The sequence below is a fragment of the Haemaphysalis longicornis genome, unplaced genomic scaffold (genome assembly GCF_048455015.1).
Source record: "Haemaphysalis longicornis isolate Haplotype H1 unplaced genomic scaffold, Haemaphysalis longicornis Haplotype H1 scaffold_1, whole genome shotgun sequence".
NCBI classification, from domain to species: Eukaryota; Metazoa; Arthropoda; class Arachnida; order Ixodida; family Ixodidae; genus Haemaphysalis; species Haemaphysalis longicornis.
Genome location: NW_027526203.1, coordinates 116,570,296 through 116,642,384, shown reverse-complemented (window position 1 = coordinate 116,642,384; position 72,089 = coordinate 116,570,296).

Genomic DNA, 72,089 nt, shown 5'->3' with positions numbered 1-72,089 from the left:
TCACTCCTGTTCACTCAATCAAACGCCATGTAAATTTCTATACATAAAGTTGCTTTCTTTGCCCTGCTCGCCCCCAATGTTTGCCCCAACCCAGGACCAACGGACGCCATCACCGGTCACACTAACAGATCCGCAACACAGCAAAGCGAAGTCGGACGTCAAGAAGAAATAAAGTGTAGGGAGCACTAATTCCAAAGCACTTATTTGAGTAAGATATCAATGCTCGGTTTCGGATTAATTTCAAATAAACAATTTATCTTAGTTACGTGGAAGTGAGTTCACGTTTTTTATATTGTACGACTAGCGTGAGGTCAGGGGTTTTCGTCGCCAAAAACTGAAGTACTCATGAAATTAATCGCCGTTAATTTTTGTATTACGCACTTGCCGAAGTGGCTGCAATAAAGTGCGAGAACTGGTTGCGTACACTTGATCGACTGAAAGTTAATCTAACTCCGTTTCGTAGAAGCCGTTGCACCACAAGCCACGTCAGCGAATAATGTCCCATCGAACGCCGTATCATCGAAGTCGTTTGATCTAAAACAATGGTCGCCATGCCACCCTGCGACAATGGAATTCCAGCAAAGCTGTCGTAAACCACTACAATGTTTCTCGTCGTCGACTCAGCGGGCTTGTCGCTTGCGCTCGGCTTGTGCAACTAGATAAAGGTACAGAGTATCGGCACTCTTTTCGACTATTGTTCCGTGCGGCGCCATGATACTTGGTCAGCTCGCACTACGGGACATTTGTTTACACTGGGAAGGTTCATGGGCGCCGCAATTTTGTTGTTTATGCGTTTTAGTCGGTCAACTCTGGTAGGTTTAAGGCGAAAAGCAAAAACTCCCGTGTGTACGAGATTTCGGCACACGTTAAATATCCCAAGGTGTTCAAAATTAATCAGGAGCCCTCATTACGCCGCGCCTCATCACCTGCGTTGCGTCGGTGCGTTACACCATGCAATCAATCAATCAATCAATCAATCAATCAATCAATCAATCAATCAATCAATCAATCAATCAATCAATCAATCAATCAATCAATCAATATTCAATCGATGAATCAATCAATCAATCCATCAATCCATGAATCAATAAAAATCAATCTGGTAGGCTTAGCTTGCCTTCCCGGCTCTGCGGCTCCGGGCGACGACGTACTTCCGAATGCGAGTTAAAGATAACGCGAGTAACAGCATTTCACCAGCAGAAGTGTGTCCAAAGATGCCGTTTGCTGCATCTTCGGTAGTGTTGTTAACAAATGACCCGGTCGAGGTTAACGGTAGAAGAAGTGACAACTGGGCTAGTTGGTAATGCATATGGGAAATCTTGAAGGTAGCGCACTTGAACACGGACACTAGGGAAAAAATTGTGGTTTGTGGTCAGCGCTGTGGTTTGTCAATTCTTTCCCTAGTGTCCGTGTTTAGGTGCGCTACCTTCAAGATTTCCCATACGAAGTTAACTGCCAGGCCGTAGATGCGCCAATCTTGCAACACTGATAAACGCAGAAATGGTCGCCGTTGCTGACTCGCGTGCCTCAGTGGCGTTATACGTTATCTTCTGACAACATTAGAGAGTTTTAGCTGACCGTTTTTGACGCTCCGCTATGCTCCCGACGGCCCGCTTAGCACAACCGGAGCGTCAGCAGCAGAAAGGCTTTTGGCTAAGCGATAAGCGTATCTCCCGCGACGCGGAATGATTCGCGTGACTGGTCTTTTCCTGCGCGTGTGTAAACCAAAACTTAATCGAAAAGGAAGCCTAAGAATTGGTATTCGGTCGCTCAAATAAATCAAAATGCCGTGTTTTTTGCCTCTTCTAGCCTCTTTTGTATAATGTAGTTACAGACATGGTACAATAGTTATAAATAATTTAAAAGAAGCCGATAAACTTCGGCATAGCCAAGACAAGGCTGTCTTTCTAGGAACTGCATAGAAGCAGCTCCCCGCTTCGGTCGGCGTTTTAGGGGCGAAGCTCCTAAAGCCATGGGTTTGTCCACCCCTTGTGTCTCGTGGTACGTGACCGCCGCATGCTTTCGGAGATGTCGCAAAGTGGGCCGCGTTGCACTCGCAAGAACCGGCTGCAACCGGCAGCGCAAACTCGGCACAGGGAGCGCGAGCTTGTGTGTGTTCGCCAACGGAGGCGCGAGCGCACGTGCGCTGCAAGGGGGAGATCACGCAAGAGATCACGCCACGAACGCAGGCAGTCGTTCTCGGAGATCGAACGAGACGCAAGGACCTTTGCTCGTTTCCTCTCGTCTTCTTCGGGCACAAGTTCGCCCTAAATAAAAGTTCTTTCTTTACCGTTGTGTCCCAGCCTACGTGACAAATTGTGGTGGGGGTGCGGGATAGTCCTCGATGGCGCGGGGTCTTTCACCAGGTCTGGGCCTGGGAGCATTGACTCCGAAAATAAAAGTTGATTTGTACAATGTACGCACAGTCTTACGTCTTTCTTAATGATGTAATGGGCGAACTTTCACGGGAGAGTTACGGTTACCGATGATCTCCCCCTCTCGAGCTTCGCCCCACTTATCATTCATTCCGTGGTTATGGCGTGATTTTTTTCGCTTGCGTTCTAAACCTTGTTGAAGTGTGTGGCACTTTAGCCTATGCGGAAGCGCTTTCGCGGTTTCGTCGCTCGTGTTTCAACTGACGAAACGGAGTTCGCCGTAGCGCGCTCGCCTCGCGGGGCAGCCATGCTGGAATTCCGCGCGGAAGCGCAAGCTGCCGCGACGGTCCGCTAAGACGCCCCGGTTAGCGGAGCGGGGCCCCGCTCCGGTATCGCCGCTAACGCCCTAGCGCGCGCTTCCGCTTGCTATCGGAGCGGGGCGGACCGTCAGAAACAGTCAGCTAAAACTCTTTATTAGAGAGTTTTAGCTGACCGTTTCTGACGGACCGCTCCGCTCCACTATGAAGCGGGAGCGCCATTGCGCATGCGTGGTACGCTAGCGCGCTACCGGCGGTAAGGGAGTGGGGCCCCGCTCCGCTAACCGGGGCCTCTTAGCGGACCATCGCGGCAGCTAACGCTACCGTGCGGAGTTTTAACATGGCTGCCCCCGCGATGCGAGCGCGCTACAGCAAACTCCGTTTCTTCAGTTGAAACACGAGCGACGAAGCCGCGAAAGCGCTTTCGAATAGGCAATGGTGCCACACAACTCAAAGTTAGAACAGAAGCGAAAAACGTCGACCGAGGCGCGGGGCTGCTTCTATGCAGCGCCGAGAAAGACAGCCTTGGCTTGGCTATTCCAAAGTTTATGGGCTCCTTTATTGTTATTTAGAAAAAGTATACAATGTCAGCGACTTCATTATACAAAAAAGGTTAAATGATTCCAAGAAACGCGGTATTTTGGTTTGTTTGGGCGACCAAATACAAATTCTTACGTTTCCTTTAGGATGAAGTTTTGGTATACACGCGCACGCGAAACCACCAGTCACGCGAATCATTCCCCTTCGAGGGAGATACGGTTATCGCTTAGCTAAAAGCCTTTCGGCTGCTGACGCTCCGGTTGTGCTGAGCGGGACGTCGGGAGCATAGCGGAGCGTCAAAAACGGTCAGCTAAAACTATACGTTTTCTGACGCTACGCTCGGCTTCTGTGGAGGCAAATGCGGGGTCCTGCCTAGCCTGACGCATGCACTCGGCGCCTGGGGCAACAACTGGTTATATTTAGCAACGCGAAAACTTGGGCGAGTTGGTCATGCAAATTGAACCACTGCGCAAACGACGAGACAAAAGACGAGAGCAAAACGACACACGAAGCGCTGACTTGCAACTGGATTTTGTTTTCTCCAACGGCACCAAATATAAACAAAATTGGAGAAAACAAAACACGAAAGAACACATGAAAAAACTGGCATGAAAACCGGCATGCCTCAATGATCGCCTGAGGGAGCACCATAATAAAGTTAAAAATAAAACGGCTGGTCATCTCGCCACTCACTGTGACACATGCGGCTGCGAGCCGCTGTTTGAAGATGGCCGCGTTATCGGCAGAAGAGTGAACACGCTAACTCGCGAAATTATAGAGGCCGCTGAGATTGAATGCCTGGGGAAGAATTGCGTCAGTATAGCCTCGATTACACTAACAAAGAAGGAGATAAACTACCTTAACAGGACATGTACCGATAATGGTTAACTGTGTGGTTGGCGCTATGCTTTTTCATGCCGCTTTTTTCATGTGTTTTTTTTCTTCAATTTCGATTATATTGGTGTCATTGGCGAAAATAAAATCTAGTTCTATGTCAGCGCTTCGTGTGTCCTCTTGCTTTCGTCCTTTGTCTCGCCGTTTGCGATGTGGTTCAACATGGTCTACTTCGTCACACTAGTCCTGCCTATCCTTCAAAGATATTCTGCACATATAATCTTTACCAGCAACCTATGCTGCGGGGCGCGAGGTCCCATTGTTCGCAGGTGCCTTAACATTCATAATGCGGCTTCGATGCTTGTTTTGTCGTTTCCTCAAAAGAATTCTGAGCTCTGCGCTGCATGCTTGATTAGCATGACGCATGCGCTCAGCGTCTTAGGCCTTGGCGTCTTTGCGTTTTTACCCACGGAGATGCAACCATTGAAGGTAGCGGCATACAGCTTTGCTGTAATCTTTACCGCGCTTTACAGAAAACAGAGAGAGTACAGTGGTAGTGTTTTCTACGCAGAAGACAGCCAGATGACAGTTGCAGCTCACACGCACATACACGGCTCGCACTGCTCGCACGCAACATACACTGCTACTAGCCTGCTAGGCTAATGTGTCCACGCAAGTGATTTTACTGGTATGTAGCGGGGCGTTCCACTGACAACCTGTGGACGGCAATTTGGCACGTGTCTGGTGGTTCAAATGGAGGCCCTTTTACGCTTTTTCCATCTCCCAAGCGGTCACATGGACATGCAGTGGACCACTGTTCGAGGAAAACCGAAACTGCTTGAACGGCTGCGCCCACATTTGTGACAAGTTCATCGAAGTTTTGTTGGAAGTGTGAGTGTCACAGGGGATGCACGGCACGCGTCGTAATTCTGTATGACATTAACCAAGGATCGCGCGCACAATGTGAAAGAGTTCAAGGAACACAGTCGCGCTCCAAGCAGCACTAGAGAAGCCAAGGAAACGTTCAAGCCGGTGGCATGTAAGCAGCCCAGGTGCAACTTCTTATTCCGATATCAGACGCCTGTCTTGCGCGTTATCATTAGCAGTTATCATTATACTTTGGATAATTTGTCTTGATGCGGCAAATATCGTGCTCGCTGTCATTGGAGGTGCAATAGGCTATAGCCCCACAAGACACACTGTGTAAAATGAAAAGGCCAACAAGAGCATCACTTTTAAAGCCACAGACAGCAGTTCTGAGCGAATTAGTTGTTCGATGATCCGAAATGATTGGAGATCCCATGGTCATTGTCAAAATTATCATGCTGTAGCGCGCATTTTTAATTTGCAGTTATTCTCATCAGCAACTAATGTGATTTTCTCGTCTGTTAAGCATACACATACTCAATACGTTTGGGCATGAACGTTTGCTATTGTGACTAATATTTACCCCATTGTTGACTCGCTTGAAATCTTTCATTAGCCGTTATTACCTCGCGCGAACAGTATGTACCACAGCGTATTAGCATAACCTCACCTAGAAGCGTTTGTCCATCGCGCTTCGACGCTCGTTGCCATTACAGGCCACTCTTCGATTAATCCTATGCGATTTTAGTAAACTTAGAATCCATATTTTCTTTTGTGGCACTATGCAAAGGAGCCACTGACTGCAATGACTTGTGTTTTGCAAATATGGAACGGTCCACAGAGATATGCGCGAAATGGCAGCGACGATGCCAATACAGGAGATTAAAGAAGCAGCATAGAGATTAAATGCATGCGTTTCGGCTTCCTGTTACTTCCTATGGATCGGCGGGGATAAACAAATAGTCCGCATTTGTGCACACGGCACACACACTGCCACAGTTATTCCCCTTGAAGATGAACGGTTGCCTGCGAAGACTAAAAGCCGTATTTTAACCCATACTTTGCTCCCTTTTGACTAAGTGTACACCTATTTTACCTTCAGACAAAAACCGATCTGTCGTAATTGTGTCCAATCTCCGTTGACTTCCGTCCTCAGACCTTGTTTGTAGGGCTTCACACGAGGTGGTCATGGATAAACGAACCAACAGTTTGGTTATCGAGCGGGACTTAGGCCAGACTAGCGTTGGCAAGGGGTCTGTTCGTTATGCAAAGACAAACGGCTACACACTGCTACACCTTGCTGCACGTGCGCACAACAATCGCTTAACACGCATGCGCCGGACATATAAAGCCCGCGACCATGAACTAAACGTTTGCAATACGGTTAGCCTGCGTTCTAGATTACACGTAGAACCGCTGCAACTCCGTTAAGCGCAACAAAGAAACGCGTCGTGTGTTTTCTTTGCTGCGCTTAACGGAGTAATACTGGGGTACCAACTAGCTCGCACCGATACATTGTAGAACCGCGTCCATAACTACTGCCGACACTCGAATGCAATTGAAGGCCTAAATATAATCCTTACTGAACCGTTATCTAATATAGCATTAAAGACATATAGCATTCTCCGCGGTACTACAACACTTGTGTTTTTATTCGCTATGAAGACGACACAGTGGTTTCAGTCTGTGATGTTACTGGCAGTACTTGCACCCAGATGGACTCCATCGTATAAGACGCAGAAAGCTTACCGCGTACACCGGAAGCCCGGTGTGGGACACATGGCCCGCTTTTACCGAAGCGGCAGTCATCGTTCGAATCGTGACAGACAAGTTCTCGCGCTCCGAGGGCAAGAGGGCGAGGCAGGGGAGCCGAGTATGTACACGAGGCTGCTCACAGAAACGCACACATGGCTCTCGCTCGCGAGGGTGCCCGTCAACCGTCGCCTCGGCTGCCGTGCCGCCCTCCGTGACACTGCGTTCAACCAGCAGGGACGCGGCACGTGGGGAAGCCGCCGGTTCCTCGTTGCCTCACGTGGCAGGGGGAGGGAAGGACATATACGGCTCAGCGCGGCCTTACAATCGCCGTGTGCACTCCCGTGTAAGCGCTCAGGACAGTGAGAGTCGCCGTAATGTTTTGGGATGTTCTACCTGCAACAAAAGGGTCCGCGCAATTCACAAGAGTCGACTTGTTTCCTTCCTTCTTTACCTGTGTTTTCTTCTCTCGTTTTCTGTGCCAAATGAGGACGCGTTACAACGCGGTCAGTGATGTTTATGATTGAGGGCGCCAGCTTGTGATGCTTACGACGTCCTTTAAAATTTTAAAACAATTTGGTTTTTCTGAATTCCTAAATTCATTGATGCCACCGACATTCAAAAAAGTGGCCAGTATATTTTTGGTTATTTATTTTATGATACCGGTTGTGCGAATGGCATTGTACATTGGCAAATTCGACTGAATAAGATATAAGAAATTATTTAAAAGCCAAACGATAAGAATCATTACAATGGTGCATATAAGAAAGGAGCTCCTGCAAAAATTAAACCACATTACTTAATACCGTAAAAACCGGAGAAACAAACATCTACTGACAAGAGTGGGATACAATCAATACGCAAAGATGTTCCTTGTAGAAATAACTGATGTAAGCCCACGGCGTAATGTAGTATAAGAAATACTGTTGTAAATCTTGTTCATAATGAAGATGCCTCCGAGTAATCAGATTGTGACTGCTCCACGCTGGTGTTCGTGCGGTACATATACCTCCCAAATACACGCCGACAGAAAAAAATGAGCTCGATGGAGGGTTCCTACACGCCACATAACATTAGGAGGCATGTTAGGTGCTCAACTAATGTACGCGCAGCTCTAATCAAACTGATCGAAGGATAATGAGCTAAAAATGGTACAAGCGTATGCTCAATCAACCAGTTGTGGATGATGAAGCCATCGACGTCTTGTGTGATGTTGTACTGGTGCGTAAGGCAACAATCTAATCGGCCAGACAGCGAGTACAAACTTCAACACTCCAGTTACGGATAAAAAAGAAAGTAAACCAGAAGCGCGCAACTTCAGAATGGACAGCTCAAACGGCCAGTGCAGTAAATTTAATTGATTTTATGGAGAGAAAGTGAGAAGATTACAAAAGCCTTGATTCGAAAGAGGGAACACCTGGGAAAGATCAGCCGGAGCAAGAATGACCAAAAGAAAACGTAAATATGCTTTATCCTATCGTGAAAATCGCACTGTTTTGAACGATGTACAGGTGTTCGGCAAGAAAATATACTGCGAGAGTAGCATGGAGTTATAGCTGCAAGAAAAAAAAAACAAATAAAATATGCGTTGACTGTTCAGCAAGAAAATGTGTTGGAGGAGGAGGGGTGAGAAATGGCGTTATATCTGCAAAATGAGATAACAAATAAAATATACGTGGACTGCTGGCAAAAGCGTTCTGGGCAGCAGAGTGCAATTATATCTACAGAAAAAAAGAGAACAAGTAAAATAAACCTGGGAATTCTGATAGTAAAAGCGGCGACCCAGTTTTTGTAGTAAGGTGGCAAACAAAGATTCTTTTTCTTAACAATTAGGGGTACAAAAGGCCCATGTGACGGAATCCTCCACCAACAATAATCTTAGCAACAGAAGCAGCAGAGAGAAGTCAATGAAAGCCACATACCAAACTAAGCAATTGAGTCAAGAAACAAGTGATGTTCTTAAGAAATGCGAACATCCAAATCCAGAGCTAACATGGACTTGTTGGAAACCAGAAGAGTGAACAAGGGCCGTGGTTTGAGGGTTGAGTTCCTCTACTCGCTGATTCTGGCCTTTCGGTCTAGGTCGGACTACTTCTTTCAATATTTATATAGCCAGAGAGTCAGGCGTGTAGGGAAACAGCGTAACCTTCTTAATAAAAATCCCAGGCCATCTCCACAAATGTGAAACCTGGGCAGGCGCGAAGCAAGCAATGCCTAAGCGTATTCAAAGATAGCAAGTCTCTCCCTTGCCACACATTGCGCGCTGCTGGAGAAGCGCCGGTGGGAGGAGCAATCGCGTCGTTGTTGAAGTGGTGGCGCCCTATTTTGCGTTGACCCGGATTTAAGCAAATTTGCATGCCCCATATACCCCAGTTTGAGATACTCCCAGGGATCAACGCGAGCTCAGTGCAATGCCCGCGCCTCGCCCTGGGGGCTCGCCTTCGGTGATCAACGAGGCCCCGGCACCAGGTGAGTGTGCCTTTTCTTGCTTCGACCGACAACCCGAAGAGCCGATGGGTAACAGCCGGAAGGAACCTGAGTGTAACAGAAATTATAACCCGTCTACAAACAAGCTTCTGCTTGCCCTTGACGATTGCTGAAGCGGACAGGGAGCGTTCCACAAATCATGTTAGGTTATTTTGAACAGGTTTTATCTATTATACACATTTCTTTCAATACGCGTTACGTTCTATCCCGAGGCTTCGTAAAACAAGTGTCCCGGTGTTTTACAACCATGACTACATAAAACGACGACGACAGGAGACGCCGACAGCTTGAGTCCCTAAGGAGCTTATGCCTTAATTGCATTACGTTGTTTTTGAACTAACTGTGTCATAAGCTCCGAATACGTAAAACCGCTTTAGGAGCTCCGCCGCTTTTTTTTTCATGCATCATATTATTTCCAAATTTTTCTGAGCCAAATGAAAAGTAGCCGGCTCTGCGCGAGTTGTGCACCCAATGGTTCCGTTCGTTAACGGAACCATTGCGCACATTCAGTTGAATGGGAAATACCAAACTGATTAAAGGGGAAAATTGGTAACCATGACTCGTTTGTGCCCAGTTATTGGAAACTGGGGTTGGTAGGAAACGCGAAGTCGAAATGCTTTAGTTGAGCTCTCCAGTTAATATACCCATTTTGCTTAGGCCTATTGCAAGTGGGAAACACTAGGTGCATATAATGGCATCATCATCATCATCATCATCATTATCATCAGTCTACTAACGTCCACTTCAGGACGAAGAGCCTTTCCCATCGGCCTCCAACCACTCCTGTCCTGCGCTCCTCGAGCCCACCGTTTGCCCCCAAAATTCTTTATTTCATCCGTCCATCGTGTTAATGGCCTTCCCCTACTTTTAGACCCATTTCTTGGTATCTACTCTGTAACCCTACTTGTTCACCAGTTGTCGGTTCGTCTCACTACATGGCGAGCCCAAGTCCGTTTCATTTTTTTCGACTTCGTTTTCTTTCCATTTCGTTCGATATCTTCTACTCTAGTTTGCTTTCTGATTCATGTCGCTCTTTTCCTGTCCCTGAGTGCAACTCCTAACATTACTCGTTCCATGTCCCATTGAGCCAACTCAAGTTTGCTTTCTAGTTGTTTAGCAAGGCGCCATGTTGCAGCTCCGTATGTCATAACCAGCAGTATGGACTTGTTGTAGATTTTTCTTTTGAGGGACAGAGGTAGCTTACAGTTCGGCAGCAGCGCACGACGAGCACTACGCTAATTTTTCTGCTCTCGCAGCACCTACCCATGGACGGAATGCCGTTGCTGCATTGAAGCTGCATCCAGCCTGCGTAGACGCAAAAACGTGGGCACATCGGACGACCCGGCAAGCTACGCTGCTTCGCCGAAGATAACGGCGTTGCTGTTCCTGCGAGGGGGCAGCAGAGGCTACAGCCGGCTACAAAAGCTTGGAAGCAAGGACGCACGGTTGCAGATCGGCAGCAGCGCACGACGAGCCCTACGCTAATTTTTCTGCTCTCGCAGGTGAGAAATGTAAACCGTGTATACTTTGCTGCGTATTGGGGTGTGCGCTGTTGCCGGACGAACCTGCCTTGATTGCTTGTGTCTTTGCTTTGGCGTGTAAAATTTACTCCTGTTACAATGACAAAGGCTACGCGCAGCAAAGATGCACTTGAAGACTTCCGTAATGAGCTGAAGGATGACCTGCAGGAGATTAAGGATGCTCTGAATGAGCTCAAGAAACTGAAAGACGACTTTAACGAATTTAAATCAGTACGAGAGGAGCTTCGAGAGGTTCTTTGTGAAAAGCGTGAGCTGAAGAGCAAGAACGAAGGTCTCGTGCGGAAAGTTGAGGAGCTGGAACAGTACCAGCGTTCTAACAATGTTGAAGTCAAGGGTGTCCCGCTTGACAGTGAGCCTGCGGATGTGATCAAGAAGTTAGGGCAGATTGTGAAGGAGAATATTGAGGAAGATGACATTGACATTTGCCACAGAGTTACGACCCGCAAGACATGATGAATTTAACATCATCGTCCGTTTCGTTCGACGAAACAAAAGGAATGCTTTTCTTGCTAAGGCAAAAAAAGTACAATTGGAAACAAAAATGCTAGGTTTCGAGGTCTCCAGCCCTGTGTTCGTAAATGAGCACTTGACCAGGTATGGTAAGCAACTGTTGGGTGCTGCCATTAAAAAGAAGAAAGAGGCTGGCTGGGGGTACGTGTGGACAGCTGCTGGCAAAATATATGCCAGAAGAAACGAAGGATCGCCTGCCTTGCGTATCTTCAGCATTGATGCCCTTGAAAAGATGACTAGCATTCAGGACACTCCCAAATGAATGGAACCTTTTTCCCTGTAGCCGTCATTTGACCATGCTAACAGACTGTTACGACCATAGTTCTTTTAATAGCGCATATGCTGGTTTAAATTCTAATAAGTTCCTATGTCTTTTTCACCTAAATGTGCGCAGTATTAGAAATAAACAAGACACACTAGACAACTTTTTCGCGAACATCAGTCTGAAATTTGATCTATTGCTTTTTTCTGAGACATGGTTATCAGAGCTTGATACACCGCCCAAATTTTACAATTACAGTTATTGTGGCCTTACTAGAGCCGCTAGTCGGGGTGGTGGTGTGGCAATGTACATAAAAAACAATCTGACTTATGATTTACTACCTGAATTTTTTTTTATCAGTGAAAACGTTGAATGCCTTTCTATTAGCCTTAAATCACTCACAGTTGTCCTAATATATAGACCCCCATCTCGCAATAAGTCGCAATTTTTAATTTTTTCTGGAGTAAATATTAGACTTCCTAACCCATTCAGGCTCAATGTTCGTCATAATGGGCGACATGAATATAAATATGCTAGGCACTGATGGAAATGCTAGCGAACTAGATAACATAGTCGCGTCATACGGCTGTGAGAATCTTATAAAGACTGCGACGCGTATAGCAGAGGGAAGCGCAATACTTCTTGATTTGTGTATTACCAATGCGCATGCCCCGAATTTATCGAACGGTCTTTTTTCGGCAGACATCAGTGACCATTTGCCTATATTTTGTTTAGTCCCGATGGGTAAATCTGTAAGTTCTAAAGGGCATTGCACTTCCTTTTACCGAGACATTAACCCGCAATCGCTAGACGTGTTTCGCTTGCTCGTGATCGCCACACATTGGGATTTCATTCAAGAAATAAAAGACCCCCAACAATCGTACAAGCTATTCTTAGATATGTTAAAACATTGCTATGAACAAGCTTTCGCTCTGACGCCTGTTGCAAATAAACGGCAGAAAAAAATTAAGGAAGCCGTGGATATCGGCTGAGCTTTTTAATAAGATTGCACATAAAAACAAACTGTATCATTCGTTTATAAAATCCAGTGACCCTTCCAAATTCGCCGAGTTTAAAAAATCTAGAAACAAACTTACTACAGAAATAAAGAAAGCCAAGGAGCAGCACTACGAAAAGTTGTTTTCCCGAATTTCTAATCACCCGAAAAAAATCTGGCAAGAAGTTAACAATCTTTCTAACAGGAATACTGAGACTAGTACAGTTCAAATATCCTCGACGGAAGGAAATTTGACTGACGAACAGGCAGAAATAGCTTTGAACACACATTTTTTATCTAGTGGAAAATACACCCCGGTTACTGGTTACCAATTTGAAGAAGTAATCTTGCCAAAACCTAATGTAGCGAATTCCTTAGTATGGTTCCCCACTAGTACGAAAGAGGTAGAGCAAATAATAAACAGTTTAAATAACACTGCAGCTGCCGGATGTGATTTATTAGAGCCGTTTCCAATTAAATACGTTGCAGATATAATTTCCCAGCCTTTGGCTCACATTATCAATGCTATGTTGGAAACTGGTGTATTTCCAGACGACCTCAAAATTGCAAGAGTGTGCCCGGTTCATAAAGGTGGAAGGGACAAGACTATAAATAATTTCACACCAATCTCCGTGTTGCCAGTATTGTCTGAACTGTTTGAACGTGTTATAAGTGTTAGACTGGCTGAGTTTGTGGACAAACACAATGTTTTAAGTGATACGCAGTACGGTTTCCGGAAAAACAAATCCACCGAACAGGCACTATTGATGACAAAACACGAAATTCTTAGCAATATAGAGCAAAAACTATACACACTTGGTATCTTTTTAGACCTGCGCAAAGCATTCGAATCAGTAAATCATGAAGTCCTGCTACAAAAACTACACGACTATGGAATACGCGGAATTGCATTAGAACTTTTAAGAAACTATCTAAGTAATAGATACCAGTATGTGTCAATACATACCGCAGCATCCACTAAACGTAAGATAGAAAACGGCGTTCCCCAAGGTTCAATACTTGGCCCATTGCTTTTTAACTTATACGTTAATGATTTGTCGGCAATACCTAACTCCCCACGGTTAGTCATGTATGCCGATGATACTAATATGTTCTTCTCCTCAAAATCACTTCCTGACCTAGAAATAAAAGTTAACAAATACATGGATATTCTGTCAAATTGGCTGCACATGAATAAACTTCAATTAAATGTCAGTAAAACCAAATATATAATATTTGCGCCAGTTAATAAACCAACAAATACTAATTTAACGATACTGTTCCGAAACTGTAAAATAGACCAAGTAGAAACCCAAAAATTCTTAGGTATTTGGTTTAGAAATGACCTTTCCTGGAATACACACGTAGAAAAACTGTGTTCTGAGCTAAGTAAAACTGTTGGTTGCCTCTTTAAAATCGCATCTCTTATCCCCCTTTGGTTGAAAAAATTGCTGTACTATACCCTATTTTACTCTAAGCTGTCCTACTGTTCTTTGGTATGGGGCACCACGACCGCTCATAATTATAATAAACTTATTATATTGCAAAAAAAGGTACTCAGAATTTTTGAAAATTACCACGGAAGAATCCAGGATTTAAGAACCCATGATTTATTTTCCAAACACGGTTTGCTTAAAGCTAGTCAAGTGTATTATTACAAATTGCTACAGTACACCAGAAATAATAATCTTTATAACCACTATACACCTCAGCCAGCGAGTCGGTACTGCCTGCGTGGTAGACTTAGAAAAACACCACAGATCCGTACGAATTATGGCAAACAACATACTGATTTCCAGATACCATGGCTCTTAAATAAAATTGAGGAAAACTATGATTGTAGCAGACTGTTACAATTCATTCATTACAAATTCATTAAAAAAATGCTTCTAGAACTTTGTATTGAATACTCTTAATATGCCTGTTAGTGCTATTTTTTGGTGTCTGTAAATGTATTATTTCATTTATTATATGTTTACTGTATGTATACTTTACTGTAGTATACTGTATGTTTACTGTAGTATACTGTATGTATACTTAATGTGCCTGTTAGTGCTATTTTTTGGTGTCTGTAAATGTATTATTTCATTTCTTGTTTACTGTATGTATACAAGATGTAGTTTAAACAATAATTTGTGTGTTTGCAAGCTACAGACTAACTTTTTTTGTATTTATGTATTCTACAGCTGAACGAGAGAGCCTGTGAATATATGTATTGATCCCCACTCTCCTCACCCTACTCACGTTTCGAGTATATTTTTGTGTGTGTGAAATTGAATATTATTGTGCTGATTCTGTACTGTTGGATTGCCCTGTGAAGCAAGAGCCTCTGTCAGGCTGTAGCCTTTAGCTCTTGCTTCACTTTCCACTGTTGGAAAGTGAACAAACTCTGAGCACGAGGTCGCGGGTTCGATTCCCGGCCGCGGCGGCCGCTTTTCTGATGGAGGCGAAAAGCAAAAACGCCCGTGTGTACGAGATTTCGGCGCACGATAAAGATCCCCAGGTGGTCAAAATTAATCCGGAGCCCTCCACTACGGCGCGCCTCATCGCCTGCGTTGCGTCGGCGCGTTAAACCCCACAATCAATCAATCAAAGTGAACAAACTTCAAACTTCAAACTACATTCTCTTATTTGGGAGTGTTTGCCGAGTGCTCCCTAACCCATACCTATACTGCGCCTGATTCCTCTCTCGTAATTGGGGTCAGCACTAACCATCTGTCTAAGGTAGTTATATTCTTTTACTTCTTCCTGTGTTTCGTTTCCTAAGCTGAAGAGGATGTTTTTGGCATGCTTATTGCACAATACTTAACATTTATTCAAATGTATTTTCAGCCCAACGGTCCAACGGCCATGCTTTATGATTGTAGTTCCTCAAGCATTGTTTGCGGGTGTTCTGTAGCCTCCATCAGCAAGACTATGTCGTTCACAAACCTCAAATGGCTCAAGGATTCCTAGTTAATCCTTAATCCTATGTTTTCGCAGTGAAGCTTTGTAAACACCCCATCTAGACATGCTGTGAATAGCTTTGGTGAGGTGGTATCTCTCCCTTACGTGGTTCTCTCCCTGAGGTGGTTCTCTCCCTTACGGGAATTTATCGCTTTGCTTATGGCTTATGCTTGACATTTTATTCTTTCCACAAGCATAAACTGTGAGTAATAAAAAAGAAGGCCAGACGAGTCTAACTTATTTAAAAATGCATCGGTAACGTTTTGTTTATTATAGTGCAATTTATTCAAGAGGAAGTTTCAGTTGCTGTAGTTACACCTACGTGCCGACATACCTTTTGGAGTATCTGTTCATTAACTCTTTGTGGAGTAAGGACAGAATAACGAACGTTTTGTGGAACATCGATGAATTTTAGAAGTGTTTGAAAAAGCAGGCGTTTCGAAGGGCTAAATTTTACATGGACAACCACACTGCCAGTATTGCGGGAGCGAATATGAATTCGTCAATCCGCGCACAGAAGTCAACTTTTAAGTATTTTTTCGTGAGATTGCCGCTTGGTTATTATTTGCTTGCTCGATAATATCAAGATGTCGAGAATGTCAGTGTATTTGTTATGGCAGTCTCCTCGATCGGAATGCAGCTACAAAGTTATTTTTTACAACTGAAGGTGGACAAAACACCTTAAAAATGGCTAACTGCCTATTTAAGCTAATTTTTCGGAATGCAGTTGCTAAAGCCCACATTTATTTTTTAAAAGGAATGCGAGTGAAAGAAGCGTCATATTGCCACAGTCCAGAAGGAAAGAAGTATCGGAAGTTTCAGGAAGCAAGCTTCTGAAGAGTGGTACAAAAGTTTGTACGCATTGTGGTGATAAGGCCGCACTTCTTTAATAAAAGAATACCAGCGGAAGACGCATTATACGTCCACAATGTAGCCGGGAAGCAAGTTTGAGAAGTTCCCGGAAACCAGCCGGTGGCCGTGCGGCCCACATCGCGTGACACATGAATGATGTGATCGTTTGCTTACTTCTCGATTTAGGTTATTTTTGCTAGCCTTGACACTTAGAATGTTCTATCAAACTTTACGAGTGCGATCAGCTATAAAGTAATTGTCACCCCATTCCGTGCGACATTTTTTTTCCGACCGAGCTCATCAATCGTGAAGTGTCACCTCCTTAAAGGGCCTATACATATTTTTTTGACCGGTATAATTTTCGCGACAATTCCTAAAGAACGTGTGTGAATATCATTATTTCACATATGGCCTTTATTGTTCTCTTAGTTTCTTCTTCTGTTTGCAGTTACTTTGCGTCAGCTTGTGCTCGTGTCAGCGTAAAGAAAAGCGTAATGTTCTTTTACTTGCGGCTGCATCCATCTATCTACGTCAGCTTAGGCCTTCCCCACTGTCTTTATGACACCCGCCAGTTTTATACACGTTCTATAGGAAGAAGGCATGTAACTGTGGATTATCTATCTTTTGTACGTAGTTGACTCCTTTATTGCGTGACTACCACTGCGTATTTAGATGCCTATTACTGCGTAGGGGCACTGGCATAAGCTCATAACTTTGTATGAGCCAGGGCGGGTAATTAGGATTCTTCAGCTACCTTTCTCTGCCTCTATAAGCGTAAGGTGTGCATGTTTCAAAGCCGGTTCGTATAGTTCCCGTACGTCATACAGGCAAAGGTTTTCAGTTGGAGTAAATTGAGGCTTCTTACCTGCACAAAAATGGCTATTTTTTGTTCTGATTCACAGATAGTCTTGCCGCTGGGGGCGGCTACAAAAGACTGGTACGGTCGGCTACTTTCGACGCGTTTGTTCCGCCTTGCAAGTAAACATCGAGGGAAGTTAATTAGGGTTGTTAGGGACAGCGGCAGGGCTGTTACAAAGTATTTCTTCGTTTTATAACAAATATACCCCATCCCGCCCACTCTGACTCTCTTTCTACACGCACATGCACAAGCACACTAGGCACAGACATACACGCGCCTGTAAACGTACACACGCACGCAACACCGAAAGTTGGGCGAGTTGGTAAATCATTTTGAAAGAAACACATACCGCGCAAAAAACAATACGAAAGACGAAGGGATGTACAACACAAGCGCTGACTCTCAACTAGTTTTTATTAGAAACCCAAAGAATATATACACGCAAGTGTACACATGCGCAGAAGAACCACATACGATTAAAGCGGTGGAAGAAAAACCAAAAAGATTTTACTCGGTGGAAGAAAAGCGAAAAAGGGTTAAGGAGAAGGCAATGTGCCTTTTGAAGAAACTGAACTTGGATAGCTTGTCTAGGTTAGTAACAAAGGCGGAAGGACTACGCCTTGATGTTCTTTACTATAAAGACACACAAACCGGAGCAACCTTTTCGAACTGTAGTTTCCGAGAGGAGAGCGTGGCAGGTAGTGGTTTCTACGTTTTTGCAGAAGCAGCTCGAAAAGTTGAGAGTTGAAGACCCCTTTAAATTAAGGGATTCGGAAGAAATTGTTGAAGAAATGCGGCTCGGAAAGTTTGAGGTGTGCACAGCTTTCAGTGTTGATGTAGTGGACTTGTATTACTCCCTTCCACAACGAGAGTTAATGAAGTGCGTAGAAGAATGTATGAGACAGCAACGATGAGTTAAAGTTTCAAAATGACTGTGGTCTGACCGTAGAAGGATTTTTGGAGCTGTTGTTGTTTTATTTGCAATCGACGTTTATCAAATGGGAGCAAGAGGTGCTCCTTCAGAATGCAGGCGTCTGTATTGGTTCGAGGGTCGCACCAGTTCTTAGCAACATTTTTCTGGGGAAAGTTGATGTTAACCTGGAAAAGGTGCTTGGAGGCAAGGTGGTCCGTGTCGCAAGATACGTAGACGATTATTTGGTTTTTGTGCACCGGAATGTGCACTGAAGTTCACCAAAGAGCTTCCCGCAGAAGGTAGCTTACAGTTTCTAGATCTAGCCATAAATTTTGCAGAGAACCACACATGCTGGAAGTACAATCCTAGGTCGGCTAAGCCGCTTCTTAATTATGCGTCTAGACATTTGAAAATAGTAAAAAAAGGTATCGCGATGTCTACCCTCGGATCAGCATTAAAAAAGTCATGCCACCATACTGCGGAAAAAACGCTTTGGTGATCAGGTAAGCCGCCTTCAGGCAGCAGAGTTTCCAAACCATGTTATAATTTCGGTGTGTCAGACCTTAGTCCGAGAGATTAAGCACGGAAGAAACGAGGTACAGAAGGAAAAAGAACGGGGGAAAAAACGAGCCGCCATGCCTTACATGCACAAGTTGGCACACGGGCTGAAAAATGTCGGGTCAAGATATGGTGTAGAGGTTTTCTTCTCGGCAAAGAACAAAATAGGCAGGCTTTGTTCGATGGTGAACAAGAGTAGTCCACTTGGTGTCAGCCAGAACACGTGCGGTGTCAATCACAAGCGAGCCGTTGTGCCTTGCAAATTAGGTGTTGTTTACCGCATTCCGCTGTCCTGAAAAAGAGTGTATGTGGGGCCGACGGGGCGGTGCCTGAATATAAGACTAGGGGAGCACAAAGGGACAATGAAAAACTCCACGTATGCAAATCTGCCCGCACATTGTAAAAAGTGTGAAACGCGTGGATGTGAACCTCTTTTCGCTGATACCGAAGTGCCCTTCGAGCACAGAAATCAGAAGGTTCGGGAGATAGTAGAGGCCTTCTACATTAACCTTTATCAAGATGACTGCGTTAGCCAGACTTCCATCACGCTCCACGAAAAGGAAGCAAAGATAGTTGACCATATGCTTGCGTGCACTGTCAGTTATTCGGCACGCGCCTTTTTTGAATTGGAGGGTGTACTTGTTATTTAAACTTTTAGCGTATTACGGTGTGATGTGTCGCTTTAATCGTATGTGGTTCTTCTGCGCATGTGCACACTTGTGTGTATATATTCTTTGGGAGTTGAGAGGCAGCGCTTATGTTGTACATTCCTCCGTCTTTCGTCCTGTTTTTTTTTGCGCGCTGTGTGTGTTTCTTTCAACACGCACGCACGCGGACAACACATACGCACACTCACATGCCCGTCCACCTCCCCCCTTTCTCCGTATATACTGTAACGACGAAATTTGGCCTATAACTGCCGCTACGGTAGCATGATGATCGGTGGTGCAGATAGCGAAAAGGCTTAAAAGTTTGAAGGTTAACCCGTTTAATTTATTGGTAACATTGATGATATTTAGCCCATACGAGCTTGAAACAGTACACTTTTTACATAAAGGAGAAAGACAGTCAAGAGTACTTAAGGGGACATGGCTGACTGGATCGCGGTCTCCGGCGGAAGAACCCAACGAAGGGAGGCAGCGTTTCTGGTGTGAGTCCAGCGGCAGGCCGCCGTCCCCGTGGATCAGGCGGAGAGGGTTCATATTTGCTTCAAGCGGACCTGTGAAAAAAAGCGCATTCTGGCATCACGTTTTACAGCCAATCCGGAGACGCTTGCTAACACCAATCAGCCATGTTCCCGCCAAAGAGAAGTCGACCAATCACCCAAAGACACAAGGTTTGAACTAGGAAACGCGCGCTTGAAAAATGTGACGTGAAGAATGTAGTTCATACAAAACAAACAAAGTAAACAGTGGAAAAGACATAAAGGTCGTTTGAACTATACCGAGTTACCGGAGCCCGAAATTGGCCAGTGCAGCCACCATGGGGGGTGTGGAACACCGCTGCCGCGCTGTAACCCAAGCTGGGCTGTTGGCATCCCGTACCCACCGCGTCTTCCGGTCGGTGGGCGCGCAAACACACTCCGCATGCGTTTCTCAGAAAAGTGGGCCTTGGTGGCCAAAGAAGCAGTCTAGAAAAAGGGAAAAAGCAAACTGAACTGGGGCTTCGCGACAATATATAGGTGCACCGTTTGTCTGTACTATCCTCTGCGGCCGCACTGTGACCCGAGGAAACGTTAAACGTTATTCACGATCACCAGGAAGAAAGCAGTTCAGACTACACCTGTGCTATTAATGTAGCTTAGCGTGTGGTTTTCCCTCACGGCGAGAACTACGGCGCTGATGGCTGCATTCATCTTCCCGTCAAGACCCCTAACCTATTTTGCAAACAGGCCATCAAAGCTCGGAGTTCTTATCCTAGTTCAATTGCTGCTGAATCTCAGTGTGTCCTGCTAACGAAAAAAGTAGAGTTGACACAGGAAACTTTTCTATTGCAGCAGGCGTGTACTGAGTCGCGGAGGTTGTGTGCGCGCACGCGCGATATCTGATACGGCTGCACGGCCATAGGCTATCTGGGAACACTCGAAGGCGCCCTGGTGCGCTAATTCCGAGTCTAGAGACCAGGCAGCCACTGAGGTGTTCCGAGTGAGCAAGGCTGCGCCTCGTGAAATCAACGGTATGATGACTAACACCGTGTCTCCGATGTAACAACTGGCGACGAGGATGTCCACGAAAAGTGAACCTACCCTGCCAGTGAAGATGACAACGCTTCTAGGAAAGCTTCCGGAATTTCAGCCGCACGAAGGGGATTTTATCTAAACAAATTCGAGTTGTTTGCGGCGGCGAACGACATTGCAGCAAACAAAAAGTTGCAAGTGTTCCTGGCCTCGATTGAGGGAAAGGCCTAAGTCACCCGCCGAGTATTGCTGCTTCCCAAAACGCCCACCGGGTAACGTTCGAACAAGCGGTGAGTGCACCAAAGAAACGCTACCATCGAGGGTGCGTTGTTGTTGTTAGTAAACTTTATTGGCATACAAAAACAAGAAAAAAGACCCGCGTTTCACGAGTGACCGACCAGTAGCGTTTCAACTTGCGCCAGCACCAGTCGCATAATACAGTGGCTGACTTCATTGTGAATGTCAAGAAATTGGCAGCCAGGTGCAAATTCGGCGCTCTCCTGCAGGAGGCCCTTCGGGATGACACAATGCGATGCCGTCTTCTAGCGAAGCAGGACGGAGAGTTCACCTGGCACCAGGCATGCAACATAACCAGGGCCATGGAAGTGGCTGCTCACGATACGTAGGAAATGATGCGACAAGGCCATGCGGATGGTTCATCGAACACCGCCTACGTTTCCAGTGGCATCCACTGGCAGTGACCGTCAACCCGGCGCCAACCAGCGACAACTGCAAGAGGGCCAGCAGAAACCGGAGAAGCAAGACCGGGTGCGTCTCGGAACCCTCCCCGCGGGATTGATCAACGTGCTTCTCAAAGGTGTGGAAGGAACGACTCACCTGTAAGTTGCCCTTTCCCCAGCAGCACTTGTTACAAATGCGACAGAAGGGGACACGTTGCCAAAATGTGCAAGACGAAGGCACTTTACCATCTAGAAGAGGGGAACGCTGATAGTGATTTGTTTACGGTGTGCCATACTGAGCACCGTTCGGGGACGCCTGCTATTGTTGTCACAGTGAAAATAATGGCAAGGAATTCCCGATGGAACTACATACAGGCGCCGCAGTGTCTCTCATGTCCGTGACAGAATGCGCGAACCATTTTTTTAATGCTTGCTTCTGAGAAGAAAATATTCAGCTTGCAACGTACGCCTGTCTCCGTAAAGGGTCTCTGGATGTGGAAGTGTGTTATTATGACCAACGCTTTCACTTGCCTCTTGTTATAGCCAAAGACGATCAATGCGCTAGAATGGCTACGTTGTTCGGCTGAGATTGGCTGAGTAAAATTAAACCCAGGTGGCATCAGATCATGCAAGTGAGGGCAATGAATGCGTCTACACCGCTCCCAGAAAAATACCGTGACGTTATTACTACCGGCGCTCTTGCGGCATTTAAAGCCAGCATTGTCGTGAAAAAGAAACGCCACGCCCACTTTTGGTAAGGCGCGATCAGTGCCACTCGCTTTGCGCGAGCCAGTGGAGGAACCGTTTAAAAAAAGAAAAGTCTGGAATCGTGTATCGTGTTAGGCACAGCAGCTGGGCGACACCACCGGTTGTAAAGTCCAAGAATGACGGCGCAGAGGTCCGCATTTGCGGGGACTACCTAAATAAAGAAAATCCTGCTGTTGAAGTGGACCATTATCCTCTGCCGCTGCTGGAGGATATATTCTCAACATTGCAAGGGGGCAACGTATTTTCGGTTCTCGACCTGTCAAAAGCGTACCTACAGCTCGAGTTGGACGGGCAAGTGCAAGAGTTGCTAACGGTCAACACCCATATGTCTCGTCGGTTTCAGCGCTCGCCATACGGTGTAGCATGCGCGCCGGCTATTTTCAAGCTGTAATGGACCAGATCCTGCACGGATTTCCAGGTGCTGCCTGCTACTTAAAGGATGTAATCATGGCAGATGAAAACTACAACCAATGCTATGACAGAGTAGAGCAGGTACTGAATCGCCTAAGCAGACACGGCATAAACGTCAACGCTGAGAAATGCAGGTTGTTTCAAAATTGCGGTCGCTATCTGGGGCATGATATTCACAGGAAATGATTGCACCCAACGCCAGAGAAATGTTGGCTATTAGGATGCGCCAAAAGCAGCTAATTTAACTCAACTGAGAGCATTCTTAGGCTTGGTAAACTTCTTTTCGAAAGTATATCCTAATCTGGCCAATGTACCAGAACTACTCGACGACTTGCTACGCAAAGAAACTATATGGCACTGGTCGCGTCACTGTGAGGCTGCGTTTCACGTGACGAGTGCCAGCACACCTGACGAGAGTGTGCTGGCACTCTACGATGCCACAAAATACCTCCAACTGTCATGTGATGCCTTGGAGTACGGGCTCCGCGTTGTGTGTTATCGCACGGGGTGAGCGGCGAAAAAAGGCCGATTGCATTTGATTCTAGGTCGCTGTAAACAGACCATCAGCCACTCACGATTCTGTTTGACCCAGAGGCACGGAAGTGGTGCGGCAACAGCTAGGGTGCATCCATGGATTGCAATTTTTGCAAATTATATTTATAAGCTTAAGTACAAACCTGGACTGCGATTAGTCATTCCGATGCATACGGAAGAAATTTTACGATGCTTACGGAAGGAGCAGACGGAAGAAATTTTATACTTTTCGCCTGTCAGTGAGTTGCCACTTACTTCCGAAGACATGGCACGTGAAACAGAACGTGACGGACTCCTAAGAGTTGTTCAAAACATGATATGCCATGGCTGGCTTAAACATGTGTCTCAGGAGTTGCAAACATTTTCTATACACCGTTTCGAGCTATCCGTTGATGATGGTAGTGTGGTGTCGACGAACAGAATTGTAATTCCAAAGTGCTTCCAGAATGGGGTTCTTGCTTTGTTAAACGAGCAACATACTCGTATAACCAAGATGAAAGCATTGATGTGTTCCATGGTGTCGTGGCCAGGTATTAAAGAAGCTGTTGAGGAAATCGCGCAGAAATGCTGATATGTTGAGCAGCCTAGGCCGCTGTCACCATGGAAAGTGTGTCAAAACCCTTGGGAGAGGATGCCCCTTGAATTCGCGGAAAAAGAAGGGCAAACGTTTCTTGTCGGGAATTGACTTGTTTTCAAAATGGTTGAAAGAATTCGAAACCTTTCTGAAGGCTCCTTGCATGAAGCATAGCTCACACCACCGTACCACCCGCAAACGAATGGTGTGGCGCAGCGTGTCGTTCAAACTACAGAAGAGGCACTGCTCTAGCAGTTGGTGGACGGCCAAGCTAAAGTTAACAAAAGAATGTTCAGCATAGAATTGATAATTTTGTGTTCTCATGCAGAAAAACGCCGCACACGTTCACGGGGGTGACGCCGGAAGAGTTGTTCCTCAGACGGAAACTGCGGACTCGCTTATCGTTGCTACGGCCAAACGTCCCCTGCGCAATAGTCGAAAAAAATGTCACAGGGAAAGTAACTGCTGGTGAGCGCCGATTTGCGCAGAAATCATTTGCTGCGAGTGATCGCAAGTTAGTACCTTCTGTGCGTGCGAAGTAGTGAAGTGGTTGCCTGGAAAAATCAAGCAAGTGAAATCACCCACCACGTATGTGGTGTTCGTGGGAAATAGTATACGGTTTGTGCACGCTGACCACTTGCGGAATTCCTGGATTGCACCACCTGAGGCATCCGAGGACGATTTGGCCATGCGGTGGCCCCATGCTTCTGATTTGGAGTGTGTGTCAAGCGCAGGAAGACAGAGTGGTCAATGTGCACCGCAGGGCCCTACTGCCCTTTCTTTTAGCATAAAAGAAGCCTCTGTGTTGAAGGAGTACTGACGCGAAATTCTTGTGTTTTGTTTTCGAGGCTACAGGTGCCTACGTGCCCACTAACCATACAATGGTACACTGGATTGTTGAACGCTGCATAAATTAATATTTAGAGCTTGTTTGTTCCAGTCAGTTTTGGTTTCGGTGAAGCGAACACCGAAGCAGCCGCCTAGTCAGAAAGGCGCATTTGACGCCCCAGTTCTCGTCGCACCATAGCTGATGTCGGTCTGGCCGCGCGTGACGTCGCGCGGGACATCAGTTTTCGGAAACTGTGACGTTATGCACAAGGCGGAAAAATGCGCGCCAACAGCACCGCGGCCGCCTCGATACGTCACGGGAACCTTGACGTGGGCCGTTTGGCTTAAAGCGCAGATTACGTCATGAGCTTGCTGGATGGTGCGCATGGGCTTTCTTGTGCGCGCAAGGATTAAAATTGATTTCAAATATGTTGTACCGAACGCCTACAGTTTAAACTTCCGACGGGGTATCTCCATATACAAAGAAAGCTTTTTACACGCTTTTACAAAGAAAGCTTTTTACACAAAGAAAGCTTTTTACACATATACAAAGAAAGCTTTTTACACGGTTATCTGAGCTTGGGAAGTTCGTGTCAGCACTCCTTTAAGAAAAACCACGAGGAGTAGGCACCCTGCTGATCCTTTTACCTAGCACGCCTTTTAACGCATTTTGGGAGCGAGTGTAGTATTGCCGCAGGCGTGTGCTGAGTCGCTGCCGCGGTTTGCCCGCGCGCGCTTTATCTAATACGGCTGCCGGCCATATGCCATCTGAGATCACTTGACGACTCTGTTGTGTCGGCGCTGGCGCTGTGGCGCGCTGCTAGAGATTGGGCAGCCGCTGTGGTGAAATGTTCTGTGTTCCGAGGCAGCAAGGCTCGCCTAGTTAAATAAACGTCGTGATCACTGCCACCTTGTCTCAGATATAATAGAACAAAACTAACGGAACACAAAAATGTGAGTACAACCAAGTTTCAGTGTGAAATACCTGTCTCGTTACAAATAAAATTCTTCGTTTTGAAAATTGTATTTGTGAGCAGTTTTGCTCGGCATCGTTGGTATTTATGTGAAGACAAAACTGAGATTTTGTTTTAATGAACACTTACTGAAATAATGAAGAATGTCGCGAGTGTTTCGCTTTATTTGGAGTAGGGCTCGCAAATTGGCTAAATGAGTTACAGCGTTTCCCTCTCGTGCGGGATTATTGTAATGTTGAAATTCGAAATGCTCTAAATTAGCTAGGGAGCTAATTGTTTGTAGAGATCAGTTCTGTTTTTTCAAACCTGACGTCCCCACAGATTGTTGGAAAACCGTTTGGCCCTGGTTAATATTTTGGCCATTTACGGGCTTGGATTTGTTAAATCGGTTCTCACTGCCTTTTTTTGGGCGCCAAACGAACTTTTAGATTTTTACAGCCGCCGTAGGTCTCTTTCGCCTCATAAAGGCAGCAGGCGATTTTGATGCTGACTATCACTTGCGTGGAGTCACTGTGGATGCCACCTGATTACGATGATTCGCCACTGGACATGAACAAGACATGAACAGGCTCGTTAACTCTCCCCACAAAAGATTTACCCACTTTATGCATGCAGCTACTGTTTCAATACACTTGATAAGAGCTCAACAAGATGGCGTAAGGCAGAATGTATGGCATTGTAGGAGGGAAAAAATGAGCCCACTTCTACACAGTGTGAAATCTGCTGAAATAGGGGAGCTGTGTCCCTTGTGTCGACTCGTACGACAACGGGTCCTCGCCTGAGAACGGCAGCGCTGTCTCCGCGCAAATCCTATGGTTAGTGGAAAGGAATCCGCAGGTAACTGTCAGCCATAGAGACAATATACTGACTCTAGAGGGAAAGTGCGCCGCTGAGCCAATGCATTGCAACCGTACGACACACAGTGGCAGACATGATACAACGATTTGAATGTTGCCAGCGGAGCCTTTGCTTACTAAAAAAAATACCCCCGCATTTCCCCGAGTGTGTGTGTGTGTGTGTGTGTGTGTGTGTGTGTGTGTGTGTGTGTGTGTGTGTGTGTGTGTGTTCCATTCTGTGACATTTTGCTGTGACACACACACACACACACACACACACACACACACACACACACACACACACACACACACACGCACACGCACACGCACACGCACACGCACACGCACACGCACACACACACACACACACGCACGCACGCACGCACGCACACGCACACGCACACGCACACGCACACGCACACATACACGCACGCACGCACGCACGCACGCACGCACGCCGACGCTGATATTGCAGGTGAGTCGCGGCCCTTTGAACCACAGGAACGAAAGAGCGCGGTCGATCGCAGGCCAACTGAGTGACAGAATGCATGGCAAGGGAGTATGCGAAATACATTCAGCGGCGTGTCCCGTTTTCCTTTGTCTGTATTCGTCAAGTTCTAGCTGCTTTCCACCACTTCAAAGGGAAAGCTTGAGGGACCGAATGGGCAGTATTGAATGGACAGTAATTTGCCGCATAGAGCGCGCGAGGAGAGAACATTGACTTGTTGGGACTGATTAAAAAAGAAACCGCATTTCGTTGCCTATTTTTTGTTCTACCTTCACGGACGTTTGCGCTAAAGTTCGAAGCACGGAGAGCTGTGAACGTGAACGATCGCTGTCTGCCACTCCGTAGCCTGTAGTGAACTTGCAGTAGTAAAGTTCAGATCGGAATCGCTGTTCCGGCGTTAGTTGAGGGGCAATAGAAAAGGTACTTAACGTGAAGAAACGAATGACAGCCTCGCAAGCGCCCGGGGAGGCACTTTCTCAGCGCGTGCATCCGAGTTCTACCAGTTGTACACGTTTTGCACGCATGCAGATCTGAGCTGGAGACTGCACACACACACTGCGCAAGTCAGGCGCAAGGGCTTCCCCACTTCCTAGCACACTTAAAGAAAATCTAAACAAAAACGGAACTACACACTTACTCTTTGTTCGCTAATTAGAGCTTAATTACACAGAAAGTTTTTATAGAGCTTTTTAATTACTGAGGCAACTATTTGTAACTATTTTGCTTCAGTTCCTTGTTTTAGTTAAATAATTACGGAACAACTTTTTATAGGGCTGAATACAATTGCTTTGGCAAGCATGAGAATTCTATCATGTCAGCGCCCACGATTCGTACGGTCTCGGAGCTCGCTTTACCCTCCTGCAGTCAGTGATGTGAAGATTCCTCCTCTCTCCTTCCCCTAGCGGTGGGAGACAGGAACCCCTTTCTGCCAGACCACGGTTTATTCCATCGGTGGGTCTGGGAACCGCTTTCTACGAGGTCGCCGTTCCGAGACCACTACGCCCTGTGCACCCTCTACGATGTCGCCGGCGGCGAGACCACTGCACGGAGGGTCTGGTAACCTGCTGCTACCCCTGCGCGGCGCGCGACTTAAGCAGACTTACGAAAATGCTCGACCTACAACAGCGCCGCTGTTAAAAAGATGGCAGTCCATGATTTAGTGCAGAGCATGTCGTCGAGTGCTGATGTCGAACTGCGAAAATTATGCTTCATGTTGAGGAATCCAGCAATGAAAGAACCCAGCAAACAAGCCGTATTCCTAGCACTAGACACGCATTGTGTGTCCCCCAGCGTTGGTACGTGCTGTATGAGGGCATATTGGTCACAGGCGGCCTTTTTAACAACAAAGGGTCAGCTCTTCAGTTTGCTTGAGCACGCGATGGACACTGCAATTTTTCTGACCATCCCCGCATGGTATGCTGCATGTGTGGGCAAATAGGCGTCGGGCAGCAAATGAACATTTGTGTGTGTGCGGGCGTGCGTTCGCGTACGCAGTTGCGAGGAATCGTATGTCTGCTCACGGAGTTTCACCAGTCGTTGGCACAATACGGAGCCGCAGTGCAGGCCCTCCATGTTTGGGGTGTTGGCCGCTAATGATCATTGGGTGGCACTCTAGCATGCATACTTTGGTTGGTGAGTTCATATGGGTATACACTAACAAGTTTCCGGTGTTGTTGCGGCTACTGCCAAGTGTATCTTGAATTTGAAGTGAAAGTGCTCAAAGTTTGGGTGCACGTCGTTGTGGTCCTGAGCACAGGATGTGCGAGGGGCTTGCTGCAAATTCGGAACAGTGGCCAGTTATCTGCAGTTTTTTTTTGTTAAAGGGGAGAGACATTTGTGGGCGTCGCGCCAGCTTTAGCTATACGAATAGCCTTTGATGCCTGAAATTCGCGCTTAATTAAGCATGATGCCTGAAATTCGCGCCTAATTAAGCATGCGCGCTAGGAAACACGCGGAAGAATATTTTCACTCAGAGTGACTACGAAGCAGGCTCGTTTTGCAAAGTAACGAAAACGTTTGCATCCTGTCGACAATGTTTATTGTTACCAAGTTCCTTGTAAAGGCACTCGTTTGCTACTGAGGTCAGGGCTTTCTATCGATGCAAGCGATACTTTTATTCCACCGTTGACAATCCTGGCGTCGAAATAGGCTTTGTATATTTGGCGCGATGCCGTGTTCCGCGTTCCGTAATAATTAACTTGACGCGGATTGGTCAACCCTCCTTTGAGTTGCCTTGTGAAAGCGATAGCGTATACGGCTGGGTGGGCGGCGTCGACTGCTGAGTTGCCGCGACTAAAAGCAGTTCTGACGCCCCCGTGACGCATTATGAGGGAGCATTTGCGACACTGTTGGATCAGATGTAAATGTAGCATAAATGAGCATAAACCCTTGATTCGGTGCCTGACAGTAGCGAGGCAAGAACTCAATACAGGAAATCAGCAAACACCAAGCTGTCACATGCGAACCACCACAAGCACATGGAGGCTATGACTTCTGTGCAGCGGGGCCGCCGTGCGGAAGTTCCAGTGCACCGCACTTTTAGAACTACGCAGTTATATATCTCCTTCTCCTCAAAGACACGTGCCGAATTTACGCGGTTTGTCCTATTCGTGAGTTCGTGACCTGATGAACTGGCATATCCGCGCTATGTTTTATATTCGCGTGCCCATTGAGGCACGCATACTGCACGACGCTTGAAGATTCTTTGTGTACCGGGAAGTGCATTTCGGGCCGGCAAAAAAGGAAACAAAATGGGACTGCAGGGAGGAGTTGGGGCTGTCATCGCATCGTTGAAGCCCCGCAGTCGCGAGTCGAGCCCACAACTGAGCTCTGGAGAGCAGAGATCGTCCCCCGGCTGCCGGCCGTGTGTGCCGCGGCGTTGATGGAGAAAGCGGCAGGCACAAGCTGGCATGGCGTGTTTACACTCGGAACGGTCGGCGGTTCCGGCCACGTTCAATGCGGCAAATTCAGGCTCCCCCGTGGAGAACAGACGCATGCAACACGCGTGTTGTTGGACACACGCTCACTTTGGCGGCAAGGGCTGAGGAGGCAAAAGAACGGGATAAACAAGGAAAGCCTCCGCCTCAGCCGCGTCCACACAGGTTTTCGGCGCTTCATTTGAAGGTTTATTCCGCGTTTTGTAAGGTCTTTTGTTTATCTCAGGTGCTCGGAAGTGCGAGCGCCCATCTTAATTTGATAATGAGGACGTAGTGCGCGTGATTTGAGCGTGTGTAAAGAGCATTGGATGAACATGGCGGCTTGCTGTGGTAACGGGAACTATGCGGTTAACTGATCCTATTGCAGGAGCCACAGCCAACGCTACTTATAACGAAAACTGCTGTACAATACAAGTTCCAGCTGGGGCTGCTCGCTGCTGGTACGTTTTAGATGAAATAAGCCTGCAAATCACAGACTGCATAGTCGCAGCCGTGAACTTGGCTCGCAGTGGTTCTCAGCCACGGATGCGCCACGGACCCCTTGTGGACCGGCACAAGCGATAACAGATGGGGGGGGGGGGGGGGGCGGGGAATGCCGAGGGGGATATTCATGTAAACTGAAGCGTGAAACATGTCGCTTTATTTTACAAAAGTGCTGCATCACTTCGTTGCAGACAATTTATCTATACGTGGCACAGTCGCACCAAAACAGAATTGCATATCTGTGGCGCATTCAACCTGTTGCGCTACTCGCAATTTACGTTTTTGTCAGAAAAAAATATTCTCGCATTCATGCGTGTAAAAAACTGTAACAGAAGCTTTTCAGTTATCGAATGGAGAAGGGCGAATATTCTGAGTGCCTTAAGGCAACCAAAATGCCTTCAACCCTCTCAACTTATTTTCAGCCTCGACGTGATCATGTGCAAAACAATTCACTCCAGCTTCTTATCCTCAAAAATGGTTCATGAGATTGGAATAAAAGGTTATTGACTTTACTCATTTCATTGTGTTGACAGTCAGTTGACTTTCAATAGAAATTTCGTATTGAGTTCCTATTTCAAATTGACCGACGCGTTTCAATTGAAACACAGTGCTGAGTTTTAATTAAAAGTCTGTTGCATATAGTCAGCATGTCTGTTGAGTTACAGGTGACGTTCTGTTGACTCTCAATTCAATTTCCCTGTTGAGTGACTTTTGAGAACTATTAAATGAAAGTATACTGAGAAAAGTGTGTTGAGTTCCAGTAGAGTCTTTGTAGACTCTCCATCATTTCTCCTGTTGAGTTTCTGTTGAGAAATGTCAAAGGAAATTCTATTGAGATGCGATGCGAAGAAATCCCATCCGACGGCCATTCTTAATACTAAATTATTCTCAAGAGGTTTCTTTAACGGTTACTTGTTAATAGGACGAACCATTCGTCCTCGACCGAGTTGCGCTAATTAAACACTACCAAAAAGACTCCCATCGTTTAAAAAGCTCAGATTTAAACTAAGAAGCATACATGTCGTGCGTGGTAAATTTAACTTCCCGTTACGCAATACAAGCTTTAAAAGCGGCCCATTAAGTCCACTGTTTTGAAACCAGGTTGTGGTGGTGGCTGTCGAGTTCTTTGCCGCCGCCGCGAAACCTAATATGAAACTCTGGCTGGTCAACGACCACGGCGGAACAGGGTAGGAACTAAGACGGCCACCACGCTACCGAAGTGACGTTACTCTTAGCGTAGCTTGCTCAGTGGTTCTAGCGTGGCCGATGATTGCGCTGTTTTTTTTCCCTTAATAGCCATCGAATTACAAACCCAAATAGCTGCTAAGAGGAAACAAAAACCCATTCCTCGACGAAAATCTCAGCAGCGCTAGAAATTTTAGCCAGGATCAATTGGGCAATATATTCAGCTGATTTCTTACTGCTGACTGCATTGGTGTATCATTGCACTTCGTCAATAAAAATCAATAGGCTCCTGAAAGCTGATTTATTTTCTTAGATAAAACAAATGTTCAATGGAATTGACATGAAAAGGTTCAAAAATTAGCTCGTTATATCCTTATCACTAAGAACAAGTGGACAACCATAACTTCAGCTTGTTTGATATAAGAAGCAGAACGTGCGAAGTTAAATGGGAAGTCAATCGTTAGCTTCATTCCTTGCCTTCACTAGTCTGTAACCGTTGACAGGACATTCGTACAGCAAAATCTGGAGGGGTATCCTGTCGTGAAAAACGGCACGTCACTGTGGCACAGCACAATCTCGAAGAGCACGCACGTATGGTACATGCTGAAATAGAGCAGGGGTCATTCCAATTTCAGCCTGTTATTGAAGCACATCGCACTTATTCCAAACCACGTTGACAGCGAAATTCGTCGCATTCACTCACATAGAAGTACGAATAATCCAAGGCACCGCTGTTTGTCGTCGCTGGAGGAGTCGTCGCATCAAAATGTTTGTAATCCGGGCGACTCTCTTGCTTCTATCACAGCTTCCGTAATTTCACACGTTGCTGCAGACACTTCCCCGAGGCATATGATGCACCGTTTTGCAAAATAGTTCCTCGTAACTCATCGGGTAACGCACAGCACAAATACGCGGACGGGCCACTCAGCGACGCACCCACTGCCAAATTTTCACAGAAAGCCGGAGGAAACAGAGGGTTCCCCGGCCGATGGCACGTTTCCGCGACCCATCCTTATTGTCTCGTTTCTCCGTATTGTGGGGTTGTGGGGTCTCCCGTCTGGCGTCTGCTTTCGCGCGACAGCTTTCGGTGGACGTTGGCATCCCCAGTTTCTTCCGACGTGGTTCTTTTGACATTTCTTTTTTTTGACACAACTGAGTGTTCCTTTGCTGTTTTATTCTCTCCCGCGGAAAGGATGCAACTAGAGTTCCTGCACGGAGCTAAGAGTTGCGCGACCACCTGCGATCTTGTTATTCGGATTGCTGCGGGAAAGCCGCCCGTCGCGAGTGTAGGAGCCTCGCCGCCACGCTTCCGACGGCGGCCGACGCGCGGTGGGGGCGCTTCGGTCGGCGGCGCCTTGCGGCAGCTACCATAGAGTTAATACTACTGACTCTAAAGAAAAGCTGCCCGGTCAGCCCGTGCCCGTGCTAAACCTGAACGCAGCCATGATGCCACCCTCACAGCGTTGCCCGCTGTCTTTTTGCCTACTATAAGTAGGCGGCAGTAGTGGGTATTCACCTAGCAGCCAACAAATTACATCATGGCAGCCACCGTTGCAGTGAATGCGCCGTGACAACTTCGCTGTGTAGAAACGTTGTGTGAAGTTCCTGTGGTAGGTAGCAAACTTGTGTGCCATGCTAACCCTTTAAATGCAGTAATGAATTCTCCGCAACTTAGAAGGGTAGCGCGTATATTAACGGGTACTTCGCACGCTCGGAGAGGTAGTTTTCCGTATGCGTCACGGGAGTTCGGTCGTCGCTTCGGAGTTGAGCGGACGTGTTTTGTCGTGCTCCTGTGTTTTGTAGGGACTTCATTTCGGCGGCCCGTTATACGCGCTTGCCGTCACCCTGGATTTCGGTGTCGCGCGGCTTTCTCTCTGCTGGTGTGGGTGGTCGAGTGCCTGCTCCCCCCGTCCTCCTCCAACCCCCCCCCCTCCCCCCTTCCCCAGTACCCGTCTGTAGGCCGCAATCCAATCCAGCGAACTCCGAAGTGGTCGGGACCGCCGGACACTTCGCTCCTCGCCGCAGCAAGGTCGCCTCCGTGCTTCACGGTTCGAGGCTTCTCGTCTCCCGTACGCAGCATTACGCCAGTCAACAGTGCTCGTGGTGTGTTGTCTGAGACTGAATCAACCGTGGTGGAACTACTCTTCTCTACTCTTTCCTCACCTTTCTAATATTTACTTTTTTCTCTCCTATCCTATTTCCCCTACTATTCCCGCTTCCGGGCTGTGTCAAATGCAGGTGAGCTCCCGTGAGAGCTTAATAATATGCCTAGTCCATTTCTTTTCCTTCTTCCTTTGAAAAACAAATCACTTCCCCCTGATTACTTTTTTTCTCCTGATTTTTTCCCTGGTGCCTTCCCCCGTATTCGCGCATACGCTGTTTCTGCATATATTCTTTTGTGTGTGGCAAAAGAGCTCATTTGATATCCAGCGCTAGTCCTGTGTAGTCTTTTCTTAGTTCTCCCGTCTCTACAGCGCTATTTTAACATGTTTCACTCGCCTCCAGCCCCGCCCTCCCCCCCCCCCCCGCCCCCCTGAATGCGTCAGCTATTGTCTTCTTGTCTTCGCGATCTGTTGTTGAGGTGCTCTTTACAACTACTTGCTTTTCTAGCGTATGGAAGTTCGAACTGGACAATCCTTCCAAGAAATGCGTGTACTAGAAATCATATTTGTTACTGCGCTTTCTGATAAACAAACACGCTTTTTGAGATAGTGTACGTGCCTGTCTACGAGGCCCCTGCAGCACGTGTGTCGACTTTTGCCTTCAGTTGAAATGCTTTTAGGTAGTGGCTCCTGCATTAGCTTAGATTCAATAACCGTGAAATACCCAAGCCTAATATTACTATGTTATGTGCATCATGAAACTCACTCAAGATATTTTTCCTTTTTCTACGTAAGCTTAGAAGGTTTGGTTTTGGTTGCATGCTTGCGGGCGTCAGACAAGATACATTATTAATGTTGCCAGGTTGCATTAGGTCGCCCTTAATCTATTTAAGAGCAGCTGAAACAAAATCTTAACGAAAGACCACCAAAAACTAAAAGGGTATCATGCAAAATATGCAGTGCCATTTTGGGTTGGGGGTACCATGCTTTCAGTACTTACAAACACAAAGAAAGTAGTGCAAGTGTTCATGAGTATCACCGCACGACTCTTTCCCCTTTAAACTTCCACATTCCCCTCGCTCAGAATGAAGAAAGAGGAAAATAATGTGGGGAAATGACTTGCTCCAGCAAAGCCACGGCAGGTTTAAAGCTTTAAAGCCAATAAAAAAACAGGGCTAGAAGCCAAACATTTTTTGCAAGGGAAACCAATTTCAACATAAAAAAACATTTTGCAATTGAGAAGAGCAGAAAAACGAAATAAACTCGTACAAATAGTGGCAGCATAAATGAAATGAGAGGTAGCATGAACAAGATGCAGCATGAACAAAACAAGTGCAATTCTAAGAGTCAGTTTTGCACAAGACTCTGCCAGAAAGGAGCAGCTCCACTTCAGAAAAAAATAAAAAAAATGTGTACGATATTTACATCATGTACATAGCAAATCAGTCATATTTCACTTGTAGACACGGTGCAGTGGAAGCAATCAAATGAATTCACGCCTTGAAGTGCATAAGGGGGAAAACCACATAGTGTTACCAGCATGTAGATCTTTCGTTTGCCAATTTTATAGTTTTTCCTGCTTACTTTTATGCCGTTTTTTTTTGTCCCTGGAGTTGTCTTTGTACTTGCCATTCCCAAGCCCTGCTTTTTATTTTCTCCTCAATTTTCTATCCTTTATTTATACCAGTCTTTTCTTTCCCTTTCAAGTCCCTTATCCCCGTTTCGATGTGTAGCGCAGCCGACCGTACAGTTCTTCTCATTCTTTCCTTGAGTAACCTCCCTACCTTTCTTCTACTGTTTCTTCCTTTCCTTCAACTCACACACTAGGTCATCTTAGACTCGCTGTTACTATTACATACTCTACTAAAGGCCCGGAGAGAAATTTTGATAAGAAATGCTCGTAGATATGGGCCCGTGGCCTTTTCTGTTTTTTTTTGCTTGTTCTCGCAGCCAAAGAATAATGTACTATATGTGCTGTATGCATGAAAACTAATGAAGTGATGTATGTGTACAGAATTTTATTGGGTTCAGCTTGCACAGATAACTTCTCATGTCTGAAACATAACCTGATTAAGAATAAGAGGATGCGGCTGTCGATGTAATATTTGTCTTTGTGTCATTGCCGGAATTGCAACACAGAATATGTTTTTGGTGGGAAGTAAACGATACATAGGGGCTGAAGGTATTATCATGCCCCCATTATTTTCGATGAAACTAACAATGCTGGTGATGTCAACCAGAATGAGATGAAACTTTTATAATCAGCTACAAAATTAATGGCACCCACCTCTGGTAGTGCGACTTCGTAATCGTTTCTGTTGCTGTGGGCACGCTGGAATGGGAGCTTCAGAATTTGACAAGGTCGGGTACGGCATCTCTGGGGTCACCGGTTTGACGGCATAAATAGGAAGGTTGTGCTACGAGTACTGGACTGCGAGGCGGATTGTTTATTATTTCTTCTTCCTAACGGATGCATACAGGTGAAGAAAGTCTCCAGGTGGTCCTGGCTGAACCGATACGCGCCGATGTAGTTGTCACAAATAAAAAAATGACTGCTACATGCAACAGATATTAAGTCTGAATACTCTACATCAGTGAATGATGATTGCTTCATGCTAAGCAATTTGATTCACCTTCTATAGTTCATATTTGGCAGCTGTTTCAACATTAACCACTATAATTTAACTGATAAGGAACAATAACTAATTTATAGGTACACTCAAATTCATTTACTTGTGAAGGGAGACGTGTCCTTGGTCGACTTCGTCTTGCACAAATACACAACATGCCATCGCGACTTGAGAATGCGCGCATGTACGTTAGCGCAAGACGCTTCGAAGGCGGTTTCCATAGACAGCCAGATTTCTGGCCAAAACCGCAAGCATTTCAGGCAAAACCGGGTGCGAACGGAAGCCGCCGTTTCCCTTCTTTAGCAAACACGCACAGGGAAGGACAGAATATGTTTTTAACCCCCAACTAGACTGGTGCCCAGACATCAGCACCTAAGGTTCGCATGAATGAATTTTACCACTCCGCGCCCTCCTGTGTGCAGGTATATATGTGGGTCATATAAAACTGGAAGTACCAGTAGATGTAAAAAATGCAACTTAGCTGATTTATCACGGATTCCTAATGTGTCATGCAAATCCTCATTAGGAGTGCATACGGATGCACTATATCTTATCTTTAAAAATTTTGGATTGCGTGTTTCAGTGATCTAAGGAGCATGCATCAATCGAAAACTGGTACCTTTCTGCTTCTCCTTGTCCTCCTCTAGAAAAAATCTTATTGTGCAAATCAAATTATTATTATTATTACAATTTTTTCGTGCTTGTTTCAGTTCTTGCTCAAACAAAACAGCGTTTAGTGAGAGTATTATAGCACACGTAAACAAGAACCTAGTTTTAGGCTAGACATCGAAAAATCTTTCGGACGCTTGTTTGTTTTTTAATTTACGAATAATGTACACTCAAAGGGAGCCGATCCGCCCAGCAATGTCTCACGTAACATGACATGACCGGCTGACGGGAGTTCAAATCGGCAGCAGCCACTCCCAGCCATGTAGGAAATGGCATCCTTGAAGATAAGCGGCGGCAGCTTTATTCTTATCGTCAGCAGTGTGCGGGCTGCAGCACGGGGGTAGATAAGATTGTTCCCGCAGCGTCCAAGTGACACAGTAGACGACACCATAGTGTGCTAGTGGGAAGCTTTATAAATTACTTCCACATGACTTACGCTGCTCACAAAATACCGGAACTGAATGTTGCGCCCCAACCCCCATTTGTTTTCGCTTAATATTGCAGTTATTTTTGTTCATCAAACATGAATGCCTTTAAAAAACTTATAAAATCGTACAATACGTAGTAAATGTGCTCCTACATTTAGTTTAGGGGCCTAAATTTGTGCCTATTCTGCAAAAAATTGTTAATGGTATCTTCAACTACTGATTTGGCAACAACAGCGTGGCATCATGGCGCCATTCGTGTTTAAACACTATTCAGGGCCAGCTTTACCCGCCTCGCGTCTACGCTGGATTCCTGCAATGCCGCTCACGCTGCTGCTGCTGCTGTTCTAGGGCGGTGCGCTGTGCCGCCCCCGTCGGCGGCTGCGGCGCAGCCGTAGTGGGGGCTTCTTTGTGTGCCATGGATAACCGGAGTGAATTCATCAGAGCGGCACGTGGAAAAGGGTCGCGCAACTCTTAGCTCCCGGCGAGAGCTATATAGAGGAACTCTAGAGGCAACCACCGTTGAACTCCTTCTAGCGTGGAGAGAGTTCGCGAGCACTATTTTTCTGCTTTTCTGCAAGAGTAAACAGGGAATCTGATACCGCGCCGGTTGCGGGCATATTCACACCACGACGGTAGAAATAGAGAAGCTGTTCAACTCTCCAAGTAGCCCGCACATTTGCTAGAGTGCTCCAAATACAATATTTCATAATTCGCACGCGCAAGTTCTTGCTTCAAAACAAATCAAGAAAACTTCCAGCTGTGGGCACGTGCATTGTGTGCATACTCTGTGGTCACTTGGATGCCACAGACGAAGCTCCGGATGTCCAGGTAAGGGGTTAGAACTATAGCTGCTTCTTGATTGATTTGATTGATTGTGGGGTTTAACGCGCCGACGCAACGCAGGCGATGAGGCGCGCCGTAGTGGAGGGCTCCGGATTAATTTTTGACCACCTGGGGATCTTTAACGTGCGCGGAAATCTCGTACACACGGGCGTTTTTGCTTTACGCCTCCATCAGAAAAGCGGCCGCCACGGCCGGGAATCGAACCCGCGACCTCGTGCTCTTAGCCTCTGAGCCACCGCGGCGGGTTATAGCTGCTTCTGGAAAATTTCCCGTGTGGATGAATTACTAATGCGTAGGAACGAAATGTCTAGACTATCAATGGAATGTATTCCTCAAGGCTGCATTCGGAGTAGCGGTGAAATGTACAAGTCATGAGTAATGAACTCGTTGTGTGCTGGGGTAACTTCGGTGGGCTTCGCGGACAATTACAAGTTTCGCCGTGCTTGAGTGACTGCCATCTTGCCCACCTGCTAAAATGCAAAACTAATGCATGGTAACGTCGTGACTTCACTATTTTTTCTGCGCACATATATGTAACACCTCTTTAGATTCCCATTTACTTTACATATTTTGCAAGTTTTGCAGCGATGCCGCAGAATCATCCATGCTTTTCTTCCAGTCTCATTGTTTTTTGTATGACGGCATTTAGAAAAAGGTGACGCGGAGGAAATTTTTTACCGCCGTTCAATGAGAAGGGCTCAGGTTTGGGTAACTAGTTTATGTGGCAGTTATTATCTATTGTTGTACTTTTTTTGGAGACGTTCTGCATCCATTTGTCCCACGCGTGCTCCAATATCACATTGCGAACCACCTGCTTTCCTTGTGGTGTTATATTGTCATAGTGGTTGGAGGATGCATTGAGGTAGAAGCTGTTGGAAGCGTTTGTTTTCTCCGGAAGACTTCCTCACTGCTCGCCGTATGCAGACCTCAACGCCGTGTTGATCAATGCTATGTTCCCCCATCCTGTCAACAGCTGGAGGTGTTTTTCACATGACGAAGCCACGATGCCGTTCAACGTGTTCTGAGTAGTTTTGCAAGCTGGGACCGCCTTGAAGCAGAATCTGAAGACTTTTGTCTCGGGGTGTACATAGATCCGCCGCTTTATTCGTTTGCAGGATATGCTTTTCTTTGGAAGCAAACTTGTATGTTTAGTGTTAATGGCTTGTCAAGCATACTGACACAACGGGCACTCGTTTTACAAGGCGAGAGTAAACCTTGTTTCTTCCTGAATTTTCCCACCCAGGATGAATATTTCTCACACAGAACGAATAGAATCTAAGCTAGTTGGCGCATAATTAACACCTTTAGAGGTCAGCCAACATATAGTATACACAGGACAACAAAATGCGCTGTATTTAGTCGCTTTTTTGTTGTCCTGTGTAGAATTCGTAGGCTGACCCGCAAAGAACGTGATACCACTCAATTGAAATGAGACTGCTTCAAGTCGTTACGTTATTACTGCAGAGGTAATAGTAAACCACTTAAGGGTACGTCGTATTGCGTAATCACCTGGCGTCCATGACACTGTAATGTAATTGCAGGAGAAAGACAGGTATTGATGGCTTAAAGGACGAAGTGTTTCATAGTGATCACATGTCAATGGGAAGCTGCGAACGCAGCGCATAATTCGAAGCAGGTCGCATCGAAACAAGGACTATGTTTACTGAACTTTGTTACAACACTGTGATATCTCGCACCAGGTAATTGAAGAATTGCCAGAGGTGGGGCCCCTGAGTAGAAATGACTTCCTAAAAACTAATTGACTTTTAAAGAAGGCGCATGCTCTCAATTTACCGTCTCAAAGAAGGTTCTCAACTTTGAGGGACATACCGAAAGCTTCCAAAATGTGGCAACACGTTGCGGCCAGAGTTGAAGACATGTTTTGTTTCTTTTCCCTGTCTCCTTACTTGGCGGAACCCGAATCCGCTCTTGCCAATGCGCCCCAAGTACCAACATCAACTGCAATTACCCCAGGGGTCCCCCTTCGTTCTGGTGAAGCATGCCAAATTATGAAAAAAAATTACGCCCACCTCCCCTCGCGGGAACCCTGGTGTGATGCAACGCATCTCATTGGGGGTTCCATTGGCGTTTTCCACCGTATTGATTACGCTTATAACAAGGATTCTCACGCGAAGGGGAGGTGGGCGTAATTTTCCATTTTCCCCATGCAATGCACATGCAGTACACGTATGCTCAGGTACGGTCTTTATTGCAGACGAGAATGAGTGCCTTGTGGTCCGTAAAGTGCACAGTTAGGGGCTCGACAATTGCATCAAGCAATCGTTGAGTACTGCGAAAGAGTGCAAGCGTAACGCGGACCACCGTCGACTGAGACCGTCGGAGGGCGGCATGCCCCTTTATATTCACAGCGCTCGAAGGAGAGGAGAGCGCGGAGAGAGAGTACTGGACATGCGCAGCGCGCGCAGCGCCGCCCACCGGCGCCTAGCAACGGAGTGAGAGCGCGCTGCGCCAACCTGCAGCTGTTTGGGAGAGAGTGTTCGCTATCGGAGAGAGGAGAGGAGAAGAGGAGCAGCTGTGCGGACAACGCCGGACAGACGCAGGAAGGACAGAGGGGCGAGCAGGAGATGCGTTGCATCTAAAAGCGATTCGGGGGGGGGGGGGGAAGGGGGGGGGGGCAGGTGAGACCCGCACGACAGGCCGCAAGTAACTAACTTTGCGTCTCCACTCTTCCTACCAACGGATGGGCGCTCGCGGGCCACGACCACGAGTCTGTCTTTCGTGCCATGAACGCGTTTTTTTACCTCTACAGATGTAGCCATTGAAACAGAGGCCTGAGGGCTATGCCCCTTGCGTTGTAACATATTTCAGCAGTGTGCGTGCGAGGTGCTGCAACTGTACATGTGCGTTGGAAGCAAGCATTAACTACACTTACCGCACTTATGCGTGAGTTTGAAACGTATAAATATTCAGGTAGGGGTATACATTAAAATTCTTCTTCAAAGGTACAAAATGCAAACACCTCACTTAAGGACACTGAGAAATTTAAACATGAGCTCCTAACTCCCCGCTCGTAAATAACTGTGTTATCGGAGATACGGAATTAGCATGGCAGCACTGAAAAAGTCCCTACAACACTTTTTCCAGATATTTTTAAAATTCTCAATGACTGCATGTTGACATTGCACGTTCTCCTAAGAAAACCGCTGAGGGAATAAAACGGAAAAGGAAACCGCCCGGGTAGCAACCAAGTAAGAAGCCAAGGAAGGAAGCCTTCATTGTTAGCATAGGCTGCGCCGTCTCTATTTCTTGCTGAACAATTCTTTCTGTCTGTTTAAGTTCCGAGTGTTGGTGCGGAGCAGGCATTTTTACATCTGATGTTTTGGAGTACGTTGTCTTCACACCAGAGAGGATTTACACATTTGTCCGCAGTTCACCGATTTGAATTTCAAAACGGGCCGTTTGGGATACACGATTTAGGTCGGCGTTGTCCAAGCTTTTTTTTTTACTTGTGAGGAGCCTGCAGAGTAAGCTAATAATGGCGTGATTTTACACGCACGTGTAAAATGTGGAAAATGCCTGAGGCTACTTATAACACCTTTGGATTATTCTTCTGCTTCCAGGATTTCAGAACGTATAGAAGGTGCGTACACAAACCCAACTTTATTTCACTGAATGTAAAGGCTTTTTAGCCATTGGAGCATACGGTCAGATATGCGGGCCATTACATTTGGCAGTATCCTATGTGAGTTTCCCTGAACCTTGGTGGCTGCAGCCTCTGCTCGCACCACAATCATAGCCCATTTTGTCTTGTCCTTTAATAAAAAAATAAAAACGAAACAATCGGGGGGTGATTCAAAGCTCGCCTATGGCATTCTCAATCAATCAATCAATCAATCAATCAATCAATCAATCAATCAATCAATCAATCAATCAATCAATCAATCAATCAATCAATCAATCAATCAATCAATCAATCAATCAATCAATCAATCAATCAATCAATCGTTTATTAAGGTGCCCAGGAACAGTCGGAGGGCCTTTGTGCTGGCGCACGGAAAAAAAGGCAATGTAAGATGCCCACAACTCACAAGTAATGCAGTTAAAGGACAGCGTTAATGGCACACACACGCACGCACAAATTATACACTGTCGTACACCAGAATATACATGCACCGACAGAAAACACAAACACACACATACACACAAAAACAAGTACAGTGCCTTGCAGTAAGGCATGTGGCACCACGCCAGTGGTCGTCATACACAGATAATTTCAATTATATTCATAAATGTTAACAAAGTTAGGTTGCACGGAAACGGAGTGAATCAAGATAGCTTATATGTAAGAAAAAGAGCATGGAAGGAATGTAGATGTTGAGACTACCGGACATTGAATAAGGGGAATATATAAAAAAGAAAGTCTTGTGTTGTCATCACTTCATGCTCAAGTGACCGGGTGTGAACAGAGGATAAATAAGGTCACTTACATGACAAGCTGACAGACATGTTTGCGGAACTGTGTCGAGGAATTATTAAATATGTCTAAATATTCGTTGTACTGATTGTACGTACACTGGAGGCGAAACATGGGACACAAGCCACGCAGACAGATCGGGTTATGAAATGTGTGAGGACAGCCATTTTAGGCAACATAATGACGACCTGAATTCAAATCAGGGGAAAAGCAGCTGCATCGGCGTTGTATTTATTAGAGCTTGGCATCACAATTACTCGAGAACAAGTGAATCCAGCATTCTGAAACACGGGTTAACAATGGCAATTTCTGTGCAGTGTTGGGCGTATCCGACGGCTATGCCTACTGTGAACGAAGCCTCGCGAGCGGCCCGCAAAAGGTAATGAACTAGAAGACGCACAACGCCGTGGCCAGCCGGGGAAGATTACGTTCCGGTGGTTCCCAAGGCGCCACGAACCGAAATGCGGTTAACCACGACTTCTCCACTCGGCACGTTCGGTGATTTCGCCGGGTGCACCATTGACCGCAGGTAAGCGTCTGCTACCATTCGCATTACAAATCGCCATGGACAGTCTGTGCGCGTGCGTTGGTTGGGTATCAGCGTGCTTTTGTGAAAACGCGCATTCTTCGGGCCTCGTGGGCGGCCGGCTCGTAAACCGAAGCGCGCTTCGCTATCGTTTCGTTTCCGCTGATTAATGACCTCCTCCGTGACTATAAGAGCAGCGCGACGCGCTCCCTCTGAGCCCGAGCGCCTTGCGGCTTTGCGTGCACGCCTTGCATGGCTTTTTTTTTTTTTTTTTTGGCTCGGCTATCTACTCGGGCTTCTCGAAAGGAACATGGCATGGCTTGTCGTACACGTAGCACGCGAGTACCAGTTCGTCGCGTGTCTGTCCGGCTACATGTTACGGTCTGATGCATATTTATAACGCTCGGGATTACGGCGCTTTTCTTTCCCGCCTTAGGCACACCATACCTTATCATGTAGCAGGGAGGATGTGGCTCGCCCGAATTAGGCCTAATGCGTCTCTCTTCTCCAGAGGTGGTCCGGCTGAGACATCTCCGAGGAAAAGTTCGCTCCGGCGATAAAAATATAAATAAAAGCAATGCTTGGAAAGCTTTACGTCGCCTTGTTCAACTTTTCCCGCTGGAAGCCTAGACAACTTCCGGGATGCCCAGAGCCATTTGATACACGTAAGACGCCTTCGAAGCTAAATGCTCGTGCAGCTGCCGCATAGAGCGGGTGCGTCATCAGGCGTTGCAGTTTCTTGCATCGTTGTTAGGGGCATACCTAATAGTGGCTTACCGATTGGCTTACCGATTGGCTTACCGATGGACCATTATTTGAAATAAGAATTGCCCCAAACGTTTGGTGTAAACAGATATAAAGCACCTTTGGTGTCTTCCATTTCGCCGCTCGTGCAGCTGTGTGCAAGCTAAATGAAAGCAAGCAAGCAAACAAACAAAAAACACTCACGCACCCTTTCACTCATAGACCCACACGCACAAACAGACGCAGAGACCGACCGAACGTTATTTTGGTTCCTTACTGTTCACCATCAAGACTGCCACTTAACTTTCGAGATGCAGACTGGGAATAAGAATCACATAAAAGTGGTCTCGCCAAATGTCCACTTGCTGAAATGTTCACCGAGCAGGTTTTGTCGATATTTTCCGTGTCTGTTTCCAGAGTAGCTCCCATAACAGTAGATTATTTTTTAAACACTATGTCTTCTTGTCTAAAGCCTCTTTAATGTGGCGATTGGCGCAACGGCAACTAGGGCCACTGTATATGCTCCTCCCTTTGTCAACATCGAAATCTTCTGCTTCCTGTATTCACCGCCGTATCTCCGTGCCTGGCAATTGCATTTAACCTTACCTCTTCGCTTCTGGTTTCACTCTCTTTACACTGTGGCTGCATGGCCAGAGATGCTACTCGCTAGCTCACCCCTTACCGCATGGCATATGCTTGACCACGGCCTGGCCCTCGTCATCCCATGTAACATGAAATGCTGCCAATTTGCAAGTCCCGTATTAAGAGACCACCCCACTCTGCTTGGAACAAAATGTCTCCGCCTTTCGCGCAGTCCGACGGAAAAGGGACCACAGCGAACATGCGGCTTCCTTTGTCGTTCATGATAAGTTACGTTTCTTCCTCAGCTTGTACTGCAATCCTATTTGCCTGCCTGACAGCTTCGCTTTGGTTCTTAATAGGGCTAAAAATTAGAAATTTCTTGCTAATTCAAAACATTTTTCCTTAACTTCTGCTCTCCTAGCATGTAGCAAAAGCTGCCTTTTGTTAGGGCTGACGAAATTAAATCACATCATAGAGCGGCGGGGAAACGCAACCGTATTCCTACTATTCTTGTGTGTTTCTCTATCCGGCTGAACAAGCGAAAAATTGTCACGAGACAACGAGTACGGAATAAAGGCGGACAGAACGAGATCTCAATAAGAACCTCCTGCGTTCGCGAAGAAGCTGGTGGGGCGAGAAATTGAAGCGAAGAGAGCAACATCATTCATTGGTATTTGTGGGGAGGAAATGTGCAGATATTTGTAAGGAATGAAGATGGTGCTGGTTTAATCCGCATGGAATGCGGCTAAACCCGAACTGAACTTATTTGAAGATAATGGAAACATCACTTCCATTCCTGATTGGACTATAAATTAATTAAAAAAATATATCGGCGACTGAGCTGTCCGGTAGCAGATTCTTAGAAATATTGCGTGTAATCGACAGAAGCTTGCGTAAGAAATACCCCACTGGCTTACGTTTTACCCAACGAATGTTGCGACTTCACCGCAGGTTTCAATGTTCACATAAATTAAAAACGTTAACTTGAGTGAATTTAGCATTGATTAGCAGCCGATAAGTTATTTTTCCTGTGTAGAGGTTGAAGAAGCGGAGTTCAGGCTATTGCAAAGAGTTTCATTGGTACGCGAGCTTCTAGGGAGTTAATTTTCTTCAATCAGGCAGCTGACCATTAGGGGCCGGATAAATTCCCTTCTCGGCTGTTTACGAACCCTCCAATAATAGAGTTAAAAACGTTACACATTAACCTCACTAATTCCTTCGCAATTACTGGAGAAGAGCCGTAAAATACTCGCTTACGAGTTCAGAATTGATATCACTATGTGCAAATCGCAATGTGCAACATGCGATGTGGTGCAACATGCCACTGTTTGGCATGTTAAGAGGCCAATCTAGAGAAGTACTTGATGTTAAAACTGTTCCCAAGTTGCATCGTCCCAATAATTTTGAACCTCGAAAGGCTGAGATGCATTATTGTAAATATACTCACTTAATAATAACTTTCTTACATTGGCGTCATTGGGTAATCTTCAGCGTACACTTAGAGCTAGCATGTGGAGGAGAAGTGGGTTATAAAGCATTCTAGTAATGCAAATTATAGGAAACAAAATAAGTGCCTGCAAATGGAGACGTTATTATGCGGGAGCTATTGCGAGTGTATCAGTTTCTCATTTAAAATTCTGAAAAATATTTATTCCGCCGTGAACACAATTCATGTTAAAGGAGTACTGACAAGAAATTTCTCGCTTTCAGTTTTTATGCTTTACAGAATACCTATTGGCCCAGTAATTACGAAAATCGAACCGAAAGCCGTCTGCCGCCAACACAGAATTAATTATAGCACGTTTATTGCAACCAATTTCAAATTTGGTCGCCGCGCGGGAAAATGGCCGTTCAAAGGCCAGCCTGCAAGCGGGCCAGCCTTACGTCACGGTCTCACCCATGACGTCAGGGACGTTTTTCTTTCCTCCATGCGTTCGCCGCATCGTCTGCTACGATTGCACATGGTCCGCCCTCGCCGCCGCAGTCGACATGTCTGAATCGTCAGACTCGGATGAGTCGCTGCCACCCGACAGACAGAACAACTTTATTTGGCCAGGCGATTAGGCCGGCGATGTCTTCGCCGTCGTCCGTTTTTTAATATGACTGCGGCTCGAACCGGCGCAGACCGTGATAGCAACAGCTTGTCGCCACTCTTCTAATCAATCTGATCGCGAAAAAGAAGTTCCACATGCGAGAAAGTAGATGTTAGTGTGTTGAAAAATTGTGCTAGGGGTTGTTATCAGCGCTGAATTTAAAAGTGGCGTTCAGATATTTGCCGCGATGGTAAGCCTACGCTGACCGGAAGCGGAGGTTCGGCGCTCCGACCCAGCACTGCCGGCACAGCGGTGCGGCGAGCGGCCGAAAGATGGCGCCACCTGCGCGCTAGAATCAAAACAGGCCGCGGCAGATGTCTTGGTCACCGATCGCTGAAACGGAGATTATTGCCAAAATAAAGCTCCATATGCGAAAAAGGGGATGATAGTGTGGTGAAAAGTTGTGTAAGGTATGGTCATTCGCAGTTGTACAGATACCAGCGATCAAATAGTCGCCACGATACCAACGATAGGTGACCCGTGCAACCCCGAGCCCGCTGGCTTGGGCGACAGTTCTAGCGGCCGCCGCCGCGCACGAACTCAGTCCACGTTTAGCGCTGCTTGTCGTCGCGTGGAAAATAATGCATCTTGGCGTCGTCGTCGATTTGCTCGGACAGGCTTCCACGAGCAGTACTTCGCATACCGCGAGCTTGCCATAGCACAACTTGGGCGAGCTGGGCGACGCGCACCGCCGCGTCGCCGCGGTGCCTGTCGACATCGCGCACCGCGCGGTGCCGGCACCGCGCAGTTTTCGGCACCAGTGCAAGGGAATACCATGCGCCGGCCACGAACTGAAGAGCAAAGACCTCGAACACGCAACGTTTACAAGCATTGCTCACACAGCTTCGCCCACGTCTCCTGCCCAAACGAATACCACCGACAACAGCAGCGCAGGATATCGTTTCCGGTTCCGAAAACGACTATATGACGTCACCCTGAACCGGCCAGACACGCAGGCCGATGTTTCGTCACGCCGAAAGCGATTTCGCTAGTGCTGCCGATTTGTGAAAGTTCGCGGCCTGGGCAATCAAAATCGATTTTAGATGTGATTCCTGCCTCGGATCTCTGCAAAAATTTCTGTGAGGCATCTGTACAAACTACTGAAGCCAATGATATCATTTTTTAGGCGTCAAAATTTGGTGTCAGTACTCCTTTAAAGCGCCGAAACTTCTGTAGTTAACCGACTTATCTGGACATTATAAAACTTTGCTGTGAGAAACGTTGACCCTTGTTGCGACCGGGCGGGGGCACCCGATCCTTACTCCGTGGCCTCCAACATACGATGGGTAGCGTGTAGGAAGCGAGCGGCCAGCCGGTGTTGCAGCCGTGAAGAAGTCCAGAGCAGTAGGGTAACGTAACTGTTTACTTCATAGCGAGAGGTGAGCCGAAGCCAAAAAAACATACAATGCCCCGACGGGAGAGGTTACAATACAGGACATGAGCAGAGCGACCGCATGGATTCGCTGCTCCGACAGGAATGAATATCAGCGTTTGTGCTGCTTCTTTTATACCCAAAAAACGCCCCCAAGAGTAACACGCCACGAAATCATAGACACACACACGCACAGTCTTTCCAAGATCGCGAGTCATCTTCGCCCCTTGTGGCGTCCGAGAGAGGGGGGAGAGTGTCCTTGAAAGGTGCCGGGGTCACGCTATCAACTGCTGATCGTGCCGATAGCGAAACGTCTGAGCCGGGAAGGTCAGGCAGGTGTCTGAAGGGTGTGGCGAACGTCGTGGCTTTGCACGTGGAAGCTGACAGCTGCCGGAGGTGTGTTGCAAAGCCAGGTGACTGACCCGGCATGTCGAGACACGAAAGTACGATTCACCAACACGCGGGCGCACATGGTCGATTCCCACGTGGTCGCTGATGCGGGAAAACACGTGTTGCTGGCCGATTCGTAACACCCTTAAATGGCAGTAAAGTCCGAGTGGTTGCGATTTACAGGTATACTTTGCGAATAATATTGCGGGTAATTATATTCCACTTGCTAAAACTGGGTGGTAAATATACCAATTTCCGGAATGCCCAAAAACGCGATTTCAAAGTGCAGCTTGTGAACTGCTGGCCCCGACAACACGAAACATACTATCGACAGAGGATTACCCCAGCTTGGCTTCCTTAATCTTCTTTTTTAGTCAGTCAAGTCTGTTCACCATCGTTGTTGTACCTGCGCTAAACCTTTTCATAATCATGAAGCAACTCATACAACAACAAGTTTTATTGGAAGAATCCTGTATATCTTTTGCTGGAAGCTTAAATGCACACTTTATTTAGTGTCGCTGCTCCGTAGCATCAAAGCGATGGTAGCATTTCCGGGCGCACTAATAAAACATCTAAATTGAGGCCTGATCACCATAGGCGTGCACAGGGCTCTGCAGCATTAGGGGGGTGAAGTGGTACCGCACAGCCCCCCTCCCGCCACCTCCTGCACCCCCCCCCCCCCCCCCCCCCCCCCGCGGCGGCAACTCCCGACCTCTTCCCTCTAAAGACCTAATGGTCAGAAGCAATGCAATGACGAGGAATGTTATGAAATTTTTATTTCAATGAGATGGAATTGCAACACATGCAAAATATGTTGGCGTTGAAGTTTTTACTTTCATGTGCAACATCGGCAAGGGGAGCAAGTTCAAGCGCGGATGTAGCGGATGTAGCATTGATTTCAGAAAGCGCTGAGGAAAGAACTTCCATTTCCCTAACGCACAGAAGCATACGACACATCTGTCTTTTCTAAACTGCAGCGTGGTTCCCGCGAGTACCGTTCAAACGCTAGCTTTTTAAATGCGTAAGAATTTACATTGTTTACATCGCGAAGGTTAATATTGTCTACTATGAAACGTTTTACGCGGCTATATTGCTCGGTGCTACGTACGGTATTTACCAGGAAAAGTAGAAAGAGGACAAGCTTCGCAAGAGATGCAGAAATGAAAATTAAAGGGCAGGTTAAAGTACACTAACTAAATTCGGCCCTACACAATCACCTGGTCTACCGTACGCACTGGAATGAGTAGGATTCTTTGAGTGTGTCACAATATGATGATACAATACCATACCATGTTGCCATAGCTGGTACAGAAGGCGAGCTTGCAGGGTATTCCAAATGAACACTTGCATTGAAACATGAGTTTCCGTTTTGAATACCCTCCAAAAACTCCTTCTGTAGTTGTTTCAAGGCAATGGATATTAAGACACCTTATTTATATCATAGGAACACCGCAAGGGACGTGGACGGGGCGTAAAAGGGACACGGCTTATTTATAAATGTCGTTCCTCGGGTATGCATAGAATATTGCCGCGAACCATGCATTGGGTTTGTTTATGTTTTGTTTTTCCCGACCGCCAGAGCGGGGCTGTTATCTGTGTTATCCGTGTTGCAAGTGAAGTCCGTGTTCCATTCTTTATTTTTATGCCGCACGTGTAATCTCTTTTGACAGGGAGAGTGTTTCGAACTAAGGTCAACAGTATAGAATAATCTTTTTTGATCTATCGTGTTCTGTAGGAAATCGATGGTTCGAGAAACACTCGCGCCCAAAGATAAATTCCCGCAGAGCAGACGCCGCGGCACTCGACTCGCCGACGCTCGCCTGCACACGTCACTTTTTTGACTGCTACTTTGCCGCCTGTGTATTCTTTGATCTGTTAGGGGAGCACAAGTTGGCTTCAATAAACGTGTTTTCCTTCAAGACAACTGCGTCGTCTTTGGCTTCGTGACAATATGGAAGATTAACTGTGTCTGTTGCACTTTTCACGCATCAGTAAACTAAAAACCCACACGAAATATAGTTTTTAGCATAATTAATGTACTACAAGTTTCTCGCTTACGTCATAAAAGCTGTATATGTAGTAAACATTTTTGAATCAAATGGTTTCTGCATCTACTTCTATTTTTGGCATGGGCATGTACATGCAGCAGCGAAGAGAACTGGCTCAAACCGTTCTTTCTGCTTACGCAGATGCCGGCTATCAGCTGCCTTTGGCCTGCCTCGGAAGCGATACTACCGCCCTATCAACACACCCTGCAAGCTCGTTCTCCTTGGGCTTTTATTGCAGCGACATGGTCCTGGGACGCCAGACCCCACCTTTGTGACTGTGGTTAATCTGCCGCAATTAGTGAAATCTAAATTAGAATACACGTGATGGATTGGGGATACACTTACTGACACATCGATTTTCACGCTGGGGACATTTCAGAATTGCAAAATACGATTTGTGCTCAAACTATCCTAGATTTGCAAGTGTAACACCAATAAAATCAAAATTACAACGTCCTCATCTTTCGGCCAGGCAAGTGTCTGGTATATCTCTTGTTCCTGAAATATTTGGTAGAAATGTAACTTTAGAGGACACTCTCTTCAATCGCCCTAGCTACCTAACATATCTCATAGACCACGATTTAAACGTTCGCATACCACAATGTCGAAATAGCCTTTTTATAATTCATTTGTGCCCAGAACTAGCAGGAACTTGTACCACCTTCACGCGTTTCTTGCCTCAAGCACAGATCATACTATTTTTGGGAGCGCACTTTTTGACTATATAACCTAAAGCGTTTGCCATTGCGGCCATTATTCTTTTATTACCGTTTTTATTGCTTGTGCAACCGCTCGTCCCAGTGAAACCTGAATGGTCCATAGTGTTCGTAAACAAAGAAATACATAAATAAATATTTTAGAAGAATTGGCCTCCTACTTTTCTTGAATTCCCAGCGCACATATTATGAAAATAAGCATGAACTGGCAAAGGAAATTGCTGAGGCTCACGAAATAGCAAAGAAAGAAGAAAAAATTACAGCCGTTCCACTCTACGTGAAAACTGTTGGAAACGCAGAGCACTGATTCGCCATAATGGGCTGTAGCGCCGTTATCCGCTCACTGCTACCACCCGACGCATTTCAAATTTCCCGCCTTCGCAGTGCTCGCGCGCCCCCTGCCTGAAACTGCGCCAGCAGGAGTTCTGTTCTTTTTGTGCTTGTTTTCCCTCCCGCATCGCCGCCCGACGTTCACGAATGGCTGCGGCTTCTCGCTGGCGAAGTTCGGCGTCGGCGGCTCGCTTGCGGCGCTTGCGCTCAGCATCCGCAGCACGCCGCCGCGCCGCCTTCTCTTCCCGCGTAGACATTGTCGATGAAGTCGATGGTGAAACGTGAAACGTGCCGTGAACCCCCTGCCGCGGCTATGACGCAACGTGGAGCGGCTATGACGCAACGTGGCGCGGCTATGGCGCAACACAATCCAACACAATCCACTTTAATCCAATCCAATCCAATCCAATCCAATCCAATCCAAATCCAAGCCAAGCCAAGCCAAGCCAAGCCAAGCCAATCCAAGCCAAGCCAATCCAATCGAATCCAATCCAATGCCAGACCGACGGGGAGCGATGCGGTCTACGGACGCCAACGCGGGTGACATCGTGAGTTACTTAAATGCTCTGCATTTAAAAGCGTGCAAGCGTCTCTTCTGTCGTGCTATCAGCAAAAGAAATCATCTATTTAGACAGTGTGTAAGCCAATGGGGGTAGCCACATCGTGGCGGATGTGTTATTTTGTTTTCAGGAGTTCTTTGTTGCCTAGATTTCTGCTGTATTTATATGCCAGATATCACAGCAATAAACTTCAGTGCTACGGCAGCGCCTGTGTATCTCGCTTTTTCTAACGTCTTTGTTTGTTATGTGCGCTGTGAATTCATGAATATTAAACACCAACTCGCCCAAGCATCAACGTTAACTAGGTATATTTCTGCTACAACAGGCTCATCTACGTCTTTTACCATAGACATCTGACTCTTTGTTACGTTTGTCTCCATCGCTATTTGCCGAACCCGTCCTTCATCGTACTGCATCCAAGATAAGCAGTTCGCATCAATTACTGGCCCTCTTTTCAGCAACTTCAACCCGTCTGTGGGCCCCGCCTTTCTTATCTGCAGGATTACGCAGTGGGGATGACAGCGACAGGTTCTCTTCTTCGGGATTGCCTGTGCAGTAGGCTCCACGAGCCCAGCAGTCACCCGTGGGCAAGAAGGAAATGGAGGGAGTGCTCGACCACTGCTGACAGAACGGCTGAATTCCTTCGTCAACAGACCCTGAGGGAGCTTCGCGCCAGCGCATCAGCCTAACCGGAGACCTCGAGAAATCAATTCCCCCAATTCAGGCGGAGTAAGCCTTCCAGACCCCGTTTGCGGTGCTGCCACGGAAAACAGCACCGGAACTTTTGTGCTTGGTAAGGCAAGTGTCAGGCCAGACTGAAGAATACGATAAGGATAGATGTTTCTCCTAGGGCGTCGATATGCTTGCTCGCTGTGAACCTACAACTAGTAACCCACCTGTTAGGAAGGTTGTGTGGTACCTAAAGCAGAACTCGTTAGCTGCGTTATCTATTGATAAGGAAGGGGGATTCGCAGTACTTCCCGGGGATTTGTACAAATCAGAGGCCGTAGAATCAATTTACTCCACTCTTTGCCGCCGCGACAGTATCAGTCTTTCAAAAGTAAAGAAGGAAGCTAAGATGCTATGCTACAAGCTAAACTTGACAGAACCTGCTGGAAGGGTTTAAAAGTCGTCAAAATCAGCCTGAGAAATATTCTTTAAAGTAAAAACGCATAAGGTTCAGCAGTACTTAAGGGCTATTCTTTCAGAGAACGGAACTTTCCAGAAAGCACCATCTTTGTTTTTACAGGAGAAGCTATGGGTTTTAAATGTTAAAGATCCCTTCGTGGGCAAAACTTCTCCACATGTTATCAAGGTTTTGGGCGCTAAAGCAGATACCCCCTAGATGGCAAGCTCATTTGGTGTAAAATGCCTTTATTTTTAGGTTCTGCAAAATGAATTGCTTCAGTATTTAGAGGACGAGATGGACAATCACGGGCCGGTTGCATTTCAAAACGCTCCTGGTATGACGGCTGCCGGTTGTTTAAAACACGTCGCTTTTGATTTGAACTCTACTTTTTCCACCTGGAATGGCGAAACTTATCTCCAAAGGAATGGCATTTACATTAGTTCATGCATCACATCCCTATTAAGTTACTTTTATTTAGCGCGCTATGATAGGGTTTTATCAGCCCGACTCAAAATGGCCATGTCAGTCGACATTGTTTAGATTTGTCGATGATTATCTCGTAGTAATTTCATGTGGCAGAAAGAGCATGTGCCGATGCTCTTTGATGCATCGTCTTTGGTGCAACAACTGCTAAGAATTTTTAATGACTTCTTGAAGCATCTAGTAGTAACTCAGGAACGACCCAAAGCAGGATGTATCCGTTTTCTCGACCTTAACGTTTCTTTCAATTGTGAGCACGTTTCTTGAAAGTACGATCCTGGAGGCAAGAAGTCGCTTCTTGCGTGTGGCTAGGCACATTGGCAACTATTTAAAAGAGTAACTGCGAATATGTCCCATAAAAATTCACTTTTTAAGCGATGCGTTCATATCATGTGCTCTAGTTTCATGGACCGAGTTAATCGCTTAATTAATGAAGGTTACCACAGACTTCTATTAACGTCCGCTTCCAAAGGATCATTGAAGAAAATGAAGGATACGGAAAAAAAATGATAGGAATAACAAAACCAAACGGAAGATGGCAGTATTGCCATTCATACATGAGGTATCCCATAATATAACAAGAATCGCTCAGCGTGGCAATATGAGGGTTGTTTTTTCGGCTCCTGATAAATTTCGTGACACTGTATGTGCGTAATGGCGATAATCGTAGTCATCCGGCTTGTAGGAAGAAGCATCGACGACACTTCATTCCATGTGCAACAAACGTAGTTTACAGCATCCCCTTATTCTGTGGCAGAAAGTAAAATTTAGTGCCCTTCCGCTCTGTGAAGAAGGAGAACCTGCGAAGCTCCACGCCCTCCATGAAGTGCACAAAAAACACGTTTCTTTGTCATTTATGACTTAGCTTACTTCCTAACGAATCACCTCAATAAAAATTGGAACGACACGAGCTTTATCCTAGCGGACAAACGTAGAGCTATCTTTCCCCCCTGCGTCGTAGGCATATCGCTGTGCAACACGCCATTCATATTCGCTCTACCACCGAGGACACTGGACGGGTCGCATTGGGCTGTTTGATGGCCACGTTTAAACCTCACGCCAACACAACGGACTTATCATCAGTAAGGACATGAAACCTATAGCTACGTGCGCTAGCCCCACCCCCCTTTCTCTTCACTCCCACCCCGCGGACCCATACACCGGCAACCGGTCATGAGCAGGTGCTCAGAGGTGAAAGACACTGTCAAACATGTCGCTCTGAAAGCCCTTAGGTTCAACAAGTGATATTGGACCTCATCAGCGTTGCATGCGCGCCAGTTGCGGTTCGTCCGGAAGGCATTCGCAGCTACTTGATCAGCTAGAACTTGAGGCGGCAACGGCGGCGGCCACGGCTTTTCATTGTTTTCGCGTCCATTCACTCTTCTGTTCGGGCTGATGCTTCTTCAGTTTCTGCTCTTCTTCCTATGCGCGAAGGACATGCGCCCGTCCCATAGTGTGTTAACACCTCGAAGGCCTCGACTTTTATTCTAGGGGACACACATGGGTGTCTTTTTCGCTACCCAGTCGTAGGCATATAATTGTCTGTGCAACACACTAACCCAGACCCAAATCGTTCGATTGCGGAGGACAGCTGACAGGGCGGACTCAGCCATGAGACTCCCACGTTTAAATCTCTACCACCACAACTAGTATGTCACCGGTAGCGGCATTAAGCCCTGCTGCGCGTGCATGCCCCCTCCCTTCACCCGCAACCCGTTCACGAGTAAACCGGTAACCGAAGATGGGCGCTTGATTAAGGGTTCAATTCAACGGCGAATAGAAATATTTTATATGCGGCCAGGCTATAGTTTATTATTATTCTTCCGCCAGAAGTACTATGACCAGCTGATTATCGAGGGCCGCAGACGCGACCATCTCAATCGGAATGGCTTTCAAGCTAAAGAAGAATTATCTGCTCACGCCAGCGTTCCAACGGGGAAGTTGCTTTCAACCGGCAGGGACCCGCAGCTCTTGGGCTAGGTGTTATCGGCAACAGCCGCGGCTACATTCTCGGCGGTGCTGGTGGCGGCTGCTTTTGGGCGTTTTCACGCCCATTCGCGCTGCTGTTATTCTCCGTAATGCAGCGGCGCTACGACCTCTGTCAGCCGAATGCGCAACTTGTGAAAGAGGCATCGGTGGTGGCGAGGGGAGTAACCGGTGGGATAACCGTTGTGAAAGAGGGGTTGGCGGAAGAAAGCAGGAGCACCAGTGCATAATTACTACTGTATAGAACGCGGTAATAATTTCATTTTGCACTATTATCTCTAAATCGTGCCAGATTACAATTGGATAGGATATCCGATTACATCATCGTATATTCTATTTCTTTGAATTTTGTCCCTTTTTTTGCTTTTCCTTCCTTTATTCCATTTTCAAGGGCACAAAGCGCTCTCATTCGTGCGGGTTGGAATACATGAGTACGTTTTACTTGTCAGAAAGTATCCGGAAATTGAAATATGTAAATTTATTAGTAAGGTATGAGTGAATTTTTTTTTGCTTTAATTATTGTCTTGTGGTTATTTGACAGGCAGTTATGATGCTATTTTTCAGTGACCACGAAGGATTCTCGTCCACACGTTCCCGCCGAGAAGTCCCCATTGCTGCGGACAGGTTATTGATTTGCCATCATCGTTCAGATCTTGAAACTGCTAAGCACTCGGTGTTGGGTTAAGTTCAGACCGTAGCAAAACATAGGGTTTTGTTAATCACTCTTTATATTTATCCCTGCATAAAGCACGCTGCTCCGGCATGCTAGTGCACACTGCCAGAATTGAACGCCTAGGGATCCACAATACGGCTCAGGAGCTGATTGAAGCCCATCACATCAACCAACTCCGCCGACTTTCCGCTACTTCCACTGGTGAGCACATTCTAAAACGTTTGGGTATCCGCGCATTAGAGATCTCCGACCCGAAGGTGCCCATCCCAAGAACCACCCATACCTGTCTCCGCGTTCGTCCCCTCCCACGGAACACGCACCCCGAGTACCACAGGGCTCGCAGCGAGGAGCGAGCGCGAGCACTAGCGAAGAAATTGCCAATCCGCCCAGACAGCATGTATGTTGACGCGGCAGAATACCGCCATCACGATGGCTATGCCCTCGCGGCAATCTACAGCCCAGATAGCCCCACTGTTACCTCTCTGACCGTGGGTACCACTTCCCAAGCGGCGACTGAGCAGGCGGCAATAGCACTTGCGTTAACAACCCGGCCTACTCAAACAATTGTAATCACAGATTCGAAAACGGCCATTGAAAACTTCCCGCATGGTTCAATTTCCCTCGTGGCATCCAAAATGCTCTTCAAAAATCCCCCGACCTCTCCGGTCGAACTCATTTAGATCCCGGCGCACAATGGTCTGGGAGGGAATGAGGCGACCGTTAATGTGGCACGAGAGCTTACTATCCGTGCCGGGGCTAGTATCACCCCCTACCATGGTGCCCGATCCGCGGGGGACCGGCTAATCACCTATCATGACATCGTCATGCATTACCGCCTCGCCCGCCGCCATTATCCTCCCGCTCATCCATGGCTCACCAACTATCAGGAATACCTCTGTTGACTCCTGCAAACTAATACCCTCACTTGCCGGGCAGTACTCCATCGCATGCACCCCGATCAGTATCTCTCCCCGAATTGCTTCCTTTGTGTCGCCCCCGCCACACTAGTTCACTCTGTGTGGGCATGCCCTCAATATCCCGTCCCGTATGTAAATAATGATGAGCAGTGGGAGCGTGCGCTGGCACGCTCGGACCTGGACTAGCAATCACTCCTGGTCACAAGAGTTGCCAGCATCGCCGCCATACTTCAACCAGCGGCCACCACGCACCGCTAAACCACAGGACTCAATAAAAGTGTTTCTCACTCTCTCCCCGGAGTGGACTTGGTTGACGGCCTTGTTTGCAGCGATCATCATTATACGTCGCACAGCAATGTTTGCTTTTGTTTTATTCAGTGGTCTAGAACGGACAACTATGTGCTGAAACATTTATGAAAACATTTTAGCCCTTGCCTTTTCTAAAATGGTGCACCTTGTTTTTTCTTGTAAAAATATTTTGCTGGTTCGCCCTGAAAAGTGTCACCAGCCGTTCATATGTAGTTCCCATATGTGTCACAGTAACTGCACCGTTACCGTGATTCTGCACTTTCCTCCCAAAATTGTACTGCTTGAGTGTACCTTGATTTGTGAGTACTTCTCTACTGTAGCCTGGTCTCGCATGATGACGTCCATTCCTTCTGCTGATGACTAAGCAGACCTTTCTGCAGTTTTTCAGCATAGATTGGGCATGTTCGTGCGGAGAAGTCCATCAAGGAACCGTAATTTCCTAGATGGAGTAAACGAATATGTGAACGGTCTTAAAATTTAAAGCTCGACTGCACTGAAATTTCGGATAACGTAAAAATACTGTAATCAAATAGTCTTCATAAACAGAACCGCAAATGCAAAAAACGGCGTTCGAAGCAGAAACGCGCGCTACGAAAACGGCTTATAAAAACTGGCGTTTTCGGAACGTAAACTAACAAATAATGCCGCCATTAACAGCGGCCGGACGTGACGTAATTGATGGAACGGAGGTGGACGCGCCGGAGCCTGCGGCGGCCGCTCACTGCTTCGTCCGAAAGGGCCTGGGAGGTGGGCAGCTCGTTTCGCATTGTTGCTTGTAGAGGAGAACTGCCACCAATATTTTGCTGTCTGTAGGGAAGTTATGCACAGTGAAAAGAGCGACACCAGGCTTCTACCAACCGAGACTCGGTAGACATCTGGTGTACCGCCGCCGTGTATTTCTTGGGGGTACGAGCTGCAACACATTGGCCTAATTACCAAGCTTTTTTCTTGCGAAATATCGGAAAGGAGCTTTCATTACCTTGCGCTCCAATTATCATCTCGCTTTTGTCGTGGAACAAATCTCCCATGAACGGGGGCTAATCACAAACTGCTTATTAGGTCCTACGTGCGTAATGCTTTGTCAGTCTCGGATCAGCAGCTTTTACCCCGCCACACATTCCGAAACATATTGTAAAATCGGCCTAAAACCGTCCTTCAGCTTACAAAGCCAGATGATGAGGTAAACTCAAAACACCAAACATGTTACCTATGCACCACTGTTTGTTGATATATACTCTCACGTACCAAAGACGACGCAGTTGTCTTCAAGGAAAACAGGTTTATTATAGCGAACTGGTGCTCCCCTAACAACTCGGAATACACAGGCTGCGAAGCAGCAGTTAACTAAGTGACGTACGCAAGCGAGCGTCGGCCATTGGAATGCCGCGGCGTCTGCTCTGCAGGCTTTTATTTTAGGCGCGACTGTTTCTCGAACCGTCGATTTACATGTAGAACATGGTAGATCAAAGAAGATTATTCGAGGTTAGTGACGTTAGGGCGAACCGCTCTCCGTATCAGAATGAGATAACCTTTGCGGCATAAAAATAAAGAATGGAACACGCGCTTCCCTTGGGACGCAGATAACACAGCAAGGCGCGGCCGGGCCGTAAAACCAAAACATAAACGAACAAACCCAACGCCTAGTTCGCGGCATTACTCCCCCTCTAAGAGTGCATCGCCCCGATGATAAAATAAAACGACAGTCCGAACAAACAGCAACAAAAAAGGTCCGTCATCTTTTCCAGTAAGGTTAAAGGCGAACCACGTGGACGACTTCGGGTCGCCTGTGTCGTCGTGATGTGCCGGAATCACCATCGGGGATCACTTCGTTGGTAAGTTGGCAAACACGTCGTAGAAGTCGGTAGGGTCCGAAATACCGTCGCAGAAGCTGCTCACTGAGTCCGCGTTGTCGGATGGGACTCCAAACCCACACAGGATCCCCTGGGTGTTACGCGGCGTCTCGGCGTCTCGGCGTCTCGGCGTCGGAGGTTGTTGCGGCGGGCATCCACCAGCTGCTGGTCCGTTGCACAAACTCGAGCGAGCTGGCGGGCCTCTTCCGCACGCTGAAGGTATGCTTGGACGTCGGCGTTGAGGTCGTCGTCTTCTACGTGCGGAAGCATGGCGTCCAGCATCGTAGTCGGCCGTCTTCCGTAGACAAGCTGGAACGGTATCATCTGCGTAGTTTCTTGGATAGCCGTGTTGTACGCAAACGTGACATATGGGAGCGCTTCGTCCTAGGTCTTATGTGCAACGTCGACGACACGGACAGCATATCCGCAATCGTCTTGCTCGAACGTTCCGTTAGTCCGTTCGTTTCGGGGTGGTACGCCGTCGTTCTTCGGTGATCCGTGTTGCTGTGGCGTAAGATTCCTTGCATATGCTCCGCAGTAAAGGCCGTTCTGCGGTCCGTGATTGGGACTTCAGGGGCGTCGTGTTGCAGCACAACTTGGTTTATGAAGAACTTCGCGACTTCTTGTGCAGTCCCCCTCGGAAGAGCGGTGGTCTTTGCGTAGCGCGTCATGGAGTCTGTCGCTACGACAATCCATTTGTTCTCAGATCGTGACGTAGGAAATGACCCCTGAAGGTCCATTCTAATCTGCTGGAAGGGCCTCGATGGGACGGCGATCGGCTGCAGAAGTCCGGCGAGTCTCGTCGGCGGCGTTTTTCGTCGCTGGCAGTCACGACAGCTCCGGACGTAGTGGGTGACGTCGGATGTAAGGCGGGGACAGTAGCACTTCGCCTTGTGCGAGCTGTGCCGAGATGTCCGGAAGACGGGTCGTCGTTGCACGCTTCCAAAATTTTGTCACGCAGATCTGCCGGGATGACAGAAAGATAATTCGTCCTCGTTTCGGGGCTGAAATTCTTCTTCAAGAGGACGGAGTTTTTCAGGCTGAATGCACGTAACTTGCGTTTGAATGCCCGGGGCACGGCGACGTTGCGTCCTTAGAGGTAGTTGATCATGGCGCGTAGATCGGGGTCGGCACGCTGCTCTGCGTCAGGTGGCTCTCAGTCACGACTCCGAAGAACACGCTGTCTTCATCGGAGTTGTGTGGTGGTGGGTAGACGGGGGCGCGGGAAAGGCAGTCGGCGTCGGAGTGTTTCCTGCCGGATTTATAGACGATTGTAACGTCTAACTCTTGCAGGCGCAAGCTCCACCACCCAAGATGCCCAAAGGGGTCCTTCAACTTGGCGAGCCAACACAGCGCATCATGGTCTGTCACAACCTTGAATATTCTACCATACCCGCATGGGCGAAATTTTGAAATCGCCCAAATAATAGCCAGCACTCTTTCTCAGAGGCTGATTAGTTTTTATCCTCATTCGACAGACCACGCTGGCATAAGAGATTACTTTCTCGCAACTGCTTTGCTTTTGGGCGAGGATGGCACCCAAGCCTACATCACTGGCGTCGTGTGCATTTCCGTCTCGCCGTTTTCGTCGAAATGAGCGAGTACGGGCGAGTTTTTCAGGCGTTGTTGCCGCTCGCAGAATGCTTTTTCTTGGGCGTTTTCTCAGCTGAAAGGGGTGCTATCCATCGTCAAGCGCGTGAGTGGCTCTGAAATGCGGCGGAATTTGCGACGAAGCGCCGGTATGCACAGCGCGAGAAATCTTTGCACTCCCTTCTTGTCTTTGGGTCTTGAGAAGTTCGCTGTGGCTGAAGTTTTCGCCGGGTCAGGCAGAACTCCCCCGGCATTGACGACGTGGCCCAAAAACTTCAGCTCCTCGTACTCGAATCGGCACTTCTCAGGCTTCAGCGTTAACCCCGACGTACGAATGGCCCCGAGTACCGACTCCAACCTTGCAAGGTGTTCGTCGAAAGTCCGGGCTAATACCACAACTTTCTCGAGGTATACAAGAAAGGTGCGCCACTTCAGGCCAGCTAGCTCCGTGTCCATGACTTTTTGAAACGTTGCTGGCGGTATGCACAACCAAAGCTGCATTACCTTGAACTCGTATAGGCCGTCCGGAGTTATAAATGCAGTCTTCTCTCAGTCTCTCTCGTCCACTTCAATTTGCCAGTAGCCGGTCTTCAAGGGGCCCTGAAAGGCGTTTTGAGCACACTAAATTGACTAGCGCAATCGTTAGATTGCGTCGTCAACATCATCTGTGCCAAGTATTACTCTTTTACGCGCAGCGGAAAGCTCCCACTTTTGTTGCAAAGTTTGTCGCTTTTTTCTCACCCTTCCCTTCGTGTTTTTGGACGCCGCCATCTTCACATGTCTACGTCATCGATTCCCAGATGTTCGTCATCAGCTAGACATCCTGCTATTGGGCGGCTTTTTCACGCACTTCCGGCAAAGAGATGAGTCGTCTGCTCAGCGTTGGCTCGCCGGCTGATCTGCCAGTGGAGTGCCGGAGTGCTTGGACATTTTACGACAAACGAAACAAGTGTAAACAAACGCTTAACCGTTTATATTGAATGCAACAGGGCCATAACACGACATGAATATTCTCTTACTTGAGTACGTTCCATAAAGAACGCGTTGAAGCCCCATGGCACTTCTTTCTTGCAATCGCAGAGAACGCCCTGAGCCGAATGCCCGGGTTTGACGCATACATTTTATTCAACTTCCAAACAATCCAGAGATGCGTTTCGAACGAACACAACGTCACAACATGCGTTGCAAGTCCGAACCGCGATTGACAGACGATGGGTTGCCTCCTCCTGCCCCTCGTAAATTCGGCACTCACCTCGCGCACGGTTTGCGGGGACGAACAGCAAGTCACTTAACTCTGGCGCACAAGCCGAGATGGCTTTTAGCCACGCACACTGCTCATACCCCATGCGAGGTTGAGTCGTACGCCGCTCGAGAAAGATAATCCAGACCATGGGAAGCACTATCCACCCGCAGAAGCACAACGTCGCATTTCCTCGCGAAACAAATGCGTCCACAACACACACACCATCGCCTCCTGTAATGCCAAACGCATCTCGCACTTCCAAATGAGAGGGAGTAGTATGCCTGCAGTGCCCATATGCCGCGAGGAGGGGCCCCAAGCTGAACCGGGATCACGCAACCGTAACTGACTTCTAGAGCGGTATGTGCCTTGTTGCCAGGGCAACCGATGTTTGATATTGTCAAAGAAATGGTGCTCGCTCCAGCGCTAGAAAGCTCAGAGCCGCGGCGGAGCATGTTTTGCCAACGTTGCCGCTCTCCACCACGCGTCGCCCCAAGCTGAAGTGGCGTTTTGTGCACGGGTTCTGTATCGGTTTAAAATGTCTTTTTCACATACCGCCGGCAGGAATTACCACCGCGACAAAATAAGACCCGGCACCGGCGGGGCCACATCTGATACGGCGCTTTTTGGATAAACAGTGCGCTGTGCATCCAAGGGAGCGAGCGCACAAGCCTCCCCGTGCGGCTGCGAGTTCGCCGCCGATAAAATGTCACGTGCCGCTGATAGCAAAGTTCTGCAGCAACGTACACCGCGAAAGGGCAAGGCCAGGCCTGCGCACACATGCGGCCAGATTTTTCGTTCGCTTTTCCAGCCTTCAGCGGAGTGCGGGATTCATGGTGTCAACAAAGATTGCCCGTAGCAGACGGCAGTGTGAGCAGCGCAATAGCGGAAGTACGTCACCGCCGAGGAGCGCAGCATCATGGGAGGGAAGGCTCGCTCGCCGTCAACAGCGGAGAGTAAAGCCTGGTTTCTTTTGAGTCCGACAAGTCGGATCCAACATGTTAGATCCGACTTGTCGGTCCGACACGCGAGTCTGCGTCGGGGGGCCATTTTCTTTTGCATTCGGGAGCCGGACGCCGCCAGCAGTGTCGGGCCAAACACGTCACTTGAATCGAATATTGTGATTGGTTCGTCCGACCTTATAGTACTTTTTGTTTACGCTCAAACAGCTATTGTGGTAATTTAAGAAAATTTGAGTTTATTTCCCTCAGCATGGCGCATATGTTGATCTCGCTAGACTTAATCAGCCAGCAGCCGTAACGTTTATGTAGACGCAAGCGCAATGGAGAGCTTCCCATAAACCGGTGCATGCCCGGCGATGCTGCAGCTTGGCTCGGGCAGGGTCACTGTGGCTCGGGTTATGAAGCGGCGGCGGCGCAAAATATATTCTTCCCGTTTTACCGAATATCATGCGGCAAGACTGTTCTTTGAAGCATAACCGCTCTCCCAGCGATGTAACATGCGTCCACGTACGTAGCAGCGCTCTATGATTACGCAGAAACAAGCTCTCGATCGTTCAGCGCATCGCATTCTGATACGGTGCGCACGGGCTGTCTATTTGCGTCGTTGCGGCAAATGTTAGCGCTTCTTTCGTCAACTGCAATGAACGCTGGTATTTTAAATTCTGCAACGCAGGGTACAAAATTTTGGTATGGGAATATCGGCAGCATAGTTGTTACCTTAACATCATGTCCGCATCTATTAAACACATATTTACGTACTCATTTTGCTATTACTCGTCTGTGGAACTACGGCAGCCAGCGATATTTAGTAACTCGCAAAAACCGGAATAGTTCCACCGACCGGCGCCGCGGTGTTTTCTTTTCTTAGTTTTTTTTTTAATGGCGATGCCGGCTTTATTCTTTGTGTTCTACAACGAGATTACCTTTTCTGGACGACTGTACGAAGGCTCCCATCCAGGTCAACAGTTTTACTTAGTAAATAACTTCCACAGAAAACACAGCTAGGCACATTTAACGCTTTGCTGCATGTTTCAAGTACATTTGTTTACAGTTAATTATGCTGATTCCGACACCTGGTCCGGGGTTTGTAAAAACAAGAGTCCATACACGTCTGCATATGGTGGCCATATACCAGAACGCATGAGCGATTCATACAGCAGAATGGAAGCTTTTTTTTTTTAATCCCCCACAGGAGCAGGCCAGTCCCACCACCTGCACTTACTGGGGGGTAACAGCCGTCTGGCCAAATTAATTTCAAAAAATTAATTCACATACTGCCTCCCACCCTCCCCGCTCCTTTCTTGCAGCCTGGGTTACTGCTTGTTCATCGGATTGGAGTGAATAGCTGACATTTTCCTCCTACTTCTAATGGTCCCCATGGTAGTGCCCTTGGTCTTTCTTTTAAATTTTCTGTAATGAATTATTTCCATTTTAAATGAGCCTAGACAGATTTCGCTATATACTGGCAATTTCACTATTTCTTATAATATCCCCTCCTGGAGTCGTGTGGGCTATGGGGTTAAAACCGGATGACTGCAGTCTCCCTTCATATCGTCAACAAAAAGAATCCACTCACACTTTTTTACCCTTTTTCAGGAAAACTTGCCCGAAGCTCAGAAATGTACTCGTCTATCTATTGTATAAACTAGCAACTTGAGCTGAAGTCATATAAAAAACAATGTTTCCTCATCTTGTCGTGAAGTCGGTTTTATAAAGCATAAACTCACCAATACTCCAGGAAAAGTTAGATTATTTTTGTACCCTACTTTAATTTGATAGAAACTTCAGTATGCCTGCACAGTCTCAGACCCCTGTAGAGGAAATAATATCGAATTGGTTGAAAAGGCTCTAAGAATTAGGCTGTTGACTTTATTTATTCTAAATATAATCGCACAAATTCTCTTTGTGATATCATGTAAGCTTATGGGATTCGAACATTAGTCAAGGAGAAAGTTTTTGCATCTTATGTTTCTTCACTGTTCAGAATTCTAACTATGGTCGCACGGATTCTCTTAATGAGCTCATGCAAACTGGTGCGATTGAAGAACTAGGGAAACAAGAAGTCTCAATGCCCTAAATTTTTTGCTGTTGTTTTGCTACAAACTTGGCCTAGATACAAGACCACGACATACTTCAAAATAATATTCATCATTACCATTTTCATTCTTTCACCCGTTATACACACCGGTTGAAATTTTTTTTTCCCACATGTATTATCGACTGGAAAAATACACCTGAACATATGTCTTGATTAATTTGAATAAATAGAAGCAAATGTTTATTTTAACCTTTTGTTCTTTCTCATTGCTGCCACGTGTAGTATCCTGAACTGCTGGTATCTCTGATCTTGTTCACACCTTTATGCCCCTCCTTCTTGGGCCTCTGGTTCGCAGTATGCACTTCAATAAACATTAGTGACAAGGGCAGCTCGAGGTGCTGAAGAAAAATTGGCCCCACACTAATTGCAGAAGACTCACGGCAGAACACAACGTGTATACCCCACACAAAATAAAACTCGCCGATCAAATTTTATTTCAAAACAAGACAGCTATGCACAAAAACAGATAGGCCCCAGAGATTTATAGATACATGAATTAATAAGCCTTAGTTATAAACAAAGCTGGCTACGTTTTGTTAAGAGCAGTGATGCCTTAATGAGTTACCAAGATCTAGTTCATTTCCGTAATTTCCACTTATAACGCGGTCTTCTGTTTTGAAATGAAGCCTTTTTCGGCCAAAGTTAGGCAGGTAAAGGCACAGCAAAAAGAGTTCCTTTGTTTAATGCTACCAAATGTACTAAGTATTACAGACTTGAAACACACAAGGTTAAGTGAACAACACTACATACAACAATAAGTTAAGTTTATGCAGACTTGGAAAAAAAAAAAGATCAGCACTAGATGACGCTAAACTGCAGCACGGTTTATTGACATTTCATCGATAGGCACACAACTCGTAATGATCAAGTAGTCCCATGCATGTCGAACCCTTTCATTTTGCACCATTCATATTTTTCTTCTCCTGGGTTCCTTAAATATAAATTGATACTTGAGCATCATCACATACACTATGTTCTTGCAATCAGTAAAAATTCTATGCACTCAACACCAATACAATGGCTTAGAGAGAGAGAGAGAATAACTTTAATGGAGACCAGCGATGTTAGCCGAGCCGTCGGGCTGGCTTGCTACGCTAAATGAGACAAGAAAAAAGAAAAAAAGAAAAAAAAAGTGAAGACAAAAAGATGCAATTGATGCGGCCAAAATTTTCAATCACAAAACTCCAAAAGAGCTTTGATTGCACGTGCAGCCTGACTGGGACCCAACCATAAAGGAAAAAAGCAAAAATGCTCATGTCGAGATTTTGGCATATTTTAAAGATCTTCAGGAGGTCAAAATTAATCCAGAGTACTTTAATACGGCGCGTCTCATAGTCCAATTGTAGCTTTGGTGCATTAAACCCCATAATCAATCAAATCAATGTAAGCAGTTGAGAGGTAGAAAACACAGTTCATTTGCAGCGCCTTGCTTTATTTTTTTGCAAAAACACGTGCCCGCTGCCAATAAAGCTGCAAGTTACTATAATGCCAATACCATCAAAGTACTACTCACAAAATCAAACGCTCTTACAATCACAGCTAAAACAGTCAGCGTCCGACCGTTCTAGTGCCCTTTTCCACTTCTCCCTACGCTTGGCGCCAGACAGAAGACAAAAGTGCTACACCCGTTCATTTGTGCTTCTGCACCTGGAATGGCAGGTCGACACACAGCCCAATCTAGGCATTCTCGAGCTCAGGACACCTGTCGGTTACTTTATGCACAAAGCGCAAGCACATGAGCTTAGTGCAACAGGGATGGTGTAGTGGAAGAACCACGCAAGGCAGACCGAGGCCATTGCTGCACGAAATGGGGCTGAAAGCTGTAATTGCGCGGGAGCCTTCCAGATGATGATAGTGATGTTAGATAAATGATTTGGAAAATGAATACTGAAGACATTAGCTCCACAAATGGCGTTGTTTGCTGCGTCAGATAGGGTGACCACAGTAAATGAAAAAAAAAATGTGGAAAGAGTACGTAGAAACAATGAATAAGAGGGAGAATGAAATAAATCAGGAACATTTGAAAAAATGGCAGTAGTTGGATAACAGATCTCAGGATCTCAAGTTATAGAACGTCGACCAATCTAGAGCCTTTGTCCGTAGCGCAGTGTCAGCATGACTGCTACAGTTCACAAAAGTGATTCAGTTCTGAAAAGTTTTTTCGTAGCAATCGCACAAGAGTTCTTTTCGCTGTTTCGTGTTGGGTTGCATGCTGCGTGCAGTAGCACAAGAGATGACACATGTTCTCTTTCATAGAGTAAGGGCGTTCTGCATTCTGCAGCCTGTCCAGCCTCTGCATAAGCGTTTTGGAAGAGGGTGTTCACTTTGTGGAGTGATTTTTTTAGTTTATTTTCTGATCTTCTGCTGTTGAATGAAGCTAGACCCTCAAGCAGGTGTACAAAAGGCTGAAAGTTGGTACACATAAAAACTGAGTGGAAGAAAAATGAGAAGTGAGCAAATGGTGTGTTAAAGCCAAGAAAACCTTGATGTCATTAGCGATGGTCTTGACCGCCACCGCCTTTGACACTTCTGAAACCTCTACCAGTTGGTATACAGTTGTTCATTTATTTTTAAGTTTGATAGTATGACCGCGTGTTAAGCTTTTTTGCACAACTTCAGCGCCATGCAAAAAGTCAACGAAAGAGGGCATGCCATGCAGTGAAGCTAGAAAATCTGAATGTCATGCGGCAAAGCCAACTTTTACTGCTCAATTATTCCCAAATTTTCAATACTCGAAAACATTCAGCACTTTGAATGATAAAAGTGCACTGCAAATCGAATAGCAAACAGCATTCGCAAAGTGTTTGAAATTTCAGAAATTTCCACGCCTCTATTGTATTTTTCTGTGTTTGGCGGGACCATCAAACAAATGGATGGACATTAGAAGAAGGCGCTTCCTTGGAAGCCAATGTCACTATACCACTTGATAAGGCACTTTCTAAACTCCCCAGAATTGTGTCAGGACTACTGACGCTGTGATCAGAAACTACGACCAGATAGGGATAGCAAAACTTACGGACAGTAAGCGTGAAGCTGATGCCGTTTACTACATGCTGCACTAGGCTGTTGCACGTTACTCTCCCAAGCTTCAGGTGGTTTTTGACGCCTCATCGCACAGTAACTCACCGAAATATTTCAACAACATTGAAAGTGGACTGAATCTGACCTCCGATTTAGTCAGTCTATCGGCGTATGCAATGGGCTTTCGAATGCGTGGTGGTGCTATTTGCTTAGCTGCACCGATGCCATCTGCACGGTTGCATTTTGCTGCATGGGCCACGGCGTTCCTGATGTGAAATGTGGTTCGCAGTGTGGTGTTAGCAAGAACGTTCAAGTGGACAGCGTTTTTTTTCGAGCGATTTGTGGGTTTGTGAATGCCTTGTTACAAGTAGTAGTCAGCATTGTTTTTGCGTTGAAATTCCAGACTGCGCTGTGCACGCTTGCTACAACCGAAGATCCGAAGCAGGCCGCATGGCAAAAGCAAGCGTGTCGCTTTTTTTTTTTTTTTGCTGCTTCGGAGCCAAGGATAGAGCAGCGCTTGACTACAGTCTGCCTTCATGCGACGAATTTACAATGAAGTTATCGATAATGGGACTAATCAGTACTGAATCTGTTGCACCCGTTTCGTTTCAAGTGGAAACGACGGGCCTTGAAGCTTTCACCTCACACTTTGTCACATGCTTGAAACATTGCGCAGTGCTGTCTGCACCGCTGTCCGCACCTGTCTAACCGTTGGACAGGGGCTGATAACGTAGTCCGCCTTGCACTATCTCCATGTGATCCCCATGCATTGATTTTCTTATTTTTGGGTTGCTTCAAAGGACCGTGTCTCGAGTTAGGAAAATTTTTCCACCCAAAGCTGCAACAATATTTGATATGGTGACGGCGTGCGGGACGAGGCACTGGCTTTACCGAGCAACCCAGGCATGCTGCGGGCTTCTTGGGGAGTGCGAGAGACGGTGAGGTGCTCTGGCAACAGTGTTCTGGTGTGTTGAACGTATGACTGTCGTCTACCTAAGCTCCCAATGACGGTGAGCAATTGCGCAGAGGTTCTGGGTGGAAGCAATCGCGACATATGTATATAAAATTAGGTGCAGCCACGTCGACAAAGATTCGACCGATATTTTTCAAGTGCTTTTTTTTTTATGTAGACGAGGTGGAAATTATAAGCAAAACAAGATTATGGAACACGCTTTGAATACTGCAAAAACAGCACAGAGACAAGCGATAAACCATACTGCTCTAGTTTGTCAATCCATAAGTCTTCATCTCTGAGCCGTTCTTGAAGTAGTCAAATTGTATAGGCAACGTCAAGCTTTAGTGCATAAGCACAGAACGCGCTTGGTCATTAAAGAGCACTCGAAGACTACAAAAGAGTTAGATGCCCACAATTACCTGAAAAAAGGTTGCATTTCACGTACACGTATTCACCTAAAAACACTGGAAGTAGACAAGGCTGCGGCTGGATGCACAGTCGGGTTAGCCTCATTGATAAAGTATGCCGGCTACCTTAACACATCGTGTTACAAGCATGTGCAAGGTATGAGGTGAAAGCTTTGACGGCCGTCGTCTCCATCTGAAATGAAATGGGCACGCCTGATCCGGTACTGATTAAACCCATCATCGATAGCTTATTTGCGAATTCGTTGCATGAAGTCAGATTGTCTTCACGCACTGCTCTAGCTACCACTTCAGAACAGAAAAAAAAAGCGAAACTCTTGCTTTTGTTGTGCGGCCTGCTTTCGGATCTGCGGTTGCGGAAGTGTGAACAGCACAGTAAACAAAAACAATGCTGACTACTCCTTGTGACCAGGCATTCGCAAACCCACGAATCACGCAGAAAAAAACACTGCCCACGCGAACGTTCTTACCAACACCACGCCGCAAACCACGTTTTGCATCAGGAAACATGCTGCCTGCACGGCAGAATGCAACTGTGGATATGGTGTCAAGGCCGTCGTGTAGGTAGCATTGCTGCATGGTCAAAAGCCCAGTGCATACACCCTATTGCTGAACTCCCGAAGACACCAAGTGGCGCAAGGGTCGGATATCAAACAAACATTTTTAAAGGTTGGCATAAAACCGGTGGACACAGATGCATTGCATTTCCTGTGGTTTCAAGCAATACCAAAACCGGGTGTACCACTTTCACCAGTTTTGACTTACTGTATGACCCGCATCCCTTTCAGAGTGATGGCTAACCCATTTCTACTTTCCAAAATGCTTCAACACCACTTAAACAAAGAGCAGTACCCTCAAACTGTGAGACATACACGGATGACGTGCTCACAGGAGCTGGAAGCAAGAAAGCTGCCATGAAGCTGTACAAAAATGCAACTGAAATGTTTGAAGCAGTAAAATGCTATGCCAGTGATTTCAACGTGACTCCCGGGCTACCATGCATCTCGGTTATTTGTCGGGTGTGCTGAAGGTTTTGCGATGTACGTGGGACCCGTGTGCTGACCACTTTAACATTCTGTCCATGTATGGATTGTATTCATGGCATAGAACCATTCACAAATTGGCCCATGCTACAAACAACGGCGTGGATATGTGACCCACTAGGGCGCAACGTGAAAACCTGGAAGTGTTGGTAAGCATGTTGAACCCTAGCGTACACGACAGGACAAAGCAGCGTTTCGTGTGTCCTGTTGCTACCGTACTGCGTCTTGTCATTTGCACTGAGGTTCAACATGAACCACTGGGAAGGGAGGGAGGAGGGGGGGGCTTTCTTCTTTCTTATCCATGCCAAGGTCCTGTTCCACGAAGTGTGGCGTAAAAACATCGACTTCAACACGCTACCTACCAACAGCACGGCGGCCTGGAAGGTAGCTAGACTGACTCCCTATCTCCCTGAGGTTCAAGTACCCCGGTACTACAGGTCGCGAACAAATGGAGGGAGGACGGACTGCTTTCACATTTCTGCTGATACCCGTCCAATGGCATATGAGGCAGTTGCCTACCTCACCCTGGAGGGTGAAAACGGTACAAGATCGACAACTCTGGTAAGCAAACAAAGGGTTGCGCCAGGCAAGGAAATTACACTGGCGAGACTGGAACTGGTGGCACGCCTGCTCGCTGGTCGATTGTGTGGCTATATTTTGGAAGCCCTCAAGCAACAGCCATCAAACATCAACCTACGGACAGATTCAACAACAGCACTCTATTGGATTCATGAAGATGTTGGCCGCTGGAAGCAGTTCGCACGCAACTGAGTCACTAAAATTCAATGCCTCGCGGACAAATGCGTATGTAGACATTATCCGGGAAGAGAAAATCCAGCTCACGACATCCCAGCCATGCAGCTGGCCAAAAACGCACTGTAGCGGAGCAAAGCACTGTGGATTTGTCCCACATGCATATTGGGAATGAGTGGTTCCGAAAGCGATATACGATGAAATCGAACTAGGGGAAAGGAAGAAAACAAGATCATTTCCAGTGGCAACATCGCCACCTACTGAGTCGGGCGTGATCGATCTGGAACACTACGGCAAAATCTTAAAGCTAATCAGAGTCACAGCTCGGGTTTTTCAGTTCATCGCTAGAACCAAACAACAAAGCAGCAAATTGGGACCCCTCATATCCGACGAGCTTAATCAAGCTGAACGATACTGGATATGTTGGGAGCAAAAAGGGATTCTCAAAAGAAGTCACGTGTGCCGCCCACGGAACACGAATTACCCCTGACTCCGCTTTAAGAATGTTCACTGATGATTGACAGTGCTGGCATTTTAAGAAATCAGGGAAGACCACAACATAGCCAACTTTGGTGTGGCTTAAAGCAAACAACTATAACAAAAGCGTAAATGGGCATTTGAAAAGGTTTATGATAGAAACCATTTTGTGAACCTGGTGTGTAAACACTACTCACAGGAATATGTCAT